Source organism: Adiantum capillus-veneris, chromosome 24, assembly GCF_014529385.1.
Source record: "Adiantum capillus-veneris isolate H3 chromosome 24, ASM1452938v2, whole genome shotgun sequence".
In the NCBI taxonomy this organism is placed as follows: domain Eukaryota; kingdom Viridiplantae; phylum Streptophyta; class Polypodiopsida; order Polypodiales; family Pteridaceae; genus Adiantum; species Adiantum capillus-veneris.
The window spans coordinates 26046784-26118872 of NC_140954.1; positions in this window are offsets into that span (position 1 = coordinate 26046784).

Below are 72089 nucleotides of genomic sequence, written 5' to 3' on the forward strand. Positions count from 1 at the left end.
CTTAGGGATTCCCTAGTACCAAAGAACAACGCCGTGGTCGATTATCGGGCGAGGAAAGTGACATTGACTACAGAGAAGGGCAGAATGTCACAAAGTGATGATGTGGCGGACAACAGAAACCCTAAAATTTTTGCAAACCCTAATTTCTGCCAAAAACCCTAATTTCCAAAAATCGTGGAGGCTTTTTTTTTGAAAAATGATGAGATACGCGAATTTTGCTTTTTTTATAAAAAAAGAGAAAAAGACTCTCTAAGAGAGAGAGAGAGAGAACTGATGCTTTTTATTTTAAAAGCTTTTGGGGCTCTGCTTTTGGGCATCCCTTGTATCTTTAAATAAGTGGTGAGGGCTTCACTTCTTAGGGCATCTGGATGCAGAGTCTGAGAGTGAAACCCTAGCCACACTCTTGTACTTTGATCTGATTAATATAAAAAGAAATACCGAAAGGGGCGCCAGTCTTTGGGGCCAATATCTCTAGGCACGGAACTCTGCCGGGCCATTGCAAATCTATTGTGATCTGTGAATTGTTTTGAAGTGGTTATTTGGTGCTGTCGCGGTTGATTCTTAACTTGGAGTGTCCAAGTCTGCTACAGTGGTATCAGAGCACGGCCGATTTCTCTTCTACGGGAAATCCGATCCCCAAATTTTTTTTCCGCGGCACCTATGGCTTCATGCAAGGATCACTCGACTCCCTCTGCATCTCGAGATGCAGGCTGGGATCACAACGAAGATTTTGGCAGAGAGTATGGCTCGCCTCGGCCTACTCAGGCGGAGCAAAGAGAGATGACGCGTCGTCAATTGATCGGCGATGCAACAAAGATGATGCTCAATATTGCCAAGGACCCGAAGATGGCAAAATATATGAACCAGACCTCTTTGAAAGAGGTACAGATGGAGTGGGAAAGAACCACAACACCACTCCCGAAACCCGCTCTCAAGAAACCTTCTGCCTCCAAGAAATATACGGAGAAGGAACTGGAGAACGTGGTTGATGCATGGATTGCTCAGCTTTTTGACGCGCAAAAGAAAGCCAAAAAGCACGGCAAAAAGTAGAAGAAAAGCACTGACTTTCCAGGTTATTTGGGTCATCAGTCGACTTTTGACAAGGCAAAGAAACAGAAGAAGCGTGTGCGATTTGAAGGAGTACCCAGTTCTTCTTCTTCTTCTTCTTCTTCTTCTGATAGTTCTTCTAGCTCCTCGGATTCGAGCGAAGAAGACAGAAAAGGTAAAGAGTGAAGCAAGAAACAAAGCTTCGGAAAGGGCAAGAAATAGGCAAAGAAGGCTACATCTCGCCTAGAGACTGACAGTTCTACCGAGGACTCGTCTACAGACAGCTCAGATGCCGATGACGGAAAGTTTTATGTGAACAAGAAGAATTTTTACAAAGCCAACCAGTATGACTTTCTCGAAGATAAAAGCAAGAAAGTCCGAGAGTTTAAGGAAGGTGGCCACTCGATCAAGTTTGATACTTTTCAGGATACTCAGATGCTTCGAAGGCTGTCTTTTATACAGCAGTTTGACATCGCTTTCATGGGAGGACGCTATTCAGAGCACTCCAAGATTCGGAGAGCTGCCTCTTACTTTAAGGGAAATGCTCGTACTTGGTGGTCCACGCTTCTTTTTAACAAGAGTGCGCCAGTTAAATGGCTGAAATTTGAAAAGCTTTTTATTTCTTCTTGGTTGACGCAAGAATATGAACGAGATATACGAGCTTCTTGGAACCATCTTCGGATGACCAAGAAAGACACAATCAATGCTTATTGTGAAAGATTCTGGAACTCTTTTCTACCCGCCTCTTCATTCAAGAAGATCTCGTTTAGAGAACAGATTGAGCGGTTTACCTTGGGTCTACCTACAGAGATCCGAGATCACTGCTTGGAACAGAAGTCAGCTTCTATTCTGGAGTTGATGAGTCATGCGAAGAGGGGCTTTGCCATTCACTCTGGCAGTCTAACCTACCCCACAAATGAGGCCATGACATAATGAGCCGAACAGACTTCTGGGAATGAAAGTAGAAAGAAAAAGAGCAACCTAGAGAAAAATGATGCACGACCCAAGCTTACTCCTGAGGAGAGAGTTCGCTTCATCAGAGAGGGGAAGTGCTTTGGATGCGGGGAACAGGGACATATCTCCGCAAAGTTCCCTAATAAGGTACAGAAAGAATAGAATGATAAAGACGACAACAGGTCTGAGAGTTCGAGAGCAGCTGAGGAATGTGGCAGAAAAGGCAGACAAAAAAGCAGAACTAGTACCACATGGCTTGGGACATGCACCGAATCTAATTAATGAAAGTACAAACTTTGCCACTTTTGGGGCAAAGTGAAGGATTAGGAAGCTCTTTTGAAGGATCCAAGGCCAACTTCTTTTCACTTGGAATTGGCGGCTCGATTTGGAATTACGCCCGATAGACTGACGCCACAGGTGGAGGTAGTTTGACTGGCACCCGGATGGGATGTTGCCATTACACCGAGCATTGGAAAACTTTGTTTGCAATGACAGGGGTGTTCAGGTCACGCGAGTGACATTCTACTGAGGATCCCTTGGTACCACAAGAACTACGCCGTGGTTGACTACCGGGCCGAGAAAGCGACTTTGATAAATGAAGGGCTTAGAGACTGTACTTGATGAACTTCAGTTTCTTACTCAGTCTTTTGGAAGAGAACTGAACGTTGGATAAAGGTTGAATATGTTTTGACCTGATCAAAAGAACGCCAAGATTTTTCTCCACACTCATGCCGATTGCTTTTCAGAGGGCATGAAGATCAAACCATTGATATGATACCTGGAAGCACGCCATCGAATCGGCCACCTTATCGTGTGAGCCGAGTACAGAATGAAAAGATTATGAACCCAGTGAAAGAACTCTTGGAAAAGGGTCTTGTCCAGCCTAGTACTTCACCGTATTGCTCTCCAGCGTTGTTGGTTTTGAAGAAAGACGGATCTTGGAGAATGTGCATCGATTATAGAGCGCTCCACAAAATCACCATCAAGAACAAATTTCGGATTCCTAGGATCGATGATATACTCGACAGGTTACAGGGATGCTCGTGCTTTAGCAGGATTGACTTGAAGAGTGGATATCATCAGATCAGGATAGCGCCAGGAGATGTCTACAAGACAGCTTTTTGGATGACTTTTGGGTTATTTGAGTTTTTGGTGATGCCTTTTGGCTTAACTAATGCTCCTGTGACATTTAACCGGATGATGGACTGGATTTTTTGAGAGTACAGGCTATTTGACGACATCATTGTTTTCTCCAAGAATGAGGCAGAACACAAAGATCATCTGCTTCAAGTCTTTCAAGAATTACGAGATCACAGGTTAGTGATTAATGCAAAGAAAAGTGAATTTTTCCTACCAGAGATACACTTTTTGGGACACATTGTGTCAGCAGTAGGAGTGCAAATGGACCCGGCCAAGATAGAGACTATCTGTGATGATTGGCCCGATTTGAGGAATGTCCATGAAGTTAGAAGCTTCTTGGGACTGTGTTCGTACTACATGCGGTTCATACGAAAGTTTGCAGAGGTTGCTTCTCCGTTGCATACCTTGACACAGAAAGGAGTACCTTTTTCGTGGGGACCCACAGAGGTGACTACCTTTCGGACATTGAAAGAGAAATTGACTACGGTACCTATTTTGACTTTGTCAGACTTGCAGAAGTCATTTGAAGTATATTGTGATGCTTGTGGTCGTAGTCTGGGTGCGGTCTTGATGCAAGAAGGCCATGTCATAGCTTACGAGAGCCGTTTGTTCTCTAGGCCGGAGATGACAGCAGAGATCTATGAGAAAGAGCTTTTGTCGGTTATCCATGCTCTTACTCAGTGGCGGCATTACCTACTTGGAGCGGATTTTACTGTCTTTACAGACCATCAGAGTTTGCGCTACTTCTTGTCACAGAAGCAGCTTTCGCAAAAGCAGATGCGGTGCAGTTCCACTTCTAGATTGTCCATGTGCAGGGACAGAAGAATGTGGTGGCAGATGCTTTGTCTCGGAAACCGTTGGTTCTGGCTATTTCCGCGATACATCATAGGAGCTTTGAGGATATGGTCGATCAGTATGCTGAAGGAGTACGAGTGGAAGTGCGACGCGAGAGAGAGTGCGAGAAGAAGAGCACGACGATATGGTGAACTCGCTCTACTGTAATGTGTAGAGCATAGTGAGTTCTTATTAGGTTTTAACAAAAGAATATGTGTACATACCTGGCGGCCCGTCCACTTACTTGGGCGACCACATTGGGCTTTATACCCCAACAACCTCCCACTTAAAGTCCAATGGGGTACTTTAAGTGTGAGAGAAGCTACTATACAAGCTAATATACAAGAGATGTAGAGAAGTGATGTACTACCCTACACCTAACTGCTTGCGAAAATGCGCAAAGCTTTCTGAGGGAAGTCCTTTTGTAAGTAGATCAGCAGGATTTTCTGTGGTGTGAACTTTGACAAGTTGAAGTTGCTTATACTCGAGCATTTCCCTGATGAAATGATACTTCACATCCACATGCTTTGTCTTTGAGTGATAAACTGGATTGCGAGCCAATTGTATAACACTTTGACTATCACAATATAACACAGGCATCTCTTCTTTGATTCCCAAATCTGTTACTAGTCGATTAAGCCAAATTGGTTCTTTGCATGCCTCTGATGCTGCAACATATTCAGCCTCTGTAGTAGACTAAGTAACACAATCTTGTAATCTAGAACACCATGATACTGCTCCACCAGCCAATGTAAAGACATACCCTGACGTAGACCTTCGGTTGTCTAAGTCACCTGCATAATCTGAGTCTGTAAAACCCTTTACAATTAGCTCCTGACTCCCATAGCATATACGCATACTCTTTGTAGCTTTCAGGTATCTCAATATTCCTTTCATTGCCTCCCAATGTTTCTTGCCTGGGTTTGACATGTATCGACTTACTACTCCCACTGCAAATTCAATGTCTGGGTGAGTAGCAATCATTGCATACATCAAACTACCCACTTCAGACGCATATGGAATCTTATCCATTTCAGCCTGTTCTTCCTCAGACACAGGACAATCTTGTTTGCTAAGTTTCACATATGGTGGCAATGGAACACTCAGTGCCTTTCCCTTCTCCATATTGAAACGTTGCAAAACCTTGTCAATATACTCTGTTTGAGATAACCAAATCAACTTCTTTGATCTGTCTCTCTCAATGCGCATACCAAGTATATGACTTGCCTCACCCATGTCTTTCATGTCAAACGATTTTGCCATCTTTGACTTCAAAGCTGAAATTTCTTCCAAGTGCTTGCCAGCAATCAACATGTCATCCACATACAAAATAAGGATCAGCCAACTACCATCCTTAGCCTTCTTTGTATATAGACAGTGATCGAACTCACTACGTTTGTAGCCTTGAGAAAGCATAAACTTGTGGAATTTATGGTACCATGCCCTCGGTGATTGTTCTAAGCCATAAAGACTCTTTAACAACTGGCATACCCAATCTTCCTTGCCTTTCTCAACAAACCCTTATGGCTGCTGCATGTAAATTTCCACATCTAAATCACCATGCAAGAACGCTGTCTTGACATCCATTTGGTGCAACACCAAATCTAATATGGCAACCAATGCAAGAAAGCATCTCAATGTAGTCATCTTGACCACCGGAGAGAAGACTTCATCAAAGTCAATGCCTTGTTCTTGCTTAAAGCCCTTGGCAACAAGCCTTGCTTTGTACTTTGGCTGACTATCATGAGCGGTAATCTTATACCTGTAAACCCATTTACAAGGTAGAGCCTTTTTGCCCTGTGGTGATTTAACTAGCTTCCATGTCTTGTTTTTATGCAGAGCTGTCATCTCTGACTGCATGGCCAATTGCCAATTCCCGAAGTCCTTCATTTGCACTGCTTCCTTGTAACATGAAGGCTCATTGCAATCAGTCAACATGACATAGTTCATAGATGGAACAAACCTATCAGGAGGTCGCGTGACACGTCCAGATCTACGCATAATAGGTGGCTCAGGCTCAGCCACAACCTGTGGTTCCACTCTATCTTGGTCTTGCTCCTCTTGAGCCTTGACATTTTGTCTTGCACGTGCAGGTCCATCTTCTTGGAAGACAACTCTTCTAATCTCCTCAACCCTCTCTGGTTTAGAATGATATTTGGATTCATTAAAGTGAACATCATTGCTGCGGACAACCTTTCTGGATTCGGGATCCCAAAGTCTGTACCCCATCTCACCAGAATTACTATAGCCTAGAAAGATGCACTTTCTACTCTTTGGCTCAAGTTTGTTCCTAAATTCCTTTGGAACGTGAGTATATGCCTCACAGCCAAAGACTCTGAGATGCTTGTATGAGGGCATTTTGCCTGACCATACCATCTCTGGCACTGAATCCTTCTGCAAAACCTTGCTAGGAGATCTATTTACAAGATGAATAGCTGTTGATACAGCTTCAGCCCAAAACCCATTTGGCAGCTGTGCATTAGACAACATACTTCTGACCTTCTCTTGTATGGTCCTATTCATCCTCTCAGCAACACCATTTTTAGGAGGATTGTAAGGAGTAGTAAGTTCACGTTTTATACCTTTTGACTCACAAAAGTCCTGAAAGGCCTTTGAAACATACTCTCCACCATTGTCAGTGCGTAAGCATTTAAGCTTTTTGCCACTCTGATTCTCCACAAGTGTCACAAACGTTTTGAAAACACTCAACGCTTCATCCTTGTGCTTGAGAAAGTAAACCCATACTTTCCTCAAGTAATCATCTATAAATGTCATAAAGTAAGAAGCTCCCCCTAGAGATAGGTTAGGCATAGGTCCACACAAATCACTATGAACAAGTGCCAACTGTGTATCTCTTCTATTGCTTCTATGCTTATGTGGCTGCTGTGTTTGCTTACCATACAGACAATGTTCATAGAATTCAAAATCATTAAATGAAAAGCCAGGAAAATAACCAGAACGAGACAAGATTTCCATTCCCTTCTTGGACATATGTCCTAACCGGCTATGCCACAAAGAAACGTTCGGCTGCTCGGTTACATTGATTACATTTTTAGAGACATTTGATACATAAATCATGTAAAGTCCTCCAGACTTTACTCCGTGTGCTACTGTCATAGAACCCTTGGATATCTTCCACATGTTTTGTCCAAAAGTGGTGACGTAGCCAGCATCATCAAGTAACCCTGTGCTGATCAAGCTCTTTGTAATTGCGGGAACATGTCTCACATTCTTCAGCGTGAAAGAAGAGCCATTCTGAAACTTCAATTGAACATCTCCAACACCTAAGATCTCACATGTCTGCCCATTGCCTAGCTGAACATGATCTTTAGTGGTCACATAAGAAGTAAACCACTCCTTGTTTGGAGACACATGAAGTGATGCCCCTGAGTCTATAATCCAGTCACTGAGTGCATATGCATCAGATGCTGTAAGAAGAGCTGAGTCCATTGTATTCTTCAAGAAGTAGATGTCTCCTGACACTAGAGTGTCATCCTCTGCAACAATGTTTGTCACATTTATTTCTTGAATCTTCACTGAGGACTTGTTCTTCTCACCATGGTCTTCAGCTTTCTCTTTGCCTTTTTCTGCCTTCCATTCTCTGCAGTCTCTTTTCATGTGACCCTTCTTTCCACAATGGTAGCATTCTATGTCACTCTTGCCTTTAGCACTGCAGGACTTGCTACGAGACTGATTCCTCTTTCCACCTTTGTACTTTTCTTTGGTCCTTCCCCTGACAACTAAGGCTGTTCCTTTGCCTTTGTCCATTGTCTTTCTATTGGTTTCTTCAGTAAGCAGACTTCCTTCTACACTTGCTATGTTCAAACCATCTGGAGGTGCAGAATTACTGAAAGCTGTGCGAAAAGTATCCCAACTTTCCGGCAATGTGATCAACAGGAACATAGATCTAACAGGTTCATCAAACTTGACACCTTGAGCTGACAACTGACTATAGATTGTGTTGAATTCATTCAGATGATTGGACATAGGTGTCCCTTGTTTCATCTTCAAGTCAACAAGCTTCTTAAGCCAGTATACCTGTGAAGCTGCACTCTGCTTCTCATAAAGATCACTCAGCTTTAACCATGCTTGATAAGCCGACATCTCGTCTGCTACATTGAAGTAAACGCTTTCTGCCAAAGTTAGCATAATGGTAGAAAGTGCCAATTCATCCATTTCGTTCCATTCATCTTCGTCCATATCTTCTGGTTTTATCCCCTTGAGCTTTATAGGTTTTATCTGCTTCTTTTGTACCAACACGTGCCAAATCTGCTTCTTCCACAATTGGAAATTGGTTCCATCCAGCTTCTTGATATTGTAAAGAGCAGTGTCCTGTGATCCAGCCATAGCTACGCTTCACAGTAGTTTACTTTTCTGGGAAAAATTCGGCAGAGTTTCCCCTGTAAACTGACCTTTGAACCAATATCAACCTGTCAAATGAGCCAAGAAAGCTTCAGATTCTGCAGAAATTTTGGCAGAGTCTCCTTTGTAAAATGGCTCTGGTGTACTAAAAAAAAAGACCAAAAAACAGCTCAAAAAAAAAAACACTGTCTCTCTGACACTGTAAGTTGCGGGTAAACCTGTCCTGCACCTGTACTGTCTCTCACTATCCTGTCACTGTCCTGTAAGCATAGACTGCGACAATGCCTCAACGACAGTAAAGCAAAGATGCAATCCCAACTGTCTAACTCACAGTCAATACATCCTAGCTGCCTATCTAAGGGTGCTCGAGGGATCGCTCCAAGACCTGTATCACGGAAAGGATCTCAACATTCGAGAATCCCCCAGCTCAATAAAACCTCACTCGACCCTCAACAAAGGCTGCAGTAAATCTGACAATACATAGACTTCCCACAAAGTCATACATCCACAAATTTCCCACTGTATGCTGTAACCGCTGTGGCGGTTGTTTGCTGCATGACTCACAGCCAGCAAACCCTCAACAGACATACATCATCTCTGACAATACATCCCATGTGGAAGTACCTGCAATGTTAGGATGAAATCTGGAATATCAAGCAACAAACACAAGCTACCTGATGAACTAGTGGATGTCGCCTACAGTCTGTGTGTAGATGCGCCCGTGTCGTATGTGACACGCCTCCAAGAACTGTGAGTCGTCCTTCGATGTGTACACAACCACAAATCAGCACTCTGGGAGTGTCGATATCCTCAACACCTGCAGTCGTAGGCCGAAAACCCCAAATTTGCAGAGTCGGATCTGCACCCGCCGAGACCACGTAGTCGAAAATGGCCTGCGCAGACCTTTGTCGAAGCCGAACGGTGGCCGAGATGACCTCAGAATGAAATTCTGAGAACACCAAGCCCTTTGGGCTTACCCACAGGATTTGGGGCCGCGACTTCACCTGTCGAATTTCACTCCAATCTGAGCTGGTGACTCTAGCCTCCTGCAGTGTTGCCCCGAGCCTCGATCTGAGCTCTGATACCAGTTGAAGGAGTACGAGTGGAAGTGCGACGCGAGAGAGAGTGCGAGAAGAAGAGCACGACGATATGGTGAACTCGCTCTACTGTAATGTGTAGAGCATAGTGAGTTCTTATTAGGTTTTAACAAAAGAATATGTGTACATACCTGGCGGCCCGCCCACTTACCTGGGCGACCACATTGGGCTTTATACCCCAACATATGCCACAGATACAGATTTTGCAGATATTTTCACGGATATGGGATGGGGAGACAGTAGCTGGATACTCCCTTCGGGAAGGCTACTTGATGAAAAAGACTATGTTGTGCGTTACACAGCCGTTGAGGGATAAGGTTATGACTGAATGCCAGTGTTCACCTTTTACGGGTCACCGCGGCATTGCTACCACCATGAAGGGGGTAGAGAGAAACTTCTTTGGGCCGACACTCAAAAAGGATGTGGAAGAGTTTGTGCGCAGTTGCTTGGTATGCCAGAAGGTCAAGTTTGACAGGCATAAGGCACAGGGATTGTTATAGCCTTTACCCATACCCACCCACCCCTGGGAAAGTATTGCAATAGATTTCATTTTTGATCTCCCAAGAACACAGAATGATCACGATGATTTTCCGATTACATGGCACGTCTGAGACGATTGTCTCCGACAGAGACCCTAGATTTATGAGTTTGTTTTGGAAGGCAATTTGGGAGAACATTGGCACGCACTTGCAGTTCTCATCATCGTTCCACTTGCAGACTGATGGGCAATTTGAGATTGCCAATTCAGTGATTTTAAAATTATTGAAGTCTTGTATCTCGGATCAGAAGACTCAATGGGAAAAGAACTTACCTTTGGTGGAATTTGCCTACAATAACACGATACACTCTTCGACTGGGAAGATGCCATGGGAGATTGTTGAAAGTGCTGCGAAGGTTCCATCCTTCCTAAGCACGAAAGATTAGATATTTGAAGTGGATGAATATTCGCGAGGTTTGGATACAGCTTTTGCCAAGGTTCGCGAGACTTTGCATGAGTCTCAAGAATGACAGAAAAAGGTAGCGGATCGCCATCGTCGCGACTTGAAATTGAAGGAGGATGATTGGGTGCTCTTACTTTTGAGAAGGCATGCCTAAGAAAGAAAAAAGGGAAAGTAGCGGCTTTTTCCAAAGCTTAGTATGTGATACTACGGACCTTTCCAGATCACTGACAAGATAAATGATATTGAAACTGCCAGATACTTGGAGGATTCATAATGCATTGCATGTGAGTCTCTTGAACCTTGTTAAGGGTGATGTGCCTGATGATGGGGAGCCTGATGAGCAACCCGAAGTGGAAGAAAACGAGGAGATCCTTGTTCCTGAACAGATTTTGGCACATAACGATACGAAGAAAGGTAAAGTCCGAAGGCGGTTCTTGGTTAAGTTCAAGAACTTTCCTGCATTTGATGCGAAGTGGATGGAGGAGGAGGACCTAGCAGATACTCCTTGGATTGTGAAACTTTACCTCGATGTTTTGGTTTAGGATAGTCTACTCCAAACGGAACCCATAATTTAGCTTGGCCGGAGATTTGGTGCAGTGGGATGCACAAGAGGGGTGTCACTCCACTCCTTTGTCAACACATGCCTTGATTTTGATACTAATGTCACTGATGTCTCTTTGAGCTTCAGGGATACTAAGAGCTAACAGTATTCTACTGGATGACTTTATGAAATGGAATTCTTGATAATGATACTGATTTGTTCTTGACTTCTTTTGAGTGCAGGAACTGATAGCCGAAATGACTGCAGCATTTTGGTCTGATTGATCTCGAATAGACATGGTTGCAATAGGGGTTAGTCAATCGGACATCGATTAGGTCCCGATTGGACCTAGATGTGATTGCTAGCTACATTACCGATAAATCATGGTCTAAGATCCGAATAAATGTTGAATGTCATGTGATGTCTGGTGATGTCATGTGATGTCGTGTGATGTCGTGTGATGTGACTGTCGATTTTGTACATGCGCTAGATGTGTGTTCCTAGTACGTAGGTACTGACAGTCAATGTCTGCTAAGACGGTTTATGGCTTTTGTCGGTTTTGCAGGCGTAATTGCGGTCGATTACAATGCTTTCAAGAGGGGGGTATGTCACAAAGTGATGACGTGGCAGACAACAGAAACCCTAATTTGTGCCAGAAACCCTAAAATTTCTGTAAACCCTAATTTCTGCCAAAAACCCTAATTTCCGGAAATCGCGGAGGCTGAATTTTTTATTTATTTTTTGAAAATGATGAGCTACGCTAATTTTGCTTTTTTTAATATAAAAAAAGAGAAAAGACTCTCTAAGAGAGAGAGAGAACTGGTGCTTTTTATTTTAAAAGCTTTTGGGGCTCTGCTTTTGGGCATCCCTTGTATCTTTAAATAAGTGGTGAGGGCTTCACTTCTCAGGGCATCTGGACGCAGAGTCTGAGAGTGAAACCCTAGCCACACTCTTGTACTTTGATATGATTAATATAAAAAGAAATACCGAAAGGGGCGCCAGTCTTTGGGGCCAATATCTCTAGGCACGGAACTCCGCCGGGCCAGTGCAAATCTATTGTGATCTGTGAATTGTTTTGAAGTGGTTATTTGGTGCTATCGCGGTTGATTCTTGACTTGGAGTGTCCAAGTCTATTACATAGAACAATTGTACTTGATATTAAACTGAAGGACGAGTCTGTCCCTATTGTATTGGCTTCGGCCATTTCTAAATTAATGAAATCCATTCTGTTTGTTTACTTGATCTTTATGAAAGAATTGAGCGATAATGATAGGACAAATATGTCTAAACTTGACAAAGAACGCCAAGATTTTCTCCACTCTCACGCCGATTGCTTCTCAGAGGGCCTACCAGGCGAGTTACCACCTGCTCGTCTTGAAGATCATACCATTGATCTGATACCTGGAAGCACACCACCGAACCGGCCACCTTACCGTGTGAGCCGAGCACAGAATGAAGAGATAATGAACCAAGTGAAAGACCTCTTGGAAAAGGGTCTTGTCCAGCCTAGTACTTCACCATATTGCTCTCTAGTATTGTTGGTTTTGAAGAAAGACTTATCTTGGAGAATGTGCATCGATTATAGAGCTCTTAACAAAATCACCATCAAGAACAGATTTCCGATTCCTAGGATCGATGATATACTCGACAGTTTACAAGGATCCTCGTGCTTCACCAGGATGGATCTGAAGAGTGGATATCATCAGATCAGGATCACGCTGGGACGTCTACAAGACAGCTTTTCGGACGACTTTTGGGTTATTTGAGTTTTTGGTGATGCCTTTTGGCTTAACCAATGCTCATGCGACATTTAACCGGATGATGGACATGATTTTTCGAGAGTACAGGCTATTTGTTGGCACTTTCTTTGACGACATCATTGTTTTCTCCAAGAATGAGGCAGAACATAGAGATCATCTGCTTCAGGTCTTTCAGGCATTACGAGATCACAAGTTAGTGATTAATGCAAAGAAAAGTGAATTTTTCCTACTAGAGATACACTTTTTGAGGCACATTGTCTTAGCAGCAGGAGTGCAAATGGATCCGGCCAAGATAGAGACTTAGAGACTTTATGTGATTGGCCCGATTTGAAGAATGTCCATGAAGTTAGAAGCTTCTTGGGACTGTGTTTGTACTACAGGCGGTTCATTCGAAAGTTTGCAGAGGTTGCTTTCCCTTTGCATATCTTGACACAAAAAGGAGTCCCTTTCTCGTGGGGACCCACAGAGGTGACTGCCTTTCAGACATTGAAAGAGAAATTGACTACGGGACCAATTTTGAGTTTGCCGGATTTGCTGAAGTCATTTTGTAAGGTGCAGGGGAATGAATGTTTGCACTTTGCTCAAGATGAGTGCTCCGGACTGTGCTCAAGGTTCTTTTTGTTCTTATGGAAGGTAGAGCCTTACGTTCTTAATGAGAGAATGCTATGATCACAAACAAGGTGAATGGACACTGTGCATGCAAGTGAATGAGACTGAGAGATAGAGAGAGAAGAGAGATACGACACCAGAGACGTTGTAAAACCCTCCTCCGAACGCCCCACTCTCGTCGGCGAGAGTGGTCTACTTATGATTGCACAAACTAGTACAAACGGTATGTATGAGACTGATGCAAGTCTAGGCTATGTCGTCGATGACGACGGGGATGAAAAAGTTGACCTAAGGGCTGAAATCTGCAATCTTTCTACTGCTGTCCAAAAACTTTATGGGCTGAAATCTGATGTGAGTCCAAAAACGCTGATTTTGGGGGCTGTTTCTATGGGTCTTTGTCGCTGAAAATCTGGAGGTTTAGGGCTGAAAACTGATGATCTTCAAAGCTGAAAACTGATGGTCTTAACGGAGCTGAATCTGCTACTTCTTCATGGCTGGTCTTGATGGTCTTTTAGGGCTGCAAATCACTGCATGCACCGGTCTGCAACGTTGTGGATGAAATCCAAAAACGCTATGAAGACTGATGTCAAAAATGCTAGCAATCTGGAACTTCTTCTGGCGATGGGATCTGGATGCAAAACGCTAGTGGCTGTGGGGCATGCTTGCGGTGAAGATTTGCTGGAAACAGAAATGCTAGGGCTGAAGTTGTGGGAAAAACGCCAATGGCTGGGAGAGGGAAATCGCCAAGGCAAGGGGGGTTCTTGATGGTTCTTGCTGAGAAGGTGCCTATTGAGTGTGGAGCTCCTGCTGCCTCTTCTGCCAAAGAGTGCTAGCTCTAGTTTGCTTATATACAAACTTAGCAAAATTGCCCTACCTACTGTTTTTGGGAAGTCACTTAAATTAATAAGTGAAAAATGTCAAAATAGGGAAAATAGGCTAAAATCACTGGAAAATTCCCCTAATTGATTCTAATGGATTCTGATGGGAATACTGATGATCATGCTGTGTGCAACGAGACGATATGCATCTATACTAAGTGACTAGGCATGCACGGTCTACGAATAGACTCATAAAACTGCCAGATCACTTCTAATCTAGACTTGACTGGACTGACTGAACCCTGATCATGTTGTAGCTTGTCCACTGACACATAGGGCTGGATGTGTCACGTGACATCCTATCCTTTTCAAAGTGAGGTACTGGTACCGAACTGTATGGCGTCGAGGGAGATCATCAATAGCATCTGGAATCCTGGAAGGGACTCTTTGCCGGCCCACTCTGATGTGTGGGTCGTCGGTACTTGAACTTCATAAAGGTCTGCAATGCTTGCTTCTTTGGGCCGCGCTGAAAGCGACACAAAGTCTTCTGTGGCTCCTTTGATGCTTCAACTTCGTCTAGAGTCGTGCTTCTTCCATCTTCAAGAATCTCCATGGCTGAAAATTCCTGAAACCATTTCCAACACAAAACCATGAACATACCCATTCCATTAAAGTGAGTGGAAAAAGTCTTGTCTTTGCTAAAGACTGTGTATGCAATGTAGATGAACATAGAGACGGAGTGACAACCCGTTCATCAAACACATGCAAACAATGAGATCGAATCTTTCTCTTATGATCTAGAGGTCAACTGTGGCAAAACACAATGGAAATGCCCGCGCTAGCTGCTCATACTTTCATGTGCTCGTTCGGAAACTGTGTCATGCCAAGGAAGAGACATGGAATGTGACTTCCTTACATACATACCTTTTAGCTTTTCATAAAAAATCCGCATACGTGCTCATCCATGAGAGAAACGTGTTCAACATACAATATGTCATGCCTAGGAAAATGGATCACATAACGATGCTGACTAAAATACAGGAAACGATCACGAATGAAACATTCGAACAATGCGTGCGTATCAATCATGCGATTACATAATACTTCCTGTGAGGGTTCTTTGGACCTAGGCTTGAGAGCCAAGATCGATCCTTCGTGATTGATCGAATTTGCAACGAGGTTAGCTTCACTAGAAAAAGCATCAACTAACACATCATCTAGTGAACAATCACATCTTCTTCACGCAACTCATCATGCTTGTGAGAAATCTCATATTGATCATGCAAATCATCATGGTTGTCTTTATCATCCAAATCATAATGCTTATCATTGTCAATCAAATCATCATGCTACTCACACTCATGCAAATCCTGTGTGTCATGCTTTGGAGAAAAAGAGATTGAAAGAGTCTCCTTCTCCTGAATCCTTTCAATCTTGTCCTGCATATTAGCAATGAGAGATGGAGAATGAACAATGTCCTCTCCATGAATGACAATGGGAGAATCACTTTTGGCATTGAGAGTGAAAGTGTTAGCCTCCCAATCATTGAGGGGGTTAGCATCACGAAACCATCGAATGCCCAATATTAGATTACATCTTGAGAGAGGAGAGACAACAAATCTTCTAGGTGAAGGCGGCTTTTTGAATTGCAAACAACACATCAAGTCACTCCTCCGTGATGAGATCGTCCATACTGGGAAGAAAGCCAGAGACTTCGATAGGAGATCTCTGACTAACTTCGAGGCGGGCTCTCTCAAAAAGAGAGGGACTGATCACATCATGCATACTACCTGGGTCAAACAATATGACAAAACGTTTCCCTGACGTACGACCATAACATTTAATGAGAGAATTATCAATGGAAGGGTGATGAGAAACTTGGGACACACTCGTGTTATCATTAATTGCTCTGATACCAATGTTATGTGCAGCGGAATGAATGTTTGCACTTTGCTCAAGATGAGTGCTCCGAACTGTGCTCAAGGTTCCCTTTGTTCTTATGGAAGGTAGAGCCTTCCGTTCTTAATGAGAGAATGCTATGATCACAAACAAGGTGAATGGACACTGTGCGTGCAAGTGAATGAGACTGAGAGATAGAGAGAGAAGAGAGATACGACACCAGAGACGTTGTAAAACCCTCCCCTAAAGGCCCCACTCTCGTCGGCGAGAGTGGTCTACTTATGATTGCACAAACTGGTACAAACGGTATGCATGAGACTGATGCAAGTCTAGGCTATGTCGACGATGACGACGGGGATGACGAAGTTAACCTAAGGGCTGAAATCTGCAATCTTTCTACTGCTGTCCAAAAACGCTATGGGCTGAAATCTGATGTGAGTCCAAAAACGCTGATTTTGGGGGCTGTTTCTATGGGTCTTTGTCGCTGAAAATTTGCAGGTTTAGGGCTGAAAACTGATGATCTTCAAAGCTGAAAACTGATAGTCTTAATGGGGCTGAATTTGCTACTTCTTCATGGCTGGTCGTGATGGTCTTTTAGGGATGCAAATCACTGCATGTACTGGTCTGCAAGGCTGTGGTTGAAATCCAAAAACGCTAGGAAGACTGATGTCAAAAACCGTTAGCAATTTGGAACTTCTTCTGGCGATGGGATCTGGATGCAAAACGCTAGTGGCTATGAGGCATGCTTGCGGTGAAGATCTGCTGGAAATAGAAATGCTAGGGCTGAAGATGTGGGGAAAATGCCAATGGCTGGGAGAGGGAAATTTCCAAGGCAAGGGGGGTTCTTGATGGTTCTTGCTGAGAAGGTGCCTGTTGAGCGTGGAGCTCCTGCTTCCTCTTCTGCCAAAGAGTGCTAGCTCTAGTTTGCTTATATACAAACTTAGCAAAATTGCCCTACCTACTTTTGTTGGGAAGTCACTTAAATTAATAAATGAAAAATGTCAAAATAGGAAAAATAGGCTAAAATCAATGGAAAATTCCCCTAATTGATTCTAATGGATTCTGATGGGAATACTGATGATCATGCTGTGTGCAACCAGAGGATATGCATCTACACGAAGTGACTGGGCATGCACGGTCTACGAATAGACTCACAAAACTGCCAGATCACTTCTAATCTAGACTTGACTGGACTGACTTAACCCTGATCATGTTGTAGCTTGTCCACGGACATATAGGGCTAGATGTGTCACGTGACACATTTGAAGTATATTGTGATGCTTCTGGTCGTAGTCTGGGTGCGGTCTTAATGCAAGAAGGCCATGTCATTGCTTACGAGAGCCGATTGTTCTCTAGGCCGGAGATGATAGCACATATATATGAGAAAGAGCTTTTGGCGGTTATCCATGCTTTGACTCAATGGCGGCATTACCTACTCGGAGGAGATTTTACTGTCTTTACAGACCATCAAAGTTTGCGCTACTTCATGTCACAGAAGCAACTTTCGGAAAAGCAGATGCGGTGGGTGAACATCTTGTCACATTTCACTTCCAGATTGTCCATGTGCAACGACAGAAGAATGTGGTGGCAGATGCTTTGTCTTAGAAGCCATTGGTTCTGGCTATTTCCGCGATACATCATAGGAGCTTCGAGGATATGGTCGACCAATATGCCACAGATACAGATTTTGCAGATGTTTTCACACGGATACGAGATGGGGAGACAGTAGCAAGATACTCCATTTGGGAAGGCTACTTGATGAGAAAAACCATGTTGTGCGTTACAAAGCCGTTGAGGGAAAAGGTTATGACTGAATGCCACTGTCCACCTTTTACGGGTCCATTAGGAAGAGGATGGGGTGTAGGAGGGCCTCTTTATTTTCCATGAGCTTATGGAGGTGATTAACATTTTGACAAATAGTTGTATGCCATGTGTGCAAGAATGGTTGGTGTGTAAGAGATGTATGAGAGTGGTCAAAGGATGCTCTTTGCCCCCAAAAAGGAGGTGGGAAATTTTATGATTTTTGGCCTTCCAAGCTCCCACATATGATCTCCGATTTGAGCGGAGATCATAGATCTGCAATCTACGGATCGAGCCCTTTCCATAGATATGCTAGATGATATGGTTTTACCCGCTAGATTTTAAATTCCATTTTGGGGGGAACTTTGAATTCAAATAAACTAGCCGTTTTCCCTGTTCGAATTCAAAAGTTGTCCTTTGATTACTTTCTTAATACTAAAGGTTTGACTTCCTTAAACTGCCAAATAAAGAGGCCCTCCTAAATCCCATTCTCTTCCTAATGCACCGCGGCATTGCTACCACCATGAAAGGGGTAGAGAGTTACTTCTTTTGGCCGAGACTCAAAAAGGATGTGGAAGAGTTTGTGCGTAGTTGCTTAGTATGCCAGAAGGTCAAGTTTGACAGGCATAAAGCACAGGGAGTGTTACAGCCTTTACACATACCCACCCGTCCCTGAGAAAGTATTGCAATCGATTTCATTTTTGATCTCCCGAGAACACAGAGTGGTCACGATGGTATATGGACTGTTATTGACAGATTTAGCAAACAGGCTCATTTCATTCCAGTGAAGAAAACATTCAAGCCGGATCACTTAGCGAGACTGTTAGTGGCCCAAATCTTCAGATTATATAGCATGCCTGAGACGATTGTCTCCGATAGAGACTCCAAATTTACGAGTTTGTTTTGGAAGGCAATTTGGGAGAACATTGGTACGTGGTTGCAGTTCTCGTCATCGTTCCACCCGCAGGCTGATGGGCAATCTGAGATTGCAAATTCAGTGGTTCTAGGTTTATTGAAGTCTTATATCTCAGATCAGAAGACTCAATGGTGGAATTTGTGTACAATAACACGATACACTCTTTGACGGGGAAGGCGCCATTTGAGATTGTTGAAGGTGCTGCGAAGGTTCCACCCTTCCTAAGCACAAAAGATGAGATTTTTGAAGCGGATGAATATATGCGAGACTTAGATACGGCTTTTTCCAAGGTTTGTGAGACTTTGCAGAAGTCTAAAGAACGACAGAAAAAGGCAGCGGATTGCCATCGTCGCGACTTGAAATTGAAGGAGGATGATTGGGTGCTCTTACGTTTTGAGAAGGCACGCCTGAGAAAGAAAAAGGGAAAGGAGAGGATTTTTCCAAAGCTTGGTATACGATACTACGGCCCTTTCCAGATCAGTGAAAAGATAAATGATGTCTCCTTCCGATTGAAACTACCAGATACTTGGAGGATTCACAATGCATTTCATGTGAGTCTCTTGAAACCTTTTAAGGGTGATGTGTCTGATGATGGGGAGCCTGATGAGCAACCCGAAGTGAAAGAAAACGAGGAGATCCTTGTTCTTGAACAGATTTTGGCACATAAGGATACGAAGAATAAGGGTAAAGTTCGAAGGCGGTTCTTGGTTAAGTTCAAGAACTATCCTGCATTGGATGCAAAGTGGACGATGGAGGAGGACCTAGCAGATACTCCTCAGATTGTGAAACTTTACCTCGATGCTTTTGGTTTAGCATAGTCTACTCCAAATGGAACCTAGAATTCAGCTTGGCCGGAGATTTGGTGCAGTGGGATGCACAAGAGGGGAGTCACTCCGCTCCTTTGTCAACAGATGCCTTGATTTTGATACTAAAGTCACTGATGTCTCTTTGAGCTTTAGGGATACTGAAAGCTGACAGTATTCTACTGTAAGACTTTATGAAATGGAATTCCTGATTATGATATTGATTTGTTCTTGACTTCTTTTAAGTGCAGGAACTGATAGAAGAAATGACTGCAGCATTTTGGTATGATCATCTCGAATAGACATGGTTGCAATAGGGGTTAGTCAATCGGACATCGATGAGGTCCCGATTGGATCTAGATGCAATTGCTAGCTACATTGCCGATAAATCATGGTCTAAGATCCGAATGAATGTTGAATGTCATGTGATGTCCTGTGATGTCTGGTGATGTCCTATGATGTCGTGTGATGTGACTGTCGATTGGTACATGTGCTAGATGTGTGTTCCTAGTACGTAGGTACTAAGAGTCAGTGTCTGCTAAGACGGTTTATGGCCTCTGTCTGTTTTGCAGGCGTAATCAAGGGCGATTACAATGCTTTCAAGAGGGGGGTATGTCACAAAGTGATGATGTGTCTACCTAGAGCAAAAACCCTAAAACCTGCAAACCCTAATTTCTGCCAAAAACCCTAATTTGCAAAAACCCTAATTTTTGGAAACCCTAACCCTAACTGTTGGCTGAAACCCTAAAACTGGCGGCAGAAATGCCATGTGGCAGCAGTACAGATTTTCAAAATTTTCGGCGCTTTTTTAGCCTTCCAATGACGACAGTTTGTTGCTTTTTCTCTACGCATGGGCAAGGAGAGAGAGAGAATTGATTGCTTTATTTTATGAAAACTCAAAAGAGTTTGTGTGAGATAGAGAGAGAACACTTTGCTTTTATTTTGGAAGCTTTTGGGGCTCTGCTTCTGGCATCCCTTGTAAACTTTAAATAAGTGGTTTAGGGCTCACTCTGCAGAGCATCTGGACGCAGAGTGTGAGAGTGAAACCTTAACCGCTCTCTTGTACTTTGATCATTGATTAATACATAAAGAAATACCGAAAGGGGCGCCAGTCTTTGGGGCCAATATCTCTAGGCACGGAACTCTGTTGGGCCAGTGCAAATCTATTGTGATCTGTGAATTGTTTTGAAGTGGTTATATGGTGTTGTCGTGATTGATTCTTGACTTGGAGTGTCCAAGTCTGTTACAAAGGCTCTTAGTTTCTTCCAGCAATTTGAGACAACTTATGCAGGAGGGAATTTTACAGAGGCATGTAAGGTCAGGAAAGCTGTCACTTTCTTGAAAGGCAATGTGTTTACATGGTGGACAACATTGTTGATGCAAGGATAGGCACCCGTCACATGGGTATCCTTCAAGAAAATGTTTGCATCTGCGTGGCTGTCAAACATATTGGTAGTTGATGTCATGACGGATTGGCATCAACTCACTGCGGCTACTTGCAAGAGCCTACAAGAGTACAATCGCAGGTTTTGTAAAGCATTACTCTCAGTAACTTCCCATAGGTTTGTGCCACTGACAGAGGAGATTGAGAAGTATTGTTGTGGGGTGCCTAAAGGGATTCGAGATTACTGTTCAAAGAACAGAGTGGCTACCCTTACTCAGCTTATGGAAGTTGCCAACACTGGTCATACCTTGTTGAAGGGAGAAGATAGTGGGTTTCAAGGCAACGTGAAAGGGGGTACGTCAATGAAAAGACCAGCAAAGAGCTCCTTTGCAAAAGCGGCTCCTGAAGCTTCCCAGGAGTCTGAAAGAGAAGAGAAAGCTGAAGATTCAGCCGAGTCTTCTGGAGCACAAACCAAAAGAAAGAAAAGTTTAGGGAAAAGTTGCACGATGGTATTTGGTGAAGTTCAGGAACCATCCACCTATAGATGCAAAGTGGATGGAAGAGAGTGAATTGCTACAGTCACCAAATGTATTGCAGCCCTACCTTGAGGCCTTTGGGTTACAACCCACATATGCCCCAACCCAACGTGTTCGAAAGAGGGGTAATGATGGAGATAGCACACCAAATGTACATACGGATTCAGTGCAATACAAGTGGACATTGCTCTATAAATGCTAAAGGTATTATACTCACTTCTATTGTAGATCAAATGACAAAAGTATGAAGGTCTCCATCTATGGCATGTATATCTGGCATGCAATCGAGGACGTTAGTGATTTCAAGAGGGGGTATGTCACGAGACTGTGGCAACCACTAACCTTAATTGTTGGTTTCTTTTGCTTGATTTTTATTTAATTTTTGAAACCCTCTTTTTGAAGTCACAAATGGCCGGACATTGTGTGGCCAGTGTGAAACGGTCGACGGTCGAGAGTTTCACCTGCAGCTGTGAAGGGCAGGTTGCCACGAGATGGTCGGCATTGAAATCCGAGCAGTAAAAGGGCGTCTAGGCTTAGTTCAAAGTTGTTTAGGCCCCATGTGACACTTATAAATTGGTGGATACTAGGAAATTAACTCAAAAGAGGCAAAGTGGACACTTGGCGGCGGCTCCATACCATTTTTCCAGAGTCAACATGAAGAGGGGGCGCCCAAACGGAGAGAGGAGGCTGAAATTTATTCATTGTGAACTACTACGTGAGTGAGTAGTGGGTGCAGGTGATCACAACTTTAATGGAAAGCTCGCCTTCTCCCTTGCTCTATGTAGCAATGAGTCTGCTCTCGTGCATCTCTTTCCCTTTGAATACAGAAACGTGATGCCCCGCTTGAGGGCTTTTCATCTGTATGTACAATTGTGTGGGTTCATGCGTGATTGGCCGAGGCAAGAGCCGCTTGCACAGGTACTGGATTAGCTAATTGCTAATCCCCCGCAGGTACAGGTGAGTTCGGAGAGATTTCACGCGAGAAAACTCGTCCGATTCAAAGGGCAAGTAGCCCTACAGGTGCGGAGCTCGAGGGCTTGTTACGGATGCGAGCGGCATGTGAAACGGAGCCCGAAACAGTAAATTACAGCCTGCTGTGTATTTTTTCAGGTTTAGTGTTTTGATCCTAATTGATTCCTAATACCCCCTAGAGCTTTGGGGAAGCGGTGGGATCGTTGTACAGGTGATCTGGTGCATTTTCAAGGCAAAAAATAGAGAATTCAGCGTGTTGTAGATTCTCCTCAGGTTTGGGTCTAGCTGCCAAGCTTTGGTTTGATTGAAGTGTTAATTCTAGTCACAGGGTTAATCCAGTCAGGTTTTATCGTGAAGTTCCTGTGTGTTGTAAGTTCAAGTAAAGTTTATGAAGTAAAGATTCGGGTGAGCGCTAAAGTTTACCGCCCTATGGGCCAGTTTCAGTCTCTGCTGCTCTCCTCAAAGAAGTCCACTGAAGACTACCCCAAGATAGGTGTATGCATCTGTATACTCCACCGTCTTTTGGCCATATGTAAATGTGGGTGCTGACCTCCTGACCCACTGTAGTGTGGTGTTAAACACCATAACCCTTGGTTTTCCCCAGTTTAACAGACAATCCACTATGATGAGCAAATGTGTACAAAGCATTTAAGTGATGTTGCATTCCCTCCGGGGAGTCAGAAAGAAACACAATATCATCAACACATATAACAATGTTGGGATCCATGTCCTTGCCGACTGTGCTCCTCTATCACCATCCCTCTCAATGTAGTCTGAAACCTCATCAAAATACATGCCAAATAGTGTAGGAGATAGTGGGCAGCCGTGTTTCACTCCGATAGTGGAGTGGACCAAATAAAAAATCCCGTCTGGAGTGCGTACATGCCTCACCACTAACTTGTATAGAGCCATGATCCCCCAAATTATCTTTGTGGGTATCCCCATCTCCTACAATCTTCGCATCAATCTAGATTTGGACACTGCAGTGAAGGCTTTGCGGAAATTCACAAAGCAACAATAGAGCCATCTCCCATGTGATCTCCCCTCCTCAATAATGGCTCTGAGTGTCAGAATATGATTAAGAGTAGAGAAACCTCTCCTGAAACCCGCTTGTCTTGTTGTGCGTACACCCTCTCTGTCCATCTACTCCCTCTCTGTCCATCTATTCAACTGCTCCTTAAGGATGGATGCGTACAACCGTGCCAATGTGTGTCCAATTATGATAGTGCAGTAGTTCCGAGGCTCCATAGGGTCCCTTGACTTGGAGATAGGTACGATAGTAGAAAAAATCCAAGTATCAGATAGGCCCTTGCCCATAGCATGGTTGAACATCACCGCTAGAATATCTGCAAGCAGATCTCTGGCATATATAAAATGCTATGCTACTAGGCCATCGTGATCATGTGCTCTCCTGGTCCTCATCTTGTTAATGATCTTCTTTACCATCTTGGTGGTAAAGAAAACACATGTATGTGAGCATGGATCTGGCAGATCCGGAAGAGGTGCCCATATCTCCATAGAAGTGATGATTGGTGGAGGTGAATGCCCATGGAAGAGTCCCCATGCCTCGCCTGAATCCTGGCTGAAAAACAGGCTGTATAAATCCTGCTCCAGTCAAGCTAGAAACGCCCTCTTCTTCCATCGTTCCAAACGTCAAGAAGCAATCCGTGACTGCCTGTGAGTGATCAGTGATCACTCCTAGAAGTACCTCCCTCTAAAGTCGGGCTCTCGTCTCTATGCACTCCTCATTATACCAGCTATTATGGGGTATGCTCCAGAACGTCATGGCTACCTAGGCTCAATGTGTGGTATGCCTCTATTGCAGCATCCTGCAGTGTCTCTTTCAATATGTAAGTGAGCTCCTCTAGAGGTCTCCCCGAATCCTCTGTACATGAGCGTCTGTATATACTATCTATGTGGATAGAATCAGTCTCTGAAGTAAGTGTGTATCGGGTATGTGTAGAGATGTCTGTGACAGTCGAGCTGTGCTGAACTGGATTGAGACGGTAAACATGAGGAGGGCATGATCTACTGCTACCCCGATAGAACTGGCTCGATTGTAAAGTCTTGAATAGAGGGTATAAAACTGGGTTGAGCCAAAATATAATCCCCAGGAAAACAAGTGAAACCACTCGATGCTGGAAATCTCTGGAGGCAATTCAAGATGGCCAGTCCATGTGTAATCCCTATGTCTGTCAGATATCCCCCATATCCAGTGTGCTCCTCATAGTTACCCGGAAAGTGGAACAGGGAACGACAACCGGTAGGAATTGTCATTCCCTGTTTTGGACACTCATGTCTGAAACACGGAATGGGGATTCGGAACTAGAAGCTAGATTGGGAACGGGGAACGACGACTTGAAAATGGAAATTCCTTTGTAACTACATTGCTCTTTATCCTATGAACACTTGGCCAATCCCATATCATTGACATCCAATTCTCTCAACATTTCCTCTGAGGTATTGTTGAAAGTTGTTTGAGACTGACCCGTCTTGGCATTAAAATCTCCTAGAAGAGTGACATCTCTATCCCTAGAGAACTCCCATGTCCTCATTCAATATCATGTAGGGTGACTATCCCTTGGACGATGCATAATGAGATGTCATGGGGGCAAAATAGCATATTGCAATGTAGAGTGGCCTCCCTATGTTTGCTCTCACTCTGACCCACATATATTACGTGAGGCTGGGACTGCTACTCAAGGAGACAACCAATGTCTCCCAAGTATCTGGCAATGTCATAAGCAAGAAAATAGCTTTCAACTTATCATCAAATTGCTGAAGCCCACTGTCCTACAACTGACTCCACACACTTGTAGAAGCACTCAAATGCTCAGAAGCTGACTTCTAGTCATCAAGCTGCATATTCACCAACTTTCGCATCAAATGCACCTGGTTCACAGACGTGGTGTTCTCATAATTGGACTTTAGCTTTTGCCACATAGCATAAACAGTGTCCAAACGCTTGATGTCCGTCAAAATGTCATCATATATAGCCATTTTGATGTAGGCCATGGCCTTCTTATTCAACCTGAACCACTCTAAGTCAGACAAACCTTGCGGGCTTATTCTCTTCCAATGCATTTTCACAACCGTTTAAGAAAAGGATACCTTGCATGCGTTCTTGCCAAAGGTCGAAACCTTGACCATCAAACCATTTGATTTCCATCAAAACTTTTAGTGTCAGATGCGGAAGAGGTAGCAGCCATCTTAACTCAACCACAAGTGTGTATACAAGATAGATGCAATAGGCTGAAAATTTCAGCAAATAGGAGCAACCACAAGACTTTGCATACAAAAGACCACAGTTTCGTTACAAGAAACAATCCAAATCTGAATTTTCAATTGAATATACGATTCAAATCACCTGTACTCAGCTTTTCACTCAAATGCTCGCACTAAACATCAACACATGTGATCCCACAAACTTGGTACAGCTGCGTATTGCTGTTATAACATGTAATAACCTGTAAATCACCTGTTTTGACCTAAAAACAGTCTGTTTTTGGCTGTTTTGGCAGTTTCGGTGGCCTTCTTGACCACGGAAGTAAGGAGCTTCACGATGAAAGTGAAAATCGTCGCGGTACAACGATGTAGCTTGCTATCCAGCAGCCTGCGCAGGTCTTGTTTCTGATCCTAGGGCTTTGATACTAATTGAAAGTGCAAAGGAGAGGCTACCGGGAGATGCGCGAGGTGAAAGAGTGCAGGTTTGGGCCAGCCTGCGCAGGTCTTGTTTCGGACCCTAGGGCTTTGATACTAATTGAAAGTGCAAAGGAGAGGCTACCGAGAGATGCGTGAGGTGAAAGAGTGCAAGTTTGGGCTGGGTGGAGCCAGGTGTAAGAAGGCTGTAGCGCTGCAGATCGAAAGCAGGGAGAGAGAGAGAGCTTGTACGATTTTGGGGAAACCCACTTTTTGGTGGTTTTTGTGGCCTTCCCACTTTTATTATAAGCGACTTCAAAAAATGTGTCCAGGTTCAATGTAAACCGGTCATTTAGGGCCTTTAATCCAACACCGCGGTCGGCTACAAACTGATGAAAGGAAAGCTGGAGTTTACCACAGAAGAACCTCCGGCCACTAACCAGAACTCTCAGCAACAACGAACAAATTCTCGAGAATCTCGTGAAACTCAACCGCAAAAGCCTCATTTGACGCCTCAACAACAAGACACCTTATCACAAGAAGACCGATGCTTTGGATGCTTTCAAACAGGGCATAACCATTTTGGTTGTTTCCATCGCACTAATAGACCAGCGGCCAACGGTCGACAGAACCCGAGGACCACCTCCAGCCAAACGAGCTAAACCGGCCGTTGGACTTATACTTGATATGAATGGGCATACGCCTTGGAAGTATAAATGAATTGTGATGAGCATATGGGAAAGTCAATGGCTTCAAAAGCCCGAATTTCTTTGACCCAAGAGCTACCAAAAACTTTGTCCATCCAGAATTCCTGAAGCACACGGATTTTGATTATGATCCACAGGGTGGCGAAATCAAAGCCGAGTTAGCCACTAGTCAAACCCAAAAGGTGGTACCTCTCATTGGTGCTCTTCTTGTGGCCATCCAAAGATATCATAGAAAAGTCGATTCACATCATGAAGTTGGGCAACTGTGACGTTCTCTTGGGCATGCCTTGGCATGACAAGAATGACGCGACACTTTAGATCCGGAACCGTACAATTACCGTGATGTAGAAAGACAAGTCAATGGTCTTCAAAGTTCGGCTGTCTGAACAAAAACGTGAATGATTTATCTAGTTGTTTTAAATACTTTTGATCTCTATTTAAGGAGTACTGTTTGGAATTTGTTTGAAATGGATGGTATCTGTTTTAAACCCATCTTGGTGCTGATTTGAACTTTGTGACTCTGGTTTAAATACTAGTTTCAATGCTTGGTGATTTACTCCCATGTGGAGTAGTGAGAAATGTTGTTTTGGTATTGATGAACCTCCGAATGACGCAGACGGAATGTCTGGAGAGCGTTTCGTTGTATATTGGAAAACTTTCGAACGACGCAAACGAGATGTTTGGGGAGCGTTTGGTTGTATGCTTGAACCTCCAAACAATGCAGGCTACAGTCTGGGGGGCGTTTGGTTGTAAAAGGTCTCTATATCTCCTGGCCCGGACCTTTTTAGGTTATGCGGGAGGAGTGATGAGGGAGTCGTTCATGGCCAGGACCTGGATGGTTATTTGCAGGGGGAGTGTTCATCGAGGACTTTATGTTTCTATGGCTTGTAACATGCATATGTGAGCATTTGTGTTGCATTGTGATGTGCCAACCATTGAATACTCCTTATTGGATGATATTTTTTTGAAAGCCAATGACCTAGAATATCAAGAGCTCCGATTTGGAATGAAACTCCTTATTGATGAGATTTTTCTGAGAAGCCAATGACCCAGGATATCAAGAGCTCCAATTTGGAATGATTGTCCCTCGAAAATTTTTGAGCTAACTTGAGTTGTTTTGCAGATATGCTGTAATTGCGGACGATTAATTTCTTTCAAGAAGGGGGGATCTCATTGCTTACGTGTCAAGCCACTGAAGACCCCATCCGAAGGGGGCCCAAGTGACCTAAAGAGATTAAATAAAGCAGGACCCACACTCACAGATTTGCATAGAGCATGATGACGTGGCAGCTGTATGGACGCGTGCGTTTTGCGCTGCATTGCCACATGGTAGACTGTACGGCTTTTCGCATTTTAGGTTGCTGATGTGGCAGACTGTACGGATTTCCACGTTCTATGTTGTCGACGTGGTAGGTGTACGGATTTTCGTAATTCGCGTTGGCAGCTCTGGGCGCCAACTTTTGGGACCAGATGCTTTTGAGTTTGAAGCTTTTCATATAGCTGCTTTTCATAGGCCAAGGTTATTTAAATATATGCAAAGAGCTCAGTCTCTGGTACTCTTCTGGGTGAAGGTGCAGAGCGCGAGTTTCGGCATTGTAACGAGTTCAAGCAATATAAAGAAATACCGAAAGGGGCGCCAAGGTTTGGGGCCAATGCTCTCTGAGGGTGGAACTTTGCCACCCCTCGTCTCGTGTGTCGTGCATGTCTTTCAATTCAGTTGATTTGAAGTGCTTAAAAGTTGTTCAGTTTGTTCTTTTCCATTGGCATGTGGTGCCTAACAGTTGTATCAAAGCTTTAGACGTGTGCTTTTATGAAAGCATACGTGTCCCACCAAAGAGCATACAGAGTGAGTTAGCGCTTCCAACGTTTACACAAAATTTCATTAAAGAATCTTCATGTCCCGACCCCGGACTTGTTCGCCACTCCCACCCTTACTTCATCGTGCATTGGGCACGCTGCCATCTTAATGGCTCTGTCTTACAGGGCATAAGCCATAAGGAACCCAAGACATGGCATTCATGGATTTGGAAGAATACTTGTAGTTTCTCCTCAGCGAGCTTCACAACATTCTTTCGCGGCATTCTCAACAAAATCTCCCAATGCTGCAAAGTTTTCAACAGTTTTTGAATTACATGTTACCCCCTCTTGTGCCCCAGGTGGTACCTCCTCCTCTGACACTAGAAAGTACAAGAGCTTCCGATCGGCAACCTTCTCAACCGTCTGTTATGATCGGGGGAGTTGTTGCCCCCACCTCCACCCCCACCACCGCCACTAGGTTACAATGGTTGGAGCCCGTATGGATACCCTTATTATCCATACTTGGCATACGCGCCTAACCAACCGAAAGATTTTAAGGATAACGGCATGACAATTAAATTTTCACTTTTTCGAGGGTGAAAGATCGGAGAAAAGCTTTGTAGTTCCTACAACAATTCGACAACGTCTATGCTTTGGGAAACTACACAGAAGAATCCAATATTTCTCGAGTAGCGGGATTTCTTAAAGATAATGTGATGTAGTGGTGGTGGAGTTCAATCGCAACACAACCACATGCTCCAAGGACATGGCAAGCTTTCAATACAGTATTTTCACGCAGTTATACGACTTCTGTCTTTGAAGTCCGGATCTTGCCAGAATGGGTCAACTTGAAAATGCTTGCCACAGAAACCATGGACGACTATAACCAAAGTTTTCTTGACGTGTACCTTCCGGTGTTCTTCTTTAAGTTCATTCCCTTGGAGGCCTAGTGCGAGCGATGCACCATTGGACTACCATCACCATTGCAGGAATATTGTCTCTCCAAGCAAGTCTCAACCATGCAAGAGCTTATGGACCATGCCGCGGTCGGCTTCAAACTGATGAAGGGAAAGCTGGAGTTTACGGTAGAAGAACGTCCGGCCATTAACTAGAACTCTCGGCAAAAATGAACAAATTCTCGAGAATCTCGTGAAAGTCAACCGCAAAGGCCTCGTTTGACGTCTTAACAACGATACACCTTATCACAAGAAGGCCGATGCTTTGGATGCTTTCAAATACGGATAACCATTCTGGATGTCCCCGTTGCACTGATAGACAAGTGGAGTTGACGGTCGATAGAACTCGAGGACCACCTCCAGCCAAAAGAACTAAACCGGCCGTTGAACTTGTGCCTGACATCTATGGCATACGCCTTGGAAGTAAAAATGAATTGTGACGAGCATATGGGAAAGTCAACGGCTTCAAAAGCCCTAATTTTCTTTGACCCAGGAGCTACGAAAAACTTTTTCCATCCTGAATTGAGATATGGAATGAGACTCCTTGATCTTGTATATAGGCAAAAAGTTCCAAATTGACCTCAACTATGTGAAATTTAACTGTAGTTTCCACTTATGGGATTTCTAGCAACTGACCATGTATAATTGATCCCGGTTTCCTAAAGACTCTCCGCCTCAGTTTTGACCTCAGATAGATACCATTTGGGCTTCCAAGCAACCGCTTTTGTCTAAAGACAACATGGGATGACCTTTGACAATGGCTGAGATTTTTGTTGACTTTATAATAGGTCCTCTGATTTAGAAAAAATGTCAAAAGTCTAGCACAAGTACACATTTTTGTCTGCCATATTGTATTTTTATTGCTTGTCACGTTTGGTTGAGAACACACTATTCGACTTGCTTGAATTGCCGCCTAAAACTATGATCACATTCTTTGCAAAGTTGTGATATATTGAGCATAGAAGGCTCTTTTGTTTATGCCTAAATGTATTTAAGAGTTTCTGAGGCTGTCAGAGGGAATATACTCCACCCTTTTCAAAGTTGACATAGTCAGAGCTTTTTGGCCAAAAATGGAGCTAGGTCTTGTCTTCTCCACATACCATTACCTTTGCAGTAGTAGGTCTTCTTCAAGTGAGTAGCCATCCTCGTCCTTGATCTTATTCAATAAGCAAACATCAATTCTTGTGAACTCAAAGAGTTAGCTAGGACAAGAAGGATTTTTTATTTTGGTAGAAAACCACACTTGATATATACACAGGATGCTACATTCAAAAGGCCACAACCACGCTCTATAAAGTGCAAATGGGTTGCTTGTAGAAAATGTAGGAGAGGGAAGTATGTTTACAAGAGGAAGACATTCTAATATCCACCAATGTCTCATTGGATTGAAAATATCTTATATCAACTTGGTTATCACCTGCTGACAGTGTTAGTTCTTGTCTTAACAAAGGGTGAGGCTGCAGTGCTCTTAGTAGACCTCAAATCCGTCCTTATATATTGAGGAGCTGGTGGTTATTGCTCAACATTAGGCACATACTTTCTTTACTCCATTGTAGGAGCACACATTTTGAAAGAGCACCGACACTCCTTTAGACTCTACAAATCACCTGGAAATTTCTTGTTGCACTAGCTATAGCATGACCTTGGACTACACCGAGAGCTCGTAGTCACTACCCAACCGAAGAGGACATCATGCACATGAATGAGTGTAGAACAAGGATAACACCTCAATGGTCAAGATGATCAAAGTGGTTTCCAACTTTTTGACACTAGCTTGGTTACCCACTACCCTTTGATCTAGGTGCTTTCATTGTTGAATCCTGAACACACTGGTAACCCACTCCCTGTGGTATGCTACATATGCTTTGTCCACGTACAACATTGGTCCACATACACCATTATAGGCTACATGACATTACCTCCCCTCCACATTTTTCTTAGAAGTGTTTTTTGTGCTCAAAAGAAATGGGGATGGATCGTACATAGGGTCCTTATAGTGCTCTCCAGCAACTCATGCATAGTAGGCTCACCAACATCTAAGTTATTGTTACCTCATGTAACATTTTACATGGGCTTTGTGGGAATAAACAATGTACTTAGTATGTATTAATGTGCACAATCTGGTGCATTTTTTATGTTTACTATGCATCTTCTTTGTTAGCTCTAGAAGAAATCACCAAATTAAAATGATTACACACCATGGAGATTAAAGGTGAGTATTTCATGCCATGACAACAAATTATTCACAATGACAACAATGGGTGGAACAGGCCAGATTGGCTGGCCAAAGAAGATTGGAAGAATGCGAAGAAAGCAGCGCGCGAGAATCCCGACAAGTGGAAGCAACAAAAGGATGCAGCCAGAGCGCGAGTAGAGGCAGGGAGCTCGCACCAATTGGGGAGCGGTGGATGGGCATCATTTGAGGCCGATTTTGTAAGTGTTTTCGCATTGCTCTTTATGTTCGATAGTTTAGGGTTTATGAGTTTTTTAATTCTAACATAATGAAATCTTTGTATGTTTTGACAGTGGTCGATGACAGGACGTGATCCCACACCGTACGAGCGCGAGTACGCAGGCAGGAAGGGCTTAAACGCCCTGATGGACATTCTCAGTTCTCGCGGCGGCATGGTTAGTATTAGGGTTTACTCTTTTCTATTTTTTGTATTGTTTTATAAATGCCGTTATATGTTTATACTTACTGAAAGCTGTCTTATTGTCTTTTTTTTGCAGAATCCGACAAATACGCCGCTTGGACACGATGAGACGTCTGACTAGACGACGTCAGTTTAGCCGTAGCTAGATAGCATTAGTTTAGGGTTTCTCATAGCTTATGTATCATGAGACGGATTTTATACGTCTTTTTGAACCATGTATATTATTACATTTGTCACCGCAGTTCCTTTTGCCAATCAATTCTTTATGCCTATGATGTTGTACAATTGTCATTATTACATTTGCCAATCAATTCATTTTGCCTATGATGTGTACAATTGTCAATTTTGCAAACAATGCGTCTTGTGGGTGACTATTTTGGGTCTATTATCTACCCTTGCACTTTTTTTAAAAAGTGAATCAAGTACAATATGGTTGATGGGTGGCAGGGCATTCAATGCCCTGTCACCAAAAAAAAAATCTCTCGGGCGTCGCTATAACCGTCGCTATTTATGGCTCTGTAGCGTTGCTATGAGCGTCGCTATGAGCGTCGCTATAGTCTTCTGTGTAAACGTCGCTATAATCGTCGCTATGACCGTCGCTATATAGAGACGCTCATAGCGACGTTTATAGCGACGCTCGTAGCGATAGTTTTAGCGACGCCGGGGGTTATAAAAACCCAGTGTATTTCCGTCGCTAACAGCGTCACAAGAGCACACAACCTCTTGTAGTGAAGCCTATGATTGGACAAAAAAGTTTTGAAGGCCATTCAAAGTTCCCATGAACTCAATCTCTACTAATACAATGCGGGTAGGCTATATAGCATATAGAGATGTTTAGTGAGTACTCTTGCACCACTATATCTTGCACCACTATAGGTACCAACATGGAAATCTTGCACCATAAAAGGTTCTTGATAAGTTAATGAGTGTCATGACATGGCAACACCAAGGCTAAAATGAAAACATATTTTTTGGAAATTTCTAAATTTTATTCCATAGTTCTTATTCCTTGTAAACTCTTGATTAAACATTTCATTTTGGATCAAAAGGGGTCAACAGAGTTCTAGTTTGTAACTATCAGTAATCATTTCTAACCTTTAAGCCTAAGATATTATTTTTTTCCAATCCTTATGTATAAAAGTCAATTTTAAACATTTTGTAAGGGCTGATTTTTTGAGAAGAAGGAACCAACTATAACAGAAAGCTTATCCACTCAGGATTTTTGGTGTCCAAAGTGTCTATTTCAAATTCATTTTCCACATTGATAATATCCTCTACTTGCTTACTTTGATTGTGTACATTGCATGATTCGTGTTGGTTATTGATGGGCTTCTCACAAGGTAATCTATTATTTAAGTAGCTAATTTGAGGGTATTTTGCATAAATCTTGATTAGAGAAGGGTTAGAGAATTTTATTCTGTAAGATGCCTTTCAAAGGTTTTTCTAACACCTTGGAAACAATGGGTTACAATTTTGCGCATGCTCTCAATGAAATTTTGATAGCTCAACAAGGTGTATGAGTAGCATAACTCTCCCCTTTTTGTTTCATTGCATTTTGAGTCTAATTTTTTCATAAAAAATCTTAACTGTTCTAGTAGATTTCATGATGAGAATGTTTGCCTATTGATTTTGACTTGGTGATTTTGATTGATAGATTATTATTTAGTGTAGATAGGACATTTTGCCCTACAACACATTGATGTAGGCTCCATGCCACAAATGGGTCGACTCCCTATGTATGGACATGAGGTAGGCTAGTGCTCAAACAACTATGCTGCATCGTTTGTCATGGCAACTTGCTAATATCGGTGCCATTTTTGGGGACCGATTCTAGATTAATAGAGCGACTTATTCTTTGTTCAGCTACCCTATAGGACAGCTAGAAGTTCGTTTTCCATACACACCTATGCCATAGTAGCCAAAGTTGAGATTTGGTACTTGGGAGGACTGAAGAAATGGGTTCTTGTTGCTTTTCTTATTTGGATTTTTTTGAGTGTATGAGAGTGGTTTTGGATGGAAAAGTCCTTGTCAATGATATTGAGTCACTTGTGCTTTGGAAATGTCATCATGATGTCATTTTCATTCATGTTTTTGGAAGATTAGAGTTCTTTGTCTTGAGTGTGACCGCATGTAACCAATATCTAAAGGGCGACTGGCAACCAAGTATTAAACATTAGAATCTCCCCACCCACATACAACACAAATCCATAGAATTTCACAATTATTATGCGAGCAAATTGACTCCTCGCGCAAGCATTAGATAACCATGAAGCTGCTCATAGCCGTTTTTTCGGCTCTCCGTAATTGCCATAGTGAGTTAACCCACCCTACCAAAATCATCCAAACACTGTGGCTATCCCTACCATTTCACTATATATAGGTGTGTGTGAGTTAGGGGACTTTTCCCATATCTTCTTAAAAACCCTCAGCTAGCTAGTCACTGGGCTAGTTGAGCCAAAAAAATATAAAAATATAAAAAATATAAGTATATTATGGCCCATTTGTGTGTAAATATTTCATTGTATATAGAGCCTAAATAAAAGGATTTTTCATAATTATTTTGGTATTTATTTAAATATTTCTACCTATGGTGTGTTATTTATGCTATGTACATTGACTCACCATTACCATATTTTTTCTTACCATTTTGCATACTCTTTATTCCATATAAAAATAATTTCATGCAAGCTTCTCTTATTTTTGGTGTAACTCCATCCCAACAAAAATCCAAAAAAACTAGTTTTATTTATGTGTATAGTTTTTCACTATTGTGATTTTTCCTTCCTACATCTATTCTCTTTTACTCTCATAAATTAGAACACCAAAAATATTCATCTTTTTATGGTAGACTTATAATGAGAGAGATTTATTTTGACCCCTTTATATTTTTTCCACCTATATTATTTATATTTGACATGTACATATTTTTTTAGACCCCTCAATATTTGATTTTCTTAGTTGTACTATTCACTTATATCATGATCTCAACAATATCTTCAATTATAGACCTACCAAATAAGGTCAAGGGTATGTGGAATGCATACATGCACCATGGGGAGCTCACTCTTGGAGGTATTCAAAAGAATCATCCAAAGAAGGACCTCACAAGGACCTTGTGCAGTGGAAAAAACAGTCGGTTTTGCTGAATTTTTAAAGATCACATGCTCCTCGAATTTGAAAAGGTGATACAAACAAAAGTTGTAGGTCGTGAGCTGAACTTTCACCTTAAAGTTTTTCATATTTTTTTGAGCTACGAGCTGTGAGGTAGGATTTTATTTGCGGACCCCAGTTTGCCCATGCTATGCAGCCACACTCCCTCTTCCACTTTATCATTTTCCTCTTTCACACACACCTCTCCACTCATCATCCCCACCTCTCTCACCACTCCTCTCTGCACCCTACTCACCTTCTTATAAACCTTGAAGAATAAGAGAAACCATGGTGAACTCATGTTTCCTACACACACTTCCATTCCAAAATTGACCACCTAGTCTCATTTTTCCTCATCCATATTACCCATATCTATCAAAAAACCATAAACTTCGGCCTCTTTTCTTGAAAGACAGCATCATGGCGATTGATTACTCATATTCAATTACCTTGGCTCCCAAAGGAAGGTCAAGAGTGAAAAAAATGTACCGTCAAAGCTAGTGGACCGTCAACAAGCGTCAAAATTGACCCTACTCAAGACACTTGGAGCATCAACATTGTAAGAAATCCATGTTTTCTTACCTATTAAGAGTTTTTTCTTCCTTATTTGTATCTTACTTGGATACTCCCATTGTAAATATCCAATTCCATTTGTAAATCAATAAAATAACTAACTCTACTAATTTACTAACACTAACCTACTAGGGAAAGTCCTATCACGTCCACTTCTCTCCTCTCTCTCTTCTTCATCTATCCACACCAACTTCTTGATAATTCCAAGCAAAAGAAATTAGATAAGTGCTAAAAATCTAACCCAACCATGGTTAGAGGGGTAGCCCTAGCCTTCAAAATTGCTATAAAAGGAGGGTGTAGCTAGCACAAAGGGAGAGCCATAAGCAAGAGCACTATGCTATAGCTTGAGAAGCCAAGCTCAACCTCTCTAGTAGGAGCTCTTGAGTGGAAGCTCATTGTCGTATGCTTGTGCATGTGTTGTAATAGGGGTGATTAGCACGGGAACTCTATGCCATTGTAAGAGAGAGAGCGATCATTCAATTGAGAGTGGAAAATCTATCATTCCTCCTACTAGTGTAAGCCCAACATTTGCTGAATCAAGGAGGGTGGATTTGGACTAAGCTTCGATACTTTGTTTCTCTTCCAACGTGAAGTAATGGACAACAATGATGTGTAAGTGTCTTTGTGATATTTTTAGTTCTTGATAGCTTGTGTCTGGGTGTTGTCATCAATTTAGCCATAAATCCCACATATTGTAAGAGGGCGACAGGGTGGAGAGGACTTCCCTGGCCTTAAGACAGTGATTGGGGTGGCTTTTCTTGTGATGTGTCGTGGTGTAATTTACTCAAGCTATGTTGAACAAATAGTAATCTCACTTTGATCGGTCATGAAAGATTTGTAAGAAGGTATTAATGCAACAAGCACCCCCCTCCCTCTTCTCTCTCTTTCTTACATATATAATTGTGTTTGTTTGATCATTGCTGATACATTTCAAAGCAGCCCGAGCACTATCTCTCTCTCTCTCTCTCTCTCTCTCTCTCTCTCTCTCTTTACGCGTCCTAGTTCGCATCGAAAACTAGGTGGTGCCCCAAATTTGTGTAGGGTTAGGTTGCGGGTTTGTGTGTGTGTTTGTTGTTTTTTCCAACCCCAACCCAATTGAGCAGCACGGGAGCCTACAACGGTTCTTAGAGGCCACTCTTCTTGTTGCCCGCCTCGGAGCGCCTCAAATTGGTGCCCCCACTGAGGAACGACTTGTGTATTTTTGTGAAGGCTCAACCTTTAGCATAATCAAGTAGCTTGCATGAATCACGAGAATTTGTATGATCCTTGATTCCCATTGCAAGGCAAAAAGTACACATAATTGTTAGTACTAAGTTGCAATTTCAACGTGTAACTCGTAGAATTTTAGGTCCTCTTAGGTTGGCAGAGATAAACGCATCAGTAAATCCTTTTATTTTGCCTTTCATTAGGTATGACCTTAGTTTGGACGTCTATATTTTTGTTTTGTTTTAAGAATTAGGTCATGCATAGACCATGGATAATGGCCCAACAATAGAGGTTTTCCCCTTTCATTTCACTCCACACATTAGAATAAACATTGCAATTAGTAGAAAAATCCATTTTCAACAACGTATGGTGTTCATGTTTGGTGCCCAAAGAGTAGGAGAAATTCTCGCATCACCAAACTCTGTCATCCTGCCTCTTATTGATTATCATAGGTCATTTGATGTGAATATTTTTATTTTGTTGTAGAATAGATTGCAATTTAGAAAACATTATTGTGTAAATTTTTTAAGAAAGAAAAACAAAAACGTGTTGTCACTTTGAAACCGATTCAATGGAGGCCCAACGCCAAATGTCCGGATATCCTCTTTTCTTTGGAGAGCCTGGAGAGGATGCAAAATTATTTTTAACAAATTTCAAGATGTCTTGTCGTATCAAGAGGATAGTAACTGATCAAGAACGTGTAGAGATGTTTGAGGTGGTCCTTAGGAAAGATGCTAGCACTTGGTTTGACTCTTTGCCTAAGGAAGTTAAAGGGAATTACACGGAAGTTGTGAATCATTTCAAGAGATACTTCTTTGATCCCCGAAACACTCAAAAGATATGGCAAGACATTGTTTCTTATAAGCAAAAAGACTTAGATGACTACTACTTTTACAAGCAAGAGTTTCTACGTCTTTGGGCTGTATGGGTGAGAAATGTTGCTAACCCTGGTGATGGTGCAGAGTTTCTAAAGAAGGAGAGATTCATAGCTGGACTCTCTCCTGATCTTAAGATAAAGGTGGAGGTGGATGCACCTGCGACCTATGATGCAACTAGAATTAGAGCTTCCAAGAAGTATAGGAAACTCAAGTGCCTAAGGGGAGAGGTTCCATAGAAGGTCTTAGACCCAAAGGTAAGTCACAAGAATCAACATCTAGGGAGCTTCATGAGGTAACGGCGGAAGTGATTGAGAAGTTAAATGAATCTTTAAGCAGCTTGTCAATTCACCTTGCACAAGCTGTAGGTCCAAAAGGACAAGCAAGGAAGTCTGAAGAGCGAGATCCACGACCTAGGAGAGTCTTACAATGTTGGAATTGCGGAGAGTCTGGACATGGGATGTAGAATTGTCCTTGGCCCCGTGGGGAGCCAGGGAGACCTAACTTGAATTACCCAGTGATGAATGCAGGTGAAGAAACTAGTCAGCAACCACGGCTTCTACAAAGGCCAAATGGAGCTAGACCACCTCCACAAGGAGTGGAAGGAGTTCCACCTTTGCCAGACCCAAATGTGCGTGTGGTAGAGGTGACAAATTCAAAAGAGGTTGACATGGAAGAAAATGGCATTAAGCGTGGCCGTGGAAAAGGGAAGGAGAAAGAAGGTGTCACATCACAGAGTGACCATGGACGAGGTAAGAAGGCAAAGGAAACCAAGGAAGCTAAGAGGACTCGACGTCGTATCAATCTCCAAGACTTCCCTCTTGGACATGGTATGGCTCCATATAACTTGTTGGAAGACATGAGAGGTAAGGGTCCTGATATCACATGGCCTCAGTTTCTTGCATTATGCCCACAAGTTAGGGGGGATTTAACAAAGGCAGTTAGCACTAGGAGAAAGGTAAAAGAGAGTGTGCCTTTTGTAAAAATTGCACATGCTGAAATGAATGAGGATATTACACCTATGCTAGATTGTTACATCAAAGGAAGATTGGTTAGGAAAGGTCTAGTGGATGGGGGTGCACAAATTTACATCATGACAGAGGGACTCATGCAAAAACTAAGCATGCACATCCATGAGACACCTGAAATTAAAGTCAAGATGGCAAAAAATAGCAAAGATAGGTGTGTAGGCATTTGTAAAAATGTTTTTGTAGAGGCCTTTGGCATTAAGAAGGCGGTGGATTTTTATGTTATGTCTACCAAAGGAAATGGTTACCCATTTATCCTAGGGAGACCATGGCTTATGAAAATGCGAGCTTTGCAGGATTGGGAGAGTGGAAAGATAATTTGCAGGAATGACAATCATAAGAAGGTTGTCTTTGAAATGAAGGAGCAACGCCAAGAGAAGCTCCACGAAGAATCATCTCAAAGTGAGACGGAGGAAGGCTGGACCGATAGCACTTCAGAAGGAGAAAGTAGCGGCAGCATTACTGAAGAGGAGTCTTCCATCGAAGTCATGGGGATAAGGTTTAAGCCAAACAACCAGAAGACCTCTTCTCGAGGTTTGGAAGAGGTAGGTACTCAAGAGAACCAAAATGTGCAAGATGAAGGAATGTTAGAAGGTATGTTGTCTACAACACTTACAAAGGACGAAAGAGAGGAGTTCAAATGTGTGCTAGGGAAATTTTCAAGGCTTTTTGCTAAAGACTACACCGATGTGCGTGAAGTAGATGTTGTTCAACACAAAATTGAGTTGAAGCCAGAGGCCACACCTAAGGCTCAAAAGCTACGAAGTCTAGGAGTCATCAAGGAGCAGGCTTTACTCAAGGAGGTAAGAACGATTCTAGCAGCAGGTTTCATTTATCCAGTGGAGAATTCAGAGTGGGTCTCTCCCGTTGTTGTCACTCCTAAGAAAAACGGCAAGTGGAGGGTGTGTGTGGATTACCGTCCACTTAATGAGGAAACAAAAAGAGATCACTTTCCCCTCCCATTTCAGGAAGAGATACTAAATTAGGTAGCTGGTCATGAGAAGTACACTGTGTGTGATGGCTACTCGGGTTACTTTCAAATAGGTATCGCATTGGAAGATCAATTGAAAACAACCTTCATCACTCCTTGGGGTTGTTATGCTTTTAGAGTCATGCCATTTGGCCTGAAAAATGCTCCTGAAACTTTCTAACGCTTCATGAACATGGTGTTTCAAACATTCTTTGGAAAGTCCATTAGGGTTTTTATTGATGATTTTTGCATTTATAGCTCAAAATCATTGCATCTACAAAGGGTAGAAGAAGGTTTAAAGAAGCTCTATGACATGGAAGGTCAACTCAACCCCGACAAGTGCCACATAGGTGAGGATGAAGTGATCTTGCTTGGTCACAAGGTTTCCTATAAAGGCATCGAGGTGGATCCTTCAAAGGCAAAGGATCCTATTGAGCTCCCATCACCCAAGAATCTCAAAGAGGTCATATCATTCATTCAAAAGGTGAAGTATATGTCACGCTTTATTCACTTAGCTTCGGAGTTGCTTCATCCTTTGCAAAAGTTGACACAACAAGTAGAATTTGCATGGTCTGATGAGCTTGAAGAGTACTTTAGTAACATTAAAGTCATCCTGTCAGAACTACCAACACTCATGCCTCCTTGTTGGGAGTACACATTCTTTGTTAGCTCTAGTGTTGGGAAAGAAACAATTGGAGCGGTTTTGCTACAACAAGATCCCCATAGTACCCAGATGCGACCCATCTACTTTTCTAGTAGGGTCATGAATGCTTTGGAGAGAGGCTACACGGAGGCAGAACTCATGATGCTTTCTCTCATGTTTGCGGTGAGAAAGTTTAGATCCTACTTGCTACCAAAACCTTTTGTAATTCTCATTGCAGAAAATTTGTTTCCTTGGGTGTCATCTCAAATGAATCTTAGCACTAGGATCTCAAAGTGGATTATGGAATTGCAAGAGTTCCAATACTCTTTCAAGGTAGAAGATAGTGTGCGTGCACAATTGGCAGGGATCCTTACTTATAGGGTACATGAGAAGGAGATTAAGGTGCCTGAAGTAAAGACCCTACCATTGCCACCACCTAAAAGTATTCCTAATGCTTTTACCTTGTTCTTTGATGGAGCTTTTTGACGAGTCACAGGAAAAGCAGGGGGAGGGCTAGTATTGCTCAACCCAAGTGGAGAGGTGGTCATGAAAGAGAAGGTCAATCTACCAGGTTCAACTAGCAACAATGAAGCAAAATACGACACACTACTTCATGGTTTGAAGATGTGCATTGGCCAAGGGATACAACGTCTCATGGTAAAGGGAGATACACTTCTCATTGTTAAACAGATTTTAGGCATTTGGGCATGCAAGAATGAAAGCTTACAGACAAAAGTTCATGCCATTCATAGGATGTTTAATCACTTTGAAGAAGTGCAACTATATCATATTCCTAGGAAACAAAATGAAGATGCCGATTTACTTGCACAACAAGCAGTTACATGTGTTGAGAAAGAAGTGCAGGTCATCATGGTGGTAGAAACTGTCAAGCAACCGAGATACCAGGGATTGGAGTCATTGACTCCCATTATTAGCTACATTTTGGAGGGTGAGTTTCAGCAAGACTTCACAAAGGCTCAGAAGAGGAGACTCATGAAAAAGGCAAGCGCGTATCTCTTCCTAGAAGGATCCCTCTATCAAAGAGGGAAGGATCAAGTGTGCAGAAGAGTACCAACTACTAAGGAGATTCCAGCCATTCTAAAAGGTTTGCATGAAGAGGCATGTGGTGGTCATTTTGCCCAAGAGTTAACTGTGAAGAAGATTTTGCTTGCGGGGTATGTTTGGCCAAGTCTGCATGTGGATGTCCAACATTGGTGTAAAAGTTGTCACAATTGTCAGGTAAATGGGAATAGAAGATTGGTGTATGGTCCAAGGAAAATCGTGCTTGCAAATGGACCCTTTGAAAAGTGGGGCATTGATGCTATGGGTCCTCTCCCTAGGACAAAAAATGGTAAACTCTACATTCTAGTGGCGGTGGACTATATGACTAGGTGGGTGGAAGCACAAAGTGTGGCACAGGTAACCGAGAGGACATTGAGAAAATTTGTCTACACTCACATTTGTTGTAGATTTGGCACACCTTTGGAGATTGTTTCTGATAATGGTCCAGGGTTTAGAAAGGGCTTGCTCACAGAGGTTTGTGAAGAACTTCACATTCTACATCGTCATAGTACACCCTACTATCCCCAATCCAATGGTCTGGTAGAAAAAGCTAATGGTGTCATTGCAGGCATCATTAGAAAGATGGTGAGAAACAAGACAAAGTTGTGGGATGACTTCTTGGATGGTGCCTTGTGGGCGTATCGAACCACATATAGGGAAGCCACGGAGTTTACACCATTTCACTTGGTCTATGGTCAAGAGGCTTTACAACCAATTGAGCTCAACATCCCAACAATATGACTTCATGGCAAAGCAGCACAAGATGATCAAGAAGCATGGATGGATCGACTTCTTACCTTAGCTGAGCTTGAGTGGAAAAGAGAAGCAGCATACAAGTGCTACAAGAGGAAAGCTACGCAGGCAAAGGAGAAGCTTGACAAGAAACTAAAGGACAAAGGCATCAATAAAGGAGATCTTGTGCTAAGGTATGACAATCGACTCGACAATCGTTTTGATGCCAAATTTGAAACTAGATGGCAAGGGCCATACATAGTTAAGAAGGCTTTCAATTCAAGTTACTATCAACTTATGGACTTGAATGGGAAAGAGCACTCCAGGAAGGTAAACGGGTATCGCTTGAAGCCTTATTTGAGTCGCCTTATACCAAAGGATCTACCAACGATCTGTCAAAAGGCAGCTATCTCATGTAGGTATTGTTTCGTGAAGCATGAGTGTAACTCAAACCAAAATTCTAAGGGGCCAAACAATGAAGACCTCGTCAAGGACTCTGAAGCACTCTCTTTGGAAAAGATGCTCTATGATGGTACATGAATATACCATCATTCTGGGGGAGGGCTAATGATAGCCGTTTTTCGGCTCTCCGTAATTGCCATAGTGAGTTAACCCACCCTACCAAAATCATCCAAACACTGTGGCTATCCCTACCATTTCACTGTATATAGGTGTGTGTGAGTTAGGGGACTTTTCCCATATCTTCTTAAAAACCCTCAGCTAGCTAGTCACTGGGCTAGTTGAGCCAAAAAAATATAAGTATATTATGGCCCATTTGTGTGTAAATATTTCATTGTATATAGGGCCTAAATAAAAGGATTTTTCATAATTATTTTGGTATTTATTTAAATATTTCTACCTATGGTGTGTTATTTATGCTATGTACATTGACTCACCATTACCATATTTTTTCTTACCATTTTGCATACTCTTTATTCCATATAAAAATAATTTCATGCAAGATTCTCTTATTTTTGGTGTAACTCCATCCCAACAAAAATCCAAAAAAACTAGTTTTATTTATGTGTATAGTTTTTCACTATTGTGATTTTTCCTTCCTACATCTATTCTCTTTTACTCTCATAAATTAGAACACCAAAAATATTCATCTTTTTATGGTAGACTTATAATGAGAGAGATTTATTTTGACCCCTTTATATTTTTTCCACCTATACTATTTATATTTGACATGTACATATTTTTTTAGACCCCTCAATATTTGATTTTCTTAGTTGTACTATTCACTTATATCATGATCTCAACAATATCTTCAATTATAGACCTACCAAATAAGGTCAAGGGTATGTGGAATGCATACATGCACCATGGGGAGCTCACTCTTGGAGGTATTCAAAAGAATCATCCAAAGAAGGACCTCACAAGGACCTTGTGCAGTGGAAAAAACAGTCGGTTTTGCTGAATTTTTAAAGATCACATGCTCCTCGAATTTGAAAAGGTGATACAAACAAAAGTTGTAGGTCGTGAGCTGAACTTTCACCTTAAAGTTTTTCATATTTTTTTGAGCTACGAGCTGTGAGCTAGGATTTTATTTGTGGACCCCAGTTTGCCCATGCTATGCAGCCACACTCCCTCTTCCACTTTATCATTTTCCTCTTTCACACACACCTCTCCACTCATCATCCCCACCTCTCTCACCACTCCTCTCTGCACCCTACTCACCTTCTTATAAACCTTGAAGAATAAGAGAAACCATGGTGAACTCATGTTTCCTACACACACTTCCATTCCAAAATTGACCACCTAGTCTCATTTTTCCTCATCCATATTACCCATATCTATCAAAAAACCATAAACTTCGGCCTCTTTTCTTGAAAGACAGCATCATGGCGATTGATTACTCATATTCAATTACCTTGGCTCCCAAAGGAAGGTCAAGAGTGAAAAAAATGTACCGTCAAAGCTAGTGGACCGTCAACAAGCGTCAAAATTGACCCTACTCAAGACACTTGGAGCATCAACATTGTAAGAAATCCATGTTTTCTTACCTATTAAGAGTTTTTTCTTCCTTATTTGTATCTTACTTGGATACTCCCATTGTAAATATCCAATTCCATTTGTAAATCAATAAAATAACTAACTCTACTAATTTACTAACACTAACCTACTAGGGAAAGTCCTATCACGTCCACTTCTCTCCTCTCTCTCTTCTTCATCTATCCACACCAACTTCTTGATAATTCCAAGCAAAAGAAATTAGATAAGTGCTAAAAATCTAACCCAACCATGGTTAGAGGGGTAGCCCTAGCCTTCAAAATTGCTATAAAAGGAGGGTGTAGCTAGCACAAAGGGAGAGCCATAAGCAAGAGCACTATGCTATAGCTTGAGAAGCCAAGCTCAACCTCTCTAGAAGGAGCTCTTGAGTGGAAGCTCATTGTCGTATGCTTGTGCATGTGTTGTAATAGGGGTGATTAGCACGGGAACTCTATGCCATTGTAAGAGAGAGAGCGATCATTCAATTGAGAGTGGAAAATCTATCATTCCTCCTACTAGTGTAAGCCCAACATTTGCTGAATCAAGGAGGGTGGGTTTGGACTAAGCTTGGATACTTTGTCTCTCTTCCAACGTGAAGTAATGGGCAACAATGATGTGTAAGTGTCTTGGTGATATTTCTAGTTCTTGATAGCTTGTGTTTGGGTGTTGTCATCAATTTAGCCATAAATCCCACATATTGTAAGAGGGCAACAGGGTGGAGAGGACTCCCCTGGCCTTAAGACAATGATTGGGGTGGCTTTTCTTGTGATGTGTCATGGTGAAATTTACTCAAGCTATGTTGAACAAATACTAATCTCACTTTGATCGGTCATGACAGATTTGTAAGAAGGTATTAATGCAACAAGCACCCCCTCCCTCTTCTCTCTCTTTCTTACATATATAATTGTGTTTGCTTGATCATTGCCGATACATTTCAAAGCAGCCCGAGCACTCTCTCTCTCTCTCTCTCTCTCTCTCTCTTTACGCGTCCTAGTTCGCATCGAAAACTAGGTGGTGCCCCAAATTTGTGTAGGGTTAGGTTGCGGGTTTGTGTGTGTGTGTGTTTGTTTTTTTTCCAACCCCAACCCAATTGAGTAGCACGGGAGCCTACAAGGGTGCTTAGAGGCCACTCTTGTTGTTGCCCGCCCCGGACCGCGTCACTGCTTTAAAATCTGCCATTTATGCTAGTGTACAAGCTAACTAGCACCTAACATTATGATCTTTGTTTGTGATCTCACATTTTCATATGTGCATGGATATTATTTGTTGTCTTTGAAAATACAAGCAATTTGTCCAAATGTAGTTTTGTGTGATAGCCCCTATCTCAATATGCATGTGCCTAGACAAATGATTACCTCCATTGCATGCGTGTGCGCGGGTTTTGATAATGTTTTTTTGTTAGTTTAGGACATGATGCAAGTAAAGTAGAAGAGGAGAGCCTATAACTAAAAAAGGACAATGTCATCTTGCATCAGTAATGGAGAGGACCTTGATCCTATTATCAAGGTAGCTTGCACTAGCTCTGCAACTTTGTAAAAATGAAGGAACTCAACTTTGTAAAAATGAAGGAACTGAAGTTTGAGAATCTCTATAAGGTTCATTATGAAGAGTTCATTCATGTTGTAGATGGCCATTCCTTTTTTGTTCATGATGTAGATGCATGCCCAAAGTCGTCTCCACATTTAGTTTCAAATAGGCTTTGACTTGTTGAATAATGTCCTAACGTAGTGCTCTATCTCCTCCAGTTGTAGTGTTGAGGCAAAATCTACTTATCATATATCGGAGCTATTACCAAATTGAATCACTTTTGTCCCTCACTAGGATTTTTGCCCCTGTGCCTATTTATATGTCAATCCATATAGGATAAATCTATCATTGTGCATCGACATTTAATAGACTGTAGGTTTCTCTTGTCCAAGATGTGCATATGCATGAAAAAAATCCTCATCTCAACACTTAGCACCATGGTACTAGGCTTTGACTTGTTGAATAATGTCCTACAGTAGTGCTCTATCTCTTCTAGCTGTAGTGTTTAAATTCGACAAGTGTTCATACATTTCCACCACTATAGTCTTGCCCTTGCTATTCTCTTTAAATTCTGGCAAGTTTCCATTTTGTGAGACATAGTTTTTAAAGTCCCTTTTTGAAAATTGACAAAAAAAATGAACAAAATTGATAAATTTTTCCAACTATTCACAACAAGATTTCACATGTTGAAAGAGCATATCTAAAACAAGGTGCATGGTAGAATGAGGTGTGGTTAAGCATGAACTCGGGAGAGATTCGACTGCTCGCATTAGGAAGCGAATGGGGTCTAAAGGGGCCTCTTTATTTGCCACAGGATTAAAAAGGAGATTATGGAAGGGGCAAATGGGTGGATGCCATGTGGACTGAAATGGTGGGTATGGCAGGTCTTAAAAGTAAGTGGTCATACTTGTGTTCTTTTATAAAATACAAAGAGAAAATCTCTTATAAATCCAAAAAATGAACTTTTCTCTAAATAGTTGAGTAAAAACCAATACTTTCTCTCTCTAGTGGCTGTCAGTTTCTCCCCCCCTCTCTCCTAAAAAGGGGTCCCCCCAAAAACGTGTTGATCATTCCCTCCCTCTCTCATTACTGTACCATCTCTCACTTCTCTTCACTTCACCTTGCAAGAGTTGCGTATCTTTCCTTCCTTTCAGTTTTCCCTCCCAAAAGCTTTGCATCAGAAGTTTGAACCTCCTTTCCCTCCTCAAGCTTACTACATTCTCCTCAAGCTGAAGTTCTCCATTTCTCCATGAGCCTCACTAAACACCTCTACCTAAAGCTGAAGATCTGTAGCATATCCTTCTGCTAGATCATCCCTCTTTCTTTCCCTCAACAGGTTTCCTGATCCTTCTCCATTGTGCTCTCTAGAGAGGATCTACTTTCCTCTCAAGCTTTGCAACATTATCTTCCCTATTAAGCCAACAAGCAGGTGGATCAATATAGCAGTAAGTGGCATCCTTCGTTTGATGTACCATCAAGAATCTTGCTCTATACAACTGAGAACATGGATGTGAAATCTCTAATCATAAGTGTTTGTATGCACGTTGTGCCACTATTCTCCATGGAATCATCAGGTACTCGACGACCTAGGAGTGTCATTGACTCCATTTCATGCAGCAATGTACAAGACGACAATGGATGTTGGGTGACGATGGAGTCCAAACGTTTGATGTGGGTGACAATGCAACCCAGCTCAAGAGGTGCACACAAGGATTCAAGGAGACACATGGCTTCTCGAGCACACCATTGGAAGTGAAGGATCATGGAGTTCAAGCAAATCCATGACGGCAAGCGTCTTGCAAAGGTGCAACATGTGTATGTTGCTTCACAATTGAAGCTAGAGACAACAATCGCTCCATCGAGGTTTCTTGCAAACTGTAATTTCACTCCTTTGTCAATTTTTTAGATTGTATATTTTGTATTTCTGTTGTATTTTGATGTCTATAATGCTTTCATTGCTTGTTCATGTTTGTAGATGTATTCCCATCCGATTTTGTAGAGTGGGAGCCGATAGAGTCCTTCACAGGAACTTTGAGGCCATCCACGTTGACCTTGGCAAGCTGCTCTATGCTGGTTGTCCATCCGCGAAGCTTGTCTCAAGGGACATTTTTTTTAATGACCATACTTATGTAACGCCTAGGCAAATTGGGTATGGTAATCTTTCTCCAATTCATCTACCAACCTTGCAGAGTATGGAATGGCCTAAGCCTGATAGTGCCTTGATCACAACAACCAAAACGAGAATCGAGGCGGATGAGTATTCAGCATTGAAGTGCACCTATGGTGCCCATAAAGCTTCCCTAACTTGGTTTATGTCCCTTCATGTGTTCGTGTTTATCTTTCGAATGCAGAGTGTTCAGAGGACACCAACAATGTGGACTTGCAAAGGGAAAAGTGCGATCGATAGTTTCCACAGTTGGATGGGAGACTAAGGTGGACCACCAGGGAAATACAATTAAGTGCTCTGTAGTTGCTGAGAATGTGGTGTGCAGATGCCATATTGCGAAGAAGAGCTTGTCAATTGTCTTTCCCTACAAAAGATGGAAGTTAACGAAGGGAGAATGGGAGGCACTAGACTCTGATGTTGCTCCTAGAGAATCAATTGATCTGCAAATATGCCTCCACGATAATGAAGTGCACGACATCTCAGTGAATACGACTGGAATCTCAGTCACCTTCGCGAGTATCTTAATCTTAGATATACCTTGCCCAATCAATATGTTTTTGTAATCAATGAAAGGGTTGTTCGTTCCAGAAAAGAGAAGATCTTTCTGTGTGAAAACATTGGTTTTCCGCGATGTATTAATGTAAAATCTTGTAACTGAAATGATTTCGCTCCCATTAATGCATATGGCATTTTGAATCTTTGTTTCATTTTTAATTTGTTCAAGATTAAGTTTGAAATATGCAAATTTTTTAGTTTCGAGCATGAAGACTTCAATGTTGGTGTCTTTCAATGCTTGTCATGTGATTTTGTTTATAATTATAGTTTTAAGTTAATTTGATGTTAATTTTAAGTGCTTTAAAAAAGTGACAGGAGTATAAAAGTCACTTTGTAGGTTTTAAACTTCATTTCTCACATTCACAAAACACAAGCTTTCAGCTCTCTTCCCATCTTCTTTGCGAACAGACCCATGGCAACATCTTCTGATGCGCTTCTCACACAATTGCAGAAGATAGGACTTGCAGATCGTGCACATGAACTAGTCAGTGTGTTTGAGGGGACGATTGACATGCATGCCACTGCTAACCTTCATGTAGAGGAATTCCAGAGCTTTCTTGACTACATGATGGAGCACATGGAAGAATATGCAAGGATCCAACATGGCGTGGTTGCCAGTGGATTTTCTCAAACAACTCTATGCGGCCGACAAAAACTTTCGCTATCGCTCATTGAGGTTTATAAAAGGGCTTACTGAGCGGAACTACAAGACAGAGGATGAGGATGAACTCATAGACTTGGGCATGGGATGCATAGGCACCCAATTCATCTCTTGGGACATGGTTTTGGTATTGCTTGTGCTTGAGGGCATGGAGAAGGGAAAATCAAAGGAAAAGACCGACTAGAAACCTCCTGTAACCAATTCATCTCTTGGGACATGGTTCTGGTATTGCTTGTGCTTGAGGGCATGGAGAAGGGAAAATCAAAGGAAAAGACCGACCAAAAACCTCCTGTAACCATTGTGGAGGAATCAAATGAATTTATTGAAGAGGTTGATGAGTAGGCTGAAGCATCTATGGCACGTGTCCTCTTGTGAAAGTAGTACCGTTACTAGTATGCTAGTATGGTAGTATAGTTTTTTCAATACCAGAACTACCAGTGACAGTACTAGCATAAAAAGTATGAAGACTAGTACTAGTACCAGCACCAGTATATCAAACGTGTATCTATATCCATACACTGGCTCTCAGCATGACTCTTGTAGAATTACCTATTTCCTTTCTCCAAATATATCTCCTGGTTTTATAATTTTTTTGGTATTCGCGGCATGACAAAATGTATGGGAACCAGTATACCAGTAAACCGGTAGACTAGTATAGGAGTAAAGCATCACCAATACCAATACTACGAGAACCAATAGTAGGGCTGACAATTTGAGACTAGTACCAATACTAGTATACCTGTTTAGTAGTATAGCAATATCAGTACCCAGACTAATAGATACTAGTACTAGCATTGAAAATCTGAAAACTGGTATGAGTACCAGAACTAGTATACCTGACCTATATCAGTACCGATACACCGGCTCTTTGGAAGACTCGTATAGAATTACCTATTTTCTATTTTCAAGTATAAAACTATTGGTTTTCTTCATATTTTTTTGTACTCTCGGCATAGACAAATGTTTGGGAACCGATATACCAGTATCGCAATATAGTAGTATAGTAGTATCAGTTCCAACACTACCAGTACCAGTACTAGCACTGAAGGACTAAGAATAATATTAGTATTGATATACCAATATACCAGGATAGCGGTATAGAAATACCAGTACTAGCACTAAAAATATGAGACTGGTACCAGTACCAGTACCAGTACCAGTATACCATACTGGTAAAGGTTTGTTTATGATGGTGTGATTGGCTACCAAAGTCTCTTGAAATTTCTATTTACTTTCAAAAAAAAGTTGTACCTTTGTGAAATGGATAACAACTAGGATGCCTGTGCATCACCTGCATACAAAGCCAATGCTAACAGAATGTTGTGTTGTTCATGGGTGCAGGTGTGGGATACTTTCTTTGGTTCAGCTTACTGTTTGGAAGATTGGCAGCTAGTTCGAAGTTTGTGAAGGATTTTCCACCTTTTGGATGGTGTCTTATACCAACTTGTTGATATTCATTTGTACAAAATCAGGCTATCTAAGTTTGTTTTGTATAATAAACCTTGTATTTATCTGGGTACCTTGGTCTTTGAACATGTATATGTTTGTTTGTGGGTAATATATGTAGATAACTAAAAACAACACACAAATTGCACTTAGATCCAGTCTTACAACTCGGTCACGACCAGGCTCCCAGTATTGTGCTAGGTCAAGATTATTTGGTAAAACAATCAGTCTGAGCTAGGGGGGCTAGCCTCACATGGTCAATATGAATTTTTTCTTACCGGTTGAAGGTTGAGGTGGCTAAAAAAATATTCTACACCATTAAATGTATAGTTTTTTTTTTATTTTGCCTTTTATTACACTTCCTTTGAAATTTCTAGGACATTTCAAATTTTTGGTCATTACTAACTTTGCCTCCTTCAGGCAATTTTGTTGTATCAGGGACTGAGTTTACCAATGGAGCCATTATCACGGGCTTCACTTTTGGTTCTTAGATGTATTCAAGATACGAAAGCATCTACTCTTATTGTGGCCTTGTCTAGTAATCCTATTACCTCCTTGATTCACTGACAAACTAGAATCTATTCTATCGCGCGTTGGTCTACATGGGGGTGCAATTGATCTATCGAAAGACAAGAAGGCATCTGGAAGTACACAAGATCGCCCTAATAAAGTTTGTATGGGTGGTAGTAAAGCTAGACAATTGCTTTCAAACTATTCAGACTCCCAAAGTCCCAATGAGTTTCAGTTGTGGAAAAAGGTGTGTGACATTACCACCTACAAAAGTAATGAAGCAACCCTAAAAATTAAGCGTGATCGTGTGTGGCAGTCTACTGATGATATTTTTCGTCTTCTCAAAAAGGAAAAGCTAACCGATGATGAGATATCTACCCTAAAGTTTGTAATCAATAGTTTTACAGCACAAATGGTGGATGCTTGGGGGGAGACACACATAACACATAACATGGAGTGTTGAACATTTGATATCTTCAATCAAAATACATCTGTATGCGAAACTAAATTTTGTTTTTTTTCAGCACATTCTTTTTGCACATACTGCTTTTTTCCTCGACACTTATGGTTCATTAGGCATTTGGAGTAGCCAAGGAACGGAGCGCTCACACTACCAAGCAAAAGCATGGTATTTTAAAAATACACGACATGGAGGTGGAAGAAGAAAGAGAAATGCCCCTCACGAGATGTTCAATTGGTTCTATAGAGTTTTAGTGCAGGGAGAGAGAGAAAGGAAACAAGAGAACAAATAAGTTTAAAATGTAGAATAGAAAAAGTGGTTAGCTTGACGCGATCACAATCATATCATGCTTCGAGTGCAAAAGATCGATTCCAACGTTGGTTGGAGACAAGGCGGCATGATGGCAGGCGTTGGGTGGAAATTTAATTTTCTATTGACACTAACCATTTCTATTGTAAACATTCATTTCTATTGTAAACATGCTTTGTCATGCAAAGTGATGTGTAAAGGCAACTTTTATTAGTCCCATGGCTCAAGTTTCATCTATTTTGGAGTCTTTTTTAATTTTTAGTGATTTTATTGAATTTTTAAAAAATTTAAAAGTTTAAGTACTATATAAGTCAAAACTCACAACTTAAAGTTCATTTTTTGTTTGCACATTTTAGAAGATTCTCTCAAGCCCAAACGTACACGCACTCATATCTTGCACAACATGGACGATACACAAGAGCACACCACCACGCACAACGATGACACCACTGCCACTGACAACATTGAAAATTTGCAACCAGCACCTCGTACAGAATCCACTACTTCAAATCCACAGCCTCAACCACAAGAACCAGCTCCAAACACCCAGCTGCTCCCCCAACCTTCAACTATAGAGGATCAAAACACCATGTGGCAGATTTTTTGTGATCTCCAGCCACTACAGCATGCAAATTGCACACCTCTGCCGGAGCTCAGACCATTTCTAGGTCTTAACAGACCAACACAGGAAACAGGACCTGGAGCTCATGCAACGGCAGTAACTGAAGATCAAGCAACGACACCAACTGGAGATTAAGCAACGGCAACACCTGAAGCTCAAGAAACTGTAACTACGTCACGAAAATTCCCCCCGCAAATCAAACAACGGGTGATCAAAATAATACCCGATGATCCTGTTTCAATAGCACGAGATGCAAAGAGGAGGAAGAGAATGAGAGAGTTAGAAAAGAAAGAGGCAGCAGATAGAAAAGCATAGAAATTGTATGAAGAACAAAGAAGGCAAAGAGAGCAAGAAGAATGGCAAAGATCTGAGACTGAGAGAGCCCACTTGACTAATTTACAAGCACGAGCAGATGCCGAGAAGAGAGCGTAAGAGGATAGGGCTCAGGCTGCCCAACAAGCAAAGGCTAGGAGCTCCAGACCTTCAAAAATTCCTCAGAGAGCAAAACAATGTGCGAAAAAGAAAAAGGACAAGCTCACATCTGAAGAGCAACAAGCCCAAGAAGAGAGGAGGAAGAAGTACAAAAATGACCCTCCTCAATGGGCCAAACAAGCGGCTCCTCCAACACCGCCAATAGCGCAGAAGAAAAGGCGATGGAAGCTGGAACAATTGCTCTGTGAGATTCGCAAATATCAAAAGAGCACGGAGCCAATAATACCAAAGGAAGATTTTTCTCGAGTGGTAAGAGAAATTATGGATGAATAGAAAAGACGATGGAAGCTGGAACAATTGCTCTGTGAGATCCGCAAATATCAAAAGAGCACGGAGCCAATAATACCAAAGGAAGATTTTTCTCGAGTGGTAAGAGAAATTATGGACGAATATTCAGATTCAGTTACATGTATCCAGCGTGCGGCTCTTTTGACTTTACATGATGCCGCTGAGGACATTTTGGAGTAGTTGTTCCAAGATGGTGTATGTGTATGGTGCATGCAAAGCGAGTTACATTAAAAAATATAGATCTAGCTTTAGCTCTCAATCTAAGGAATGAAGGGTGCCTCCATAAGAATTAGTTTCCCCATGTAACCTTTGTTTATGAGCTTTGTAATCTTTTGATATAATATAAACGACTCAATTTTCTCTCATTCGGTGTACCTCTAATAGTTAATTGTGTACTTTCTAATGTTGAAGTATTTGAATTAATCAAGTAGTTAGATTTCACCTCCTCAACCATCCAAGCACCCGTCTGACGTGGGACACCTACCAGTGAATATTTTACAAAACAGAGCTGTTTTGGGTGCGTACGGAGGCCGTGGAACGACCGAAAGCCACGGCGATGACCAGCAACGTGGAACGGGCTAGAAAAATTTCCCCATGCACGCCATGGTGCAAAGGGAATTTTTCTGGCCCGTTCCGCATCGCTGGTCATCGCCGTGGCTTTTGGTCACCCAAAATGGCTTCGTTTCACAAAATATTCACCCGTAGACGTCTCACGATAGACGGGTGCTTGGATGGTCGAGGAGGTGTGAACGCGTTGAAGAGAAAGATTTATTGGCCAATATGTGCAATAGAAAAAAAAAGTACATGAAGTGACAAACAAAATGCAGAAGACAAAATTATTGTATATTGCTCTGGATATTACATCATGGCTGGTTGGTTTTCTTGTAAATTACATCTTTCGGTATAGGGAGAATGGCCAACTTGACACCAAAAGTTTTGACAATATCCTCTGGTTTTGTCACCCCTTGACTTAGGCTTAAGGCACAGTGGAGAGGACTGACCCAGGATGCTTTCCCGTAAAGGCATACAATGCGGTCTCTCGATCCACCAAGATACACTTGTGAGCATTAAGGGTAAGGGAACCTTTAGCAAGGATGGCACTTAATGCCTTGCACTTGAGCAACTCCGCAGAACCATGCTTGGAGAACTCTATGTGTGCAACTCGAAGAACAGATGGCCCCAGATGGCCAAGATAGTGTCACAGGGAGCTATCTCTACCCATAGGATTGTTGCATGAACCTCTAGTACGCATTGTAAACTTATCAACATGGTATGCGGTATTCCAAAAATTTTAAACAATTTCAACACTTGCTATACGATACAATTTACTAGCGATAAAGTTAAAAAGTGGCTACCTCTTCTATCTCTTCAAGAGTTTTCCTTGTAAGGTCGATGCTAGAGCGATATTTTCCACCCATAATGATCAACATTTTGTGTGGAAGAAAGGTGCTTTCTGGGATGATTTCATAAAATCTGAGGCACATGATTTGATTTCCATAAGTGTATTTGCCATGGTTTGTACCAAGTTCTGTTCGTTTTCACTAGGGAGGAATGAGAGGCTTGGTGGGAGACCTTGGTCTTCAAAGTCAATTTGAAAGTTGACCTTCTCTTACCTTCCACTGGGATCTTTCATGCCCGCATAGATAGCGAGCATTGAGAGCGACTCATCTTCTCTGAGTCCTAGTGTCTTTGCAATGTCATCAAGGAACAAGAAGTGATGACCATCCACCACCACTGCATGCAAAGTGAGAATTTGGAGGTTTGAGGAGCTTCCTCCAGCACCTCGTCTCCATCTATCATCCCATCTTCCTCCCTAGTGGAGCTGGGATCATTTCTAGTACTGATACTGGTAGTACTAGTAATGATATTTCTATATTGCTTATACTAATATCCGGTTAACTGGTATATTGTTATACTAGTCAACTAACAGGCAACGGTCTTCAATTCTCAAAGGGTTTAACACCATCAAGTATTTTCCTTCCTATGTGTTAATGACATTACATCATCATATCTAACTTAAACATAGGCCAAAGCTAACAACTTCCAGTGTTTCCAAGAGGAAAAATTAAAGAATCAAGCCTTTGGTTGTTGCCAAATTATTCCAGACTGAAGTTACACACCAAACCAATAGGTCCACAATACCAAATGGTTTTCATCACCAAGTGTTATGAAGAACATCATCCTTATGACTAAGCTTTATAAGGTCGCCAAACAACCAGCTTAACAGGCTACAATTCTCTCATTAATGTTGAAACTACCCAAGCCAAGGATAGGACCAAACATGTATAATGACAGGAAATCCTTCATTTAAGAAAGGGACATACAACCAATGCCGTGGATACAGCTTTGAACCTTAATAATTTAACAATAATTGAGATGTTTCTTACAAGAGCATACACCATCCAAGCCACAACATAAGTGACATTACAAACTGAGCATGAGGAATAGCATCATAATATCAATCTAATCAAACTTTAACATTCAGACGGCATTGAATATTGGAAATAAAAAATTTACAAAAACATGAGTTTCCATACATGTCCTTTATGTGCATGAGAAACCAATCGGAGAAAAACACCATCATATTGTTGGACAGGAATCCATTTTAATGCCAATATTCACCTGAGATTGAGTCAGAGTGGCCAGCTCCACAATGGCCTGTTTCTCCTTGCCTTTAGCCATAGATATATTACTTAATAGTACCAACCACTAGGCCAATTCATAAAAAGTGCTAGTATGCAGATAAATACATCAAGAACACATGCACACACAATCAATGCTAAGTGAGCTAAAAAAGCTCACCTTTTATAGGGTATAGGAGCAGGTAACATCTTCTTCATGGTAGTAAAGCAGGCCCATCCACAGTAGGTAATCATAGTAGTAGTGCACCACCAGGTATAGAGGCAAATGTAGGAGGGAGAAAAAAGAGGTGTTATGGAGTAGGTGGGAGCCAACCGTCAGCATAGAATAACATGCCCCTACACTTGATGTGGAGTCAAACCACGCTGCAAGTACATAGAATGGAGAGATAGAAAAAGGAGGGAGACACCATGGTTTTGCAAAAAATGCTAGGGAATGCAGAGCCATAAAACCTGCATACCCTCATGACCTCAATTAACTACAAGATTAGGTATTGGTATGGTCCTACCTTTGTCAATACAAGCCCCTATCTCTGCAGGGCAAAATGTCCGCTTTATGTTACAAGGTAAAGATACCATAAGGTCCTCAAGAAATTCTTTACCCGAGCCAATAGTACACTCTGGGCATCCCCGGCTAGTAGTCCCAACAAAATAAAATTACAATCAAGCTAGAACTAGCCATAAGTGTGTGTGTGTGTGTGTGAACATACTTAGCATGGCATGAGGGCGGATGTAATGAGTGCAGAGGATGCTTGTTGTGCAAGTGAGGAGCAGAAAAACATCCTGTGTGTGCTGAGAGAGGGATTATGTGCAAGCCTTTTTTAAAAAACCATGTGGTGAGTTGACCAAATTATTGACCCTTCTGAGCCATCATCAATATTTACAGTTGAGTAAATAACCAAAAAAAGTCCCTTCACACGCATTTAATGAAGCCTTCTTTGACAAAGAAATCTGTCCACCAATCCAAAGTTTGTGTGAGTGTGCTCGAGTATTTGTAGCTATGTTAGAGTTATGGTCCTGCCCTTTCTCTGAGTATTTTTGAGAAAAAATGTGTGTGTTTTTGTGTGTGTGTGTGTGTGTGTGTGTGTGTGTGTGTGTCTGCGTGTTGATCTATCCTCACACATCAACTTTGAGCTGCTTAGGGCAAGTTGAGATGGCAGTCTCTCAAATTCTTGGGGCCGGTTAAGTATGAGAGCGAGAAAAATGTATCTACAGCAGATGAGCCATGAAAGAACACATTTATGCATATGTGTGTAGATAGGGAAGCCACAAAAACTGGGCACAAATGTGCATGTGCTAGTGATGAAGGCATCCACAGGAGATTAATACGGTGGGTGAGAGAAATTGTAAAATCGGCATAGTATTAGCCTCTAGTGTTCATATGCTAGATGATCAAGAAAGGAGTGCACATGAAATGAGTTAAGTGTAGGTTAACAAAATGTGTATTTGTATAAGAATATCATGCTTTATACGCCATTTAAGAAGTGCCATGCACCCGTTTTGGGACAAACGGAATGCATGTGATCCCTACTGCCCGACCATATGGCAAGAGGAGTAGATAACGAGAGAGAACTTTGGCATCTATGTCATAAGATCCACCGGGGGAAGTCTAAACAAGGAATAAGAATGGAAATGGGTATGGGCTACCAACCCTTGTCAAGGATAATCATAATGAAAAAACAACATAGGGATTCTGAACAAGAATCTGGAATGAGATAGAAAGCTCCCATCTACTAAGGGTAAAAATATTTGTGTGTGTGTGTGTGTGTGTGTGTGTGTGTGTGTGTGTTTGAATTTAAAATCCCATCATTCAAAATCATATACTGAGAGACTTAAATACTCTTTGAGACACATATTGTGTACCTAACAATATTTTTAAAAAATTGAAGAATTTCTTGATACATAAACAATCCATTACAAGATACTTTGATAGATGACAGAGTGGGAGTTTTAGTCGGAACTCCTATCAGATGAGAGCGGGGATCTCTACATGCCAACCAATCACCAGTACAATTAAGTAGAACTATTCGTACTAAATGGGTGAGAGGTATCCAAGAAAACCACACTGCTTGTTATCGCTGTCACATCCCAGAACCCAACTATACTCCTAAATATAATTTATGTTTTCTTTAGCTTGTCTATGTAAGTACGGTCTATTTCGGTCTCTGAATAGTTTGATGGTTTTACATGGTTTGGAGAAAGAGTCCCTAATTCCTATTTGCTTGCTACACACAGCCATAAGCTTGTCTCGAGTCTGTTGTAACTTAAATGCGTCCCGGGTGATGGTCATCCAAGCCGTCTGTTTGTAACCCTGTTTACCAGAGAGATTTAGAAACATATGGTTAATATCCTATGTTAGAGCCCTATCTCTTGCCCTAGTTTACAAGTAGTTGTGAGTATACCAATATATCCGTTTATGAGTACACCAAATGTTTACTACTATGGTATATACATCCAAGTGATTATCATCATTTTCTAAAAACAACCAAAGTGATACTTACTTGTGATATTTTTTCTACAAATTTACAAAATACTTCCTAAATTGTGAAAATTTTGGCAGCATTTTGTTTGTAACATTACTCTTTAAAAAAATAAAAAAAGGTAATCATTGAATCCTTTACCCTCATAGGATGGTTTCATAACCTATTCAAAGACCCTCTTTTCAGGAATCTAACCAAGAAAGCACTGGGTAAGCTCAAAAAAGATGTTGACCTCAAAAAACACAATGCTTGGGACCTCTTTGCTCGGAGCATCTAGAAAGCAATCAAAACATCGGGCCCCTGAATCAAGAAAGCTAGGGAGGTACACCTTTTGCGTCTTACAGAGGAGTTACAATTGTGTACCTCCATAAAAGCCAATGGGCATGCTACTAAGGAGGAGCACAAACGATGGCTAGAAGCCAAATCTAACATTGCTAATGAGCAGTTGGAAGATATAAAAAAGGCAAGGCTTCTCTCTAGGGAGAATTTTCTTCAACCTGAAGCCTCCAATCAAGCTCAGTTTTTTAGGGCTTTGAAACCAAGAAGAGCCGGGGACACGTCCGCTCGCTCGATGATGAGAAAGGGACATCACTTCATAACCAGAATGAAATGGCTGGTCTGATGTTGAGCTATCTTAGTCAAATCATTGGATGGCCAGAGACCCAGTCCCAAGAAGTGGAAGAAGCCAGAGGGACCATACTTCAGAGTGTCAATAAGAAAATTCCCCACTCAGAAGCTAATTGCTTGGAATGGGCATTCTCCAAAGACGAATGTTCAATAGCATTGCAAGCCCTTGGCAAGGAAAAGTCCCCTGGTTGGGACGGGATGACGGTGGAATTCTATAGATAATTTTGGGATGATATCAAGGCCCAAATCACAAGATTGGCTAATAAAGCCATGGTCAAAGGGTCGTTGGAGATAAGTGTAAAGAGAGGGCTTATCAAACCCATCCCAAAACAAATTTGCTGTTCTCAATTGAAACATTGGTGCCCTATAACGATGATGCTGGTGGCCTACAAAATTATGGCTAAAGCAATAGCCCTTAGACTAGCCCCCTTCCTAACCAAGATCATCTCACCCCATCAACATGGGTTCATCAAAGGAAGGTCCATTTACAATAATATCTTGGCAGCAATGGTGGGTATCGAATACGCAACGGTCAAAAAGCAGGAGTGCATTCTGCTACAGTTGGACCTGGACAAGGCTTATAACAGAAGAACATGGACATATATAGAAGCCGTCATGGAAGCTATGGGCTTTGGGCCTCGCCTATGTCGGCTGGTACGCGTAATGGGGGCTGGAAGCTAGTCAGAGCTCCTATTCAATGATACAATTGTGGGCTCTTTTGAGGTCAAAAGGTCTATTAATCAGGGATGCCCTCTGGCCCCCCTACTTTTCTCCATAGTATCACATCCTCTAATCACGACGCTCGAAGCTAGTGCAGAACGAGGGGAGTTGCAAGGCCTTGACTTACCAGGAAATAGCCAACTCTTGGCAAAACCTTTTGCAGATGATTCTCTCCTCTTCTTGAAGGCGTGCCCCTAGGTCATCAGAAAAGCTCTAGAGATTGTACAAATATTCTTAATAGCTTCAGGGTACCAGTGTAATATAGAGAAGTCAAGGCTAATCTCCCTATCGAAAAATGACTCATTTGACCCTTCTGTCTGGTTAGGGGATATTGTCACAAAAGGGAATATCTTTAGACATCTGGGAGCCCCCTCGGGGGTGGATGCAAGTCACTAGGAAAGATTTGAGTGGGTGCTTGAAAAAATCAAAACAAAAATGAGTAGGTGGGAGTATGCTCTTGTCCCATTCCCAAGTCGGATAAAAGTGATGAATGCCTTTATGATTCCTTACATTGCCTTCACTAGCCCGCTTCTCAAGATGGATAAGTGTCACTGGAAAGAGTTCTTGAAACCAATAAAAAGGTTTTTATGGAAAAATAACACAAAATCTTCCAGGCCATGGAAATGGGCCCGCTGGGAATCAGTTGCTCCGCCGGGGAATCAAGGAGGCCTCGGAATTCTCAACCCTGTGGTCCATGCAGAAGCTTGTTGTGCCAAATTTGTTATTTTCTTGGCTAAACAAGATCAAGTTTGGGTTGTCATGATCAGAGATATGATTGAAGTAGCTAAACTTGGCTTGAAGGGTGGAAAGTGGAGAGGGATGGAGGTTCATGACAAACTGGTTGCCCCAGCATGGTCTGCCTTAAGACTGGGGGGCAGCTCAGGAGAATTGGTAAGAAAATGCAATAGAGCACCAGGAGTCTTAAAGTGGGGGGAAGGAGCTAGATACTTCAAGAACTCCATTCTACATTGGTCCCCCTAGCTTTCCAAAGTTGTAGATCCGCCACAAACTCCCTATTGGATTGAGACAGACAAGAAGCTGAATAATAAGGGTCTGAAGCGACTTGGGCACTTCTGGGACAGTGGCAACAAGAGTTGGAAAACCATTGACCTTATGGTTGCCCAGTACCAACTTAATAGCTTGGAGGTCTTGCTTGTCCACAAAGTGATGAAAGATCTTGACAATCTAGTGATGCCAATATGTGGTTCGGAGTTGGACTGGAATGCCTAGAAATGGCCCGGAAGCAGTTTCTTATGGAAAAACCATACTAAAAGAATTTATCAGACAATGATGCAAAAGAAGAATTGGTATAGCCCTCTTAACAAGCTATGGAAAAAGAAATGGCCGGAGGAAAGGTGGGAGCATGTAATGGAAAACATGGATGCCAAAGGTTCCGCATCATGTTGGACGGATACGCCACGACGGACGTCAGCACAACGAGAACTCACCTAACATATAATGTCAGCTAAGCTCGACCTGCAGTAGCGTGGAAGCAAGCATAAGGTGTCAACCTACACTTGACCGACTCCTAACTAATTCCTACAGAGGTCTCTACCAATTGTCTAAGTCACAACCTTCAAGAGTGCAAAAGAGGAAACTTCCTATAACGCTTTCTAGAGCCGAACACCCATCAAACAATCTCGAAACACCATAGAACTTGAAGGAGACCCTACTAATACATATAGGTCGCTCTCCCTAAGGTCTATGAGCCAAAACCCCAACCCAAAACACCTAGTGCAAAATCACGTAGGATGTCTGGCCGAAATCTGTAGGTCTTCGTTTTCGAAATCTAAAGTACCTAATGTGTAGTTCTACTCAATGTGAACGTGTGGATATGCTGCAATGAAAAATTGGACAACGTATGCTCACCCAAACACTAGATGAAGCTCATAGAAGGAGCTCACAAAACCAGACCGTACGTGCGCAATGTAGGTATCGGTGCGTAGCTCTCATTAGGGGCAACACATTGCACTTCTCCGCACTCGATTCCGACCACTGGTGCACACGTAGCGTCAAGATGAACCTCACACTCTCTCTCGTACACAGTACGCTCACTCACAGACTTCAAAACTTGTTTTTTTTAAATGACAAAAGGTTTTTCATTAAGGTCAAAAAGTGATATATATACCTTACAATTCTCAAAACCTAAAGTTCCAAAATCAACCAACTACTCAATCTAACTATCAAAACTGGGATACAATCTGGAAACTTCTGTAAGTCCCAATATTTACAAGGTGAAAAATCAGGTTTTCCTCAATGAATGAATAATTACAAAAATAATAATCTTCCGAGTAGTTAGTTGTCGTGGGGTGTGTCCAGCTTCTAACACTCCCCCCCTCCTTGCTCATGTCATCCCCGACATGGCCGGTGATCCGCTTCTTCATCGTATGGTCTCGCGCATCTTGATTAGTGATTCGTATCTTGCATGCAGGTTCATCATTGTTGGGCCAAAAATATCTGTGTGTATTGTGAAGAAGCCTGTGTAGAACGCTTCTTCAAAGGCCTAGAGGTGATAGGATGGTAGAAACATTATCCTCTGATACATTGCATGTATCACCTCCTTGGAAGGCTGACCAGACAGATCATAAGCGCATCTGTAAGTATCTTGGAAGAAAAAGATACTGTCTGTCACCTGGCCTGGCTTGAAAGTCTCAAATACTGCTAAGAGGGTTTTGCAGATTTTCTTCATCATGATGCAAGTAAGGTCAGGTGAGCCAGTGAACAATTTGATGGCGCCCGTAAGGGTTTTCACCATATATTGGACACTTATTCTCTCACCTGCCTTCAAGCCCAACAACTTAGGGTAATTCAGCAAAGTGGGTTGGCTCCTTTGCAAGATCTCCTGGGATTTCCACGTCCTGATCCTTGGTAGAGGAAAAAAGCTGAGGTTGTCTTTGATGTTTTTCGGTGCCTCTACCAAGTGGATTAGATATTGTGGGTACTTTGTGAGCCAGGCTTTCCTCCATTTTGGCTGAGATTCAACAATTAGCCTGACCCCTTTTGGTTGTGATGTGTCTGCATTGTAAAGTGGTATGGTCGGCTCTTCTCTTATCCACTTGTTGATGGTGGCTGCTTCATATTTCAGCAATCGATATGGGAAAGAGGGTTGAAGCCATTTGCGCCTGAGATTGCTGGCGTCGATCTTTTGGATGGTCATGGACTTGAAAACCATCTGCTCCCACTCCAAGGCTTCCTTTGATGTCTCTCTGATCTCCACCTCTATTGCTTTACGCAACTTTTCTTCCTCTTCCTGTGTTAGATCCTGTGGCTCTTGAGAGGATCCTTCTAGGATTTCCTTTTGCATAGGCGTGTCCACCGGATCTGCCACATTCTCTAAATCGATGCCCTCATTGGCTGCTAGCCCTATGCCCTCTTGCTCTCTTGCTTGCTGTCCTTTCAACTCCTCTATCTGCCTTAAGAGTTTTTGTTTTTCTGTTTTCGCTTCTTCACCCATATTCACGAGGAGGTCATTTAATTCGGCGTTTATTCTCTCCGCCTCCTCGAGCTTTATTTTCATACTTTCTACTTCCTCTTGCAGGGCTTTTTGGCCTTCTTCCATTCTTGTTTGCATGACGATAGACCCTTCTGCCATCATCAATCTCTGCTTTTTCTCTAGAGTCAGCTCCTTCTGAAGTTCTTGCATCTGTACTTCATAGAGTTGACTCTTCGTAGTGATGTGAGTCGAGCTAGTAGCTCTGACTCTGGTAGGTGATTCTCGCAGCCTCTGGATGGTATGATCTTTAACTTTGAGTTGGTCCTTGAGCTCAAGGACTTCATCCTGGCTGGCTTCTTGATCTATTTCCGCCTTTTCTTTGGCGTTTCTCATAGCTTCAACTTCTTTAGACTTTTTCGCCAACTGTAGGGTCAGGTTATCTCTGTCCCTCTCGGCATCTAGCAATGATTTGCTGAGCTGTTGACATTCCTCTTCAACTCCTTGCATTCTTTTTGCTAATGCTTGATTTTCTTCCTCTATTGCCTGGCATCTTTGCAGGGCCCCTGCTAGACTGGCCTGTAGCTTGGCCTGTAGCTGAGCTTCCCTCTCTTTCTGCCTTTGGCTTTGTCCTTGTAGAGTGTCTACTTCCATCTTAATCCTCACTTCAGCGGCCTTGAGAGCTACCATATCGCTTTTCGAAGCCATGGACTGCGCTCTCAACCCGGTTAGCTTTGTCATCACCACATCCCAGTCATTGGAGGGTGGGTGCAGATCCACTGTATTTGTGGCAATTTCTTTTTATTTCACTAGCGTGATGCCTTACATTTTTTCTTTCAGCCCTGTGCTCGCCAAGTCGAATGCGAATGTGGCGGCTTCTTCTTTCGTGTATCCTGTAGCTAGCAGGTCCAAAAATGTGTGATAAGAATCATTTGACTCTTGTTGCTCACTTCGAGGCTTAGCCTCTTCGTTTGGCTCTAGCTCCTGGCTCTGCTCTTGCTTGGCCTCTTCCCGTTCTTCTGGCTTGTCTTCAGCCTCTTTCTCTTCTTGTGGAGTGCTGCTAGGAGGTGGTGAGGGCGGTGGTGAGGCCTGTGGACTGGGTTTAGGGCTGGCCAGTAGAGATGTAGGATTGCCCTTTAAATATCTGTCAGCTTTAGTTTTTCTTTCTCTCTCTTGGCTCTTTTGCTCATCGAGCAGTTTCTACCGTATTTGCTCCACTTCCTCCTCTGTGAAAGGGACATGTGGTATTGATGGGGGCTTTTCACAAGCCAAGCTCCCATACCCCTCTTCTCTCGTCCCCACCCCATGAAAACCCCCTCTTAGGGAGGGAGTGATAAAAGGCATTGGAAAAAAGTAAGAAAAAAATAAAGTATGATTATGTAAATATATAAGAAAGGTAAAATAGGCCACCTCATGCCTGCGGGGTAGCCCATCCCCACCTTGCCTCCTTTTTCTTCACTGCTGCCCCGCCGTGTGTCCCTTTTCCTCTCCTCCACTCAAAAGGTCAACCCCCTCTCTCTTCCCCTTGTCCTTTCTCCTTTCTCTCTCCCCTCAAGCTACCCCACCTATCACCAATAATGCATTATAACTCACCAATAATGCACCCTAACTCACATGCAACCTACCCTATCTTCCAAAATAGTATACCCCACCCCCTCTTTCTCTCTCCTATCATATCCCATGACCCAAATACCCCCCTCTCTCTCTAAAGGGCGCCATATCTCTTGTCTTGTAGCTAAATAACCTCCCCCACACTCACACACACTCAGTTTCACTGAAAAAGGTGCCCACAGACCCATCCCCACCCGGTGGTTACCTGATTTTTCTTGTGTTCACACACATCTGCACACAGATTCACCTCTGAGCACACTCCCCTCTCTCCCCTCTTGTAATTACTTTATTCTCCATGTCACCTCTCATTTTCCATTCACCCATCTCTCTCTCTCTCTTAGTCTCTCTCTCATGAGACTGCTGTTCTGGCACATATACACACAGCCAGACAAGTGGGGCCCACAGTCACATGGCCTATGTAGATAATGATTTCTTCATTTCTAAATTCTAGAATTTCTCCCCCCTCCTCCCCTATATAAAGAGGGGTCACCATCACATTAAACACACGCACCATCACCAAAGAGTACACTATGCACTTTGTGTGCCTAGTGCACACACACACACCCACACCATCACCATCACTGCAATCACCATGCTCGTCTTGAGCATGACCTCTACACCCTTGGGCTATGGAAGATGAAGGGAAACTAAATGAAGGATGATGTCCATAATCCTCGTGCGAGTCTTCGCCATCAACTCCCACCTATCCGCCATGTGCTCTACCACTCTCTCCCTTCTCATTCCCCTACCCGATGCTCCCCATTTCATCGCCTAATTCTCTAAATAAAGCTTGAGGTTTTGTGAGTATGTTTTCTTGCAATGTTTTGCCCATGTGAGGTGTGCGGAATCGCCACCTAGTCTTGTGTTTTGGAGTGAGCTTGTGTATGTGTGAAGGGTGTGCGGATTCGTCATCCTTTTGTGATGCCTAAGTACTAAGCCACTATACCCCCTCCCTCACTCTCTCTCTCTCTCTCTCTCTCTCTCTCTCTCTCTCTCTCACTTGATCTCATTCCCTTTCCTTTTCATCATTACTCCCAAGCATCCATCTCTCTTGGATGAAAACTTTGTTATGGTGGTGTGTTGTTTGCGTCCTAGCCGCTGAAGCTAGGTGGTGCCCCCTGTTTGCTTTACCATGACAGGCTCGAGGCGCGCCATTCGGTCCCCGGTGTTTTAAAGGCCGTCGGGGTTTGGGGTTCGCTTTGCTCCCGTCATTTGGTGCCCCCACTGAGGATCTTTTCATGAAACCCTTCAGTTTACAAGACTGAAACCCCTAAACTATTGTGAATGGATGAATGGCTAGCAGGATTTGCTAATTGGACGACATAAGAAGAAGAGCTCGAAGCACAACTAGACGAACTCCGCATCTCCATCGAAGCTCGAGTGCCAGGTGTAACGGTAATCGATTTGCAGTGGGAGAGTCAACCAACACGCCAAACCCAGTGGATATACATAGGCCAAGCGCCAAGAAGAAGAAGGAGAAGGTCGAAACCATGTCCGCAACCTACAACCAACCCACAACAACAAAATGGAAGGAGCTCTACACAATAGAGAATCAACACTATTCTACTTTGAGAATTGGGTAGCTCAAGTCACCGAGGTAATTATCACAGTCAGTTTTCAAGTCGCACCTGATGCTGCAGCACAGATAACGGAATCATTGGCTCACACTCTCACTAGAGGAACTAGGGATCTACTGAGTTTGTTTCAGGAAACAACACCACCCTCTCCCACAAGCTTGGACAGTGACTAAGCACCTCTAAGCTTCACATGAATCAGTACAACCTACCTCAAGACAGATCACACATACCAACACGTGTACGCTCAATCAAGGTAATACTGGATTTGAAGGCGCACTACCAGCACGTCATTGACACCATGCTGGGTGGGGAGCGATTTTTTGAGGTTCTGGCATCAGATCAACCATTTGTACTACCTTTGGTACAAGGCAATGTACCATTTGAAGTTTTAATCTATGTCCTAGTATAAGAGGGTATACACGCCTCCTTGTAAAGAAGAAAAAAACTTTTGCAAGTTAAGCAGTGTGTCTTTCTAGCTCTCTCTCAGTAATCATGGCAAGTGTAGCATTTCCAACATTTAAAGGAAAGAAGGGGGAGGATTTGGTAACAGACTTCCTAGATGACTTTGAAGTAGCATGTGTAGTGAGAAACAAAGATACGGATGAATCCCGGGTTAGAATCTTTAAGCATCTCATGAAGCTAGAAGCTAGATCATGGTACAATGCACTTCCACAAGCAACCAAGGATGACTGGGAACCCTTAAAAACCACTTTTAAGAGGCGCTTTGGGGGAGGTACCACTTCAGAAAAGTTGTGGGACAAGTTGAGAGACTTGAAGCAGGAGGGTCTTTTAGAATATGCCACATATGAGTCCAAATTTGTGGATTTGTGGGAACGGTGGGTTGAGTCACTGGCTAGGGGGGGAAACTGCACCCGATTTTCGAAAAAAAAAATCGATTCACGCATGGCTTATGGCCGCTTCTCAAGGAGAAGGTGAAAGGTAGATTCCCGGCTACGTACGAGTTAGCCGTTGAGATTGCTCGCCTTAAAGACAAGAAGCTGCGAATGAAAGCCAAAGAAACCGATTCAACAGAATTAGGAACATCGCGTCAACCAGCAACTACGACAAACACCATTCCACCACCACCACCGTCTCTTGGGGTAAGAGATGACCAACAAGATATGTTGACCCATATTACTGACCAACTGCAGAGTTTGTCTGTCCACTTAATACAGCAAGGGAGGAGTCAAGAAAGAGATCAAGACCCTAGAAGAGCACGACGACAAAACAGGGAGTATCACTGCTACAACTATGGAGAAGATGGTCACGAAGAGGTCAAGATGAGTGTAACGGAAGAAGGATCAAGTAAGAAGACTATTCAAAGAACTGAAGCAGTGGAACAAGACGTTAAAGAATCAAAAGATGCTACCCAGGTGGGGGAGGTAAGCCAAGAAAATTGTGTTACAAATGTGAGTACATCTTTAACCTTGAATGAAATAGGCACCAAAGAGATCAATCGACAACATTGGGCAGTAAGGGTAAGAATGTGTAAAGTGTTGATTAGGCCTCGTCAGAGTAAGAGGAATGCAAAGGGCATGAAAGATACAAGAGAAGAGGAAGACCAGCCTGCTAGCAAGGCTTTGCAGAAGGTGGGCAACATATCAAGCAAAGGGGAGGGCTTTGAAAACGGAAGCCTGTGCACCAGCATGGACCCAGGACAATGTAGCAAGATAAAGGAATCTTGCATCAAGGCAGTTTCACTAGAGGACCATAATGAAGAGGTAAGTATGACTGAAGGTTTGGAGTTGTATATTTCTCCAGAGGCTTGGCAGCCGAGCAAGACTTTATTGTGTAGTGTTATAGACTTAGAGATGGGTAATGCCTCTAGTCTACTAAAGGGTGTTATAAACTTGGAGATGGGTAATGCCTCCAGTTTATGTGAGGATGTTCATAGTAAGTTTGATGATCAATATGTTGCCAACCTTTTAAGGATGTTCCAAACTCCTCCACAACACAGCATTGTGTTTGCATGGGATGCATCAGACCTATGGCTATGGCTAGCTGCTCTAACATATGGAGATAAGATCAACATGGAGATAAGAGCAAAGGAGCCATGGATAGACAAAAGCCTAATAGAATGCAAGAATGAAGACCTCATTCGCAATTTGGTACAATTTTTTACAAATAGTGCATCCTCTCTTTGGAGAAAGGTAAGTGGATTATGCCTGAATTTAAGCCGCAAGGTAGGTGGATTTCTATTAGCATCAGTAAAGGAAGCTGACATGTTTGAGCACACCCAAAAGAAGCATGATATGCTTGCAGTTTTTTCTAGTCATGGCAGTAAGCAGGACTCTGAAGAAAACTTGAGCTCACCACACCAACAAGGCGGCCATATATGGTGGATTCTTGGTACACTCTTGGGAATCATAATTTTCGGTTCTGTCTTTGCAGGAGCCAAGATGCTCATTTCCCCTCTCGCTACTGGTGGTTACAAATTTGGTCCAATTTGGCATGCAAATTTTATTGTTTGGACACTGCAGACAATGATCCTATTTTTCACTTGGGATCTAGGAGGACACTGGCACAAAGTTCTGGAAGCCATGGGCTTCCCCTTTAATCAACCGACACTATTCCAAGAAACAAGCTATCACCCGGACTTGCTACAGATCAACGAATATCCTAGAAATCTCACCAATGGCCAAATGGAATGGATAGTTCAGAAGGCAACTCGATATCGGATCCTACAGCTAAGCGGAAGAAGAAACATATGATCTAAAGGCATGAATGCCTCTAGCCAAAAGGGAAGGGCTAATGATGGGGGCTTTTCACAAGCCAAGCTCCCATACCCCTCTTCTCTCGTCCCCACCCCATGAAAACCCCCTCTTAGGGAGGGAGTGATAAAAGGCATTGGAAAAAAGTAAGAAAAAACTAAAGTATGATTATGTAAATATATAAGAAAGGTAAAATAGGCCACCTCATGCCTGCGGGGTAGCCCATCCCCACCTTGCCTCCTTTTTCTTCACTGTTGCCCCGCCGTGTGTCCCTTTTCCTCTCCTCCACTCAAAAGGTCAACCCCCTCTTTCTTCCCCTTTTCCTTTCTCCTTTATCTCTCCCATCAAGCTACCCCACCTCTCACCAATAATGCATTATAACTCACCAATAATGCACCCTAACTCACATGCAACCTACCCTATCTTCCAAAATAGTATACCCCACCCCCTCTTTCTCTCTACTATCATATCCCATGACCCAAATACCCCCCTCTCTCTCTAAAGGGCGCCATATCTCTTGTCTTGTATCTAAATAACCTCCCCCACACTCACACACACTCAGTTTCACTAAAAAAGGTGCCCACAGACCCATCCCCACCCGGTGGTTACCTGATTTTTCTTGTGTTCACACACATCTGCACACAGATTCACCTCTGAGCACACTCCCCTCTCTCCCCTCTTGTAATTACTTTATTCTCCATGTCACCTCTCATTTTCCATTCACCCATCTCTCTCTCTCTCTTAGTCTCTCTCTCATGAGACTGCTGTTCTGGCACATATACACACAGCCAGACAAGTGGGGCCCACAGTCACATGGCCTATGTAGATAATGATTTCTTCATTTCTAAATTCTAGAATTTCTCCCCCCTCCTCCCCTATATAAAGAGGGGTCACCATCACATTAAACACACACACCATCACCAAAGAGTACACTATGCACTGTGTGTGCCTAGTGCACACACACACACCCACACCATCACCATCACTGCAATCACCATGCTCGTCTTGAGCATGACCTCTACACCCTTGGGATATGGAAGATGAAGGGAAACTAAATGAAGGATGATGGCCATAATCCTCGTGCGAGTCTTCGCCATCAACTCCCACCTATCCGCCATGTGCTCTACCACTCTCTCCCTTCTCATTCCCCTACCCTATGCTCCCCATTTCATCGCCTAATTCTCTAAATAAAGCTTGAGGTTTTGTGAGTATGTTTTCTTGCAATGTTTTGCCCATGTGAGGTGTGCGGAATCGCCACCTAGTCTTGTGTTTTGGAGTGAGCTTGTGTATGTGTGAAGGGTGTGCGGATTCGCCATCCTTTGGTGATGCCTAAGTACTAAGCCGCTATACCCCCTCCCTCACTCTCTCTCACTTGATCTCATTCCCTTTCCTTTTCATCATTACTCCCAAGCATCCATCTCTCTTGGATGAAAACTTTGTTATGGTGGTGTGTTGTTTGCGTCCTAGCCGCCGAAGCTAGGTGGTGCCTCCTGTTTGCTTTACCATGACAGGCTCGAGGCGCGCCATTCGGTCCCCGGTGTTTTAGAGGCCGTCGGGGTTTGGGGTTCGCTTTGCTCCTGTCAGTATATTCTCTGACGTGGCATCAAGAATCTCAAAATTCTTGATATAATCCTCGAATCTGTCCCTTTGCACTCTTCGGGATGATCTCGACATTGACTCTAGAGATGGCTTCCAGAGTTCACTCAGATCACCTTTAAGGGATCTCTCTGCTCTGAAGCTCTCCATCAGCCTCTCTAATCTTGCTGCTTTTTGTGACCTTGTTTCTTTTGCACGCACTTGGGAAAATTCCTTCTTTCCTTTCTTTTGTTCTGGATGCTCCTCTTGAACAGGCTCTAGCCGTCTTTTCAGTCTTGTAGCCACCCTTGGTGCTCTTTGGGGCTCGTCTTCTTTGTCTTCTTTTAGCCTCAGCCAGTCGCTCTGGGACGGGGGGTCAGGCCATCTTCCTTTTGCGTGTAGTGCCCCATAAATCACCTTAGTGATTAGTTCTCCAGGCACAATATATGTTGGCTTCTTGTTACCCATATTTACTAGGTTGTCATGTACATACGCTGCATAATTAATTATCTTTGGGGTGCCTTTCGTCATTGCCCAAGTCAATGTAGTGGCAATTGCACCCGGCGGCATTCTGTACTTCTGTGGCCTCTTTGTACACATGTGGAAGTATTGGTTGTACAACTGGCTCATGATTGCCACTCTTGGGTTGGAAATATCCTCAAAGGTGTAGTTTCCTTTCTTCTCATTGTACACCTTAACCTCATCCCTTCTTTTTGTTACACTATCCCCCTTGTTGGAGAGGTCTAGTGCATCTGCTACAACCTGCTCAGTGATGATTATTTGTGTTTTTGGCCTGCCTTGTAGATCTGTTACTTTGGCCACTCCATCTTCTTTGATGGTTGTGTGTCACAAACTCCCAGACTCTCTTTATGTCCACTCCTGCCGGCACTGCTTCAAAGTAGTTGTGGAGATCAATCTTCTCCAAGTACCCGGCCATCTTGCTTCTTACTAACTCATTGAGTTCTCACGGCAGCATTGGTAGCTCGATCACATTGCCTTCAGTGTCTTTGAATACTCCTTGGTAGATCTTTAGGTCGTTGGACTCTAACAGATCTTCTTGGATCCATGTGCTGGTGGGCTTTAGTGTTCCCTTTGGTATGACGAAGGGCTCCACTTCTTCTAGGTAATCCTTGATGGTCATTCTTTTCTTCTTTGCCGGTGACTTCGCGGATCCTGTTGCACTCAGTAGTCCGAAGTTAGCGTTTTTTCCATATTAGCTGAGAAACTGAGTTTTAACTATCCAAATGACTTGAAAATTGAAAATAAAGCTTAAAAAGAACTTGTG